The 72089-nt window shown below is 41.7% G+C and overlaps 3 protein-coding genes across 3 annotated transcripts; 2 read left to right on the plus strand and 1 right to left on the minus strand.

Moving 5' to 3' along the window:
- Positions 1-2092: 2092 nt before the first annotated feature.
- Positions 2093-38497, minus strand: LOC309406744 (WASH complex subunit 2-like). The gene is made up of 30 exons (XM_082002060.1): positions 38234-38497; positions 37572-37736; positions 35898-35966; positions 35052-35225; positions 34300-34393; positions 33841-33899; positions 32962-33009; positions 31560-31664; positions 30932-31019; positions 29537-29605; positions 29048-29160; positions 26803-26875; positions 25946-26002; positions 23747-23908; positions 23053-23186; positions 21491-21583; positions 20874-20978; positions 19409-19525; positions 17855-18018; positions 17318-17426; positions 16222-16407; positions 15019-15198; positions 12524-12652; positions 12230-12325; positions 11074-11193; positions 9376-9438; positions 8497-8709; positions 5566-6177; positions 4786-4960; positions 2093-2266 (listed from the first exon to the last, which is right to left on the minus strand). The coding sequence occupies exons 1-30, from the start codon at positions 38360-38362 to the stop codon at positions 2130-2132; spliced, it is 4038 nt and encodes a 1345-aa protein (XP_081858186.1). The 5' UTR covers positions 38363-38497; the 3' UTR covers positions 2093-2129.
- A 13128-nt stretch (positions 38498-51625) lies between these two features.
- LOC309406887 (beta-microseminoprotein) lies at positions 51626-53304 on the plus strand (the record flags this gene model as incomplete). Its single annotated transcript, XM_082002240.1, has 3 exons — positions 51626-51749; positions 52293-52395; positions 53175-53304. The coding sequence occupies 3 exons, from the start codon at positions 51626-51628 to the stop codon at positions 53302-53304; spliced, it is 357 nt and encodes a 118-aa protein (XP_081858366.1).
- A 7628-nt stretch (positions 53305-60932) lies between these two features.
- LOC309406687 (beta-microseminoprotein-like) lies at positions 60933-66474 on the plus strand (the record flags this gene model as incomplete). Its single annotated transcript, XM_082001966.1, has 4 exons — positions 60933-61016; positions 64220-64370; positions 65594-65696; positions 66345-66474. The coding sequence occupies 4 exons, from the start codon at positions 60933-60935 to the stop codon at positions 66472-66474; spliced, it is 468 nt and encodes a 155-aa protein (XP_081858092.1).
- Positions 66475-72089: the final 5615 nt, after the last annotated feature.

The following is a 72089-nucleotide window of genomic DNA, read 5'->3' on the forward strand; positions in this document are numbered from 1 at the left end:
TAATGCAAGACCTACATATCCTGCCTCTAGCTATTAGGAGTCAGGCCCAGTTAAAACACTCGGAACAAATACTGTGGTTTTTCACATGCATGTAGCAGGAATGGGAGCCCTCTGACAAAAAGCACTGAGCAAGACCTGGGTGCTGTAACGCTGAGTCTCCAGTCCTACCCTTCCCAGGAAATGCAGCCATGGTTTATCAAATTTGTGAAGAGACACACACCAAGCCAAAACCAAAAGCCACCACTCAGACCAAACCCTTCCAAAAGTGAAGCACCTAGACCAGGATTTGCAGTCCGTGAAAGGGAGTTAACTGAGGACCACAGATTTTAATAGGGGGAAGAGACTCACCCTGTGCCAGTGGTTGGCTTGTGAACAGCGCCTTTTGCAATGCTAGTAGAAGTTATTAATGTGAAGGGCCAAGAAGAAAGGAGGATGCAGAAAACAGAACAATTCACTATCTTCTTTTCTCCCCAGTATGTCTTTGAAGCCCTTCTAAACACAGAAGAAAGGAGTAAAGCAGCAGTCCAAATCACGTAGGAGCCATATGCAGCAGATGCAATGCCTATAAATAAAGTGCAAGTGCTCTCACTGTAGACACCTATTTGCAAATAGCTCCCACATTCTTTTCCAAGCTGCTATTCCCAACTTACCCCCCACTTAATATGAATCGGTGTCAGGTCCACCTGTGGCACAAATCAATCCATGATGTTTCTCCTTTATCCCTTCCAACATTTCCTTCTGCTTTATCCTCATTAGTGCTAGATGCTCTGGCTGTAGTATTTACTGTGCCTTATAAAGTAAATCCAACTTGAGAAACAAGAGACTGAAGCAGATGTCTCAGAACAAGGGCTTCAATGAAAGCTGGCATTGCTCTCAAAGTAGTCCTCTGAGCACACATTTTAAATTCACAGAGACCAGAACAGGCTTAAGAGTTGTAGTAGTACATCACTATTATAAAAACAGCACATGTAGTTTTAAGGTCAGAATTGCAGGCAGTCACAGGTAAAATGAGAGAAACATTTGATTCTTTTGCATTTATGCATTTGGTCTGCTTGTATGCATGCAGGAGAGCAAGTGCCTACCATTGGGCATCAAGATGGTTAATGGCATCGGTTCCAGAAGGGGTAATCTAGAAAATACAGGAAGCAAGAAGGTTAAGCCAAATGCATCAGACAGTTAAAGGGATTCCACAAAATAGAGGCCTCCTGTAAACAGCCTACAATGTGTTACAAATAAGAAAGGAAACCAGACAGTAAGCATTTGGGCACAAGCAATTCTCTGCACTAAGGTATGCATATAGGCTTGTTAACCTGAAGTGACCAAGCATGCTCAGTACAGACAGACTTCTTGGAAAGTGTTACTTACAAAACTTCGGTGAATCCAGGCAGGTGGAAAAAAAAAAATCTCATTTAGTGGCTTACAACTTGAACAGAAGACACTGACAGGTTTCTGTTGTTTTCATGAAGCACTAAGTGCTCATCTGTAACACACTCTTTCTGGTGGAGAAGTTTTAACCATTATTATTTTTACAGACCACATTAGCTGCCAATATGAAACACCTTATTCCTATCTGGTGTCCTGCAGTAAGATTTGTCAACTGCTTCATTACATAAGAGGAGAAGCTGTACCTGATAACAGAACCCAGCCTAACCCTAACATTAGCTCAGTAGATTGGCAGCTGACCCAGACAACAAGGCATGGCAGTGGTTTTGGTTGTTTTCAAGTCATGTTGCAGACATCCTTAGCAAGCAGTAAAGAGGAATGTAAGACAGACAGACAGACCTGGTTTAACAGACTCCATTTACTATTTATCAATTACGTTCTCTATAGATCTGTTCAATAAAACAAACTATACTTTGTATAATAGATTACTTCATTGCAGATATTGCACAGGCTATATTCAGATGGGCACCATGGAAACAAGATAGCAGGAAGTTACTGTCTTTTTTAAAAATATATAATTCAGCACAATTAGACCAGCACAAGAGAATACTAACCATTTGAAATGGGTAATCTCATTTAAATATCCACAGCCATTTCATTTCAGCCCTACTAGATTAGAGAATCCAGAGTATTCGTACTGGACAAAGCATAAGGAAGGCCTCCTCTCTGCAACACACTCCCCTTGGCTACTGGCTTCCAAAGGCATTCAGTGGGTCATCAAATGTGCTCAGTATCTTGCTTTCAGATTTTGCTTCTGAGGCTGCTTGGGAAGATCTGCTTTTGGGAGTGGGTATCTTGACTTGGCTGCTAGAGAAGATATCATCTAAAGGGGGGAAAAAAAGAAAATAAATTTTAATGTGAAGTAACTGCCAAACAGAAGTAACGTTGTACATTACAGTCTGCAGCATACAGCAGTGACTGCCAAGGACATTCTGTGATAAACAAATGCTTTCCTGCTGCTTGCGATTCTAGATGCATTTGTAAGGACATACGTGGGAGCTGTTAGCTGCAAGTCACATTAGGAATATTTTTTCTTAGTTGAGCAGAATAATACTCATATTTTTATAATACCTTCAAGCTCTCATAAGCATTTGAGCTTAATAAATTAAACCTCCACAATGAATTCCATTGTTCAGGTGTCAGATAACATCCTTTTTATCTAGGCCATTAATAGCTGAGGAACCCTAGAGATCCAAGAACTGTGAGATTGTTGCCAAAGAAAATCAGAAGAGGAAAAGATGGTACGTGCTAGTGACTACTGTTGTGACACCCACTAATCATACGAGTCTTTAATCTACAGCACAATAAGAACACAGCATAAATCACTTGAGAACAGAGCACAGCTAAGATGCAAGGAGGCAGACAGCTACAACCACCATCCTGCTGAATATTCAAAAAGTGTGTCTACAGTCCTGAACCAAGATCTTGCACCACCTTCCTCAATACAAGCATTTCTGTTATTAATAACTAGGACCAAAGTGGAAAAATATCATGTTGCTATTAAGACAGAGTTCTCTCCTGAAGGATAACAATAGACAGAAATTAAACTCTCCAACCCGGATACCCTATGCCAGCAGCAGAGCTCACAGACCTGCAGTTCGTGCTGTGGCTAGCGCTGCTCACGTTTAGGACTGTGCTCATGGAAAGAGATGGAGCTGCTACCACGCACATGCTGAAGTATTGCCCTGAGGTTTCCTGGGTACTCACAACAGTGGATCTCTTCCTATACACTAGGTTTTAAATTTAGAATACTCAGATTATGCAGTTAGACTATGAGGGGATAAAAAAAAAAGTTACAAGACTGAGATATGCGGATCACTAGTGATATCATGTAAGTAGCACATAAATGGTCTTGAATCCCTATTAAGAAAATACAGGTCTTATACAGAAGCGAATAGACATTTACTGGTCCAGAGTATACAAAACTAGTATTTTAGCCTTCATCATGTATCCTGACTTTACGCAGAGGCCAAGCACAGAGTGGCCTATCACAATGTGCTTGCCTTTCTCTTCTCGCTACTTCTTCCACTCCAGCACGTGTCTGCTGTTGTGCTGATCATAGGGATTACACTGGAATAATCCAGGACCGCATTTCAGCACAAGAGCAGTTTAGAAAGGCAGCAAAAGAGTAATCCCCTACTGGCATCACTCCAAAGCAAGCAGCTATCACATGGATTAGCTTCACAACAGAGGGGAAATACAGTGAGTACCATCAGCAGTAGAAGTATCACTCCCATTTTATGACAAGGCTTAAGGAATAGGAAAGTTTTGTCCATGGAAAACAGTATTTGTCAATGCACAAAAAAGCTCAGTCACCATTTTGCTGACTCTCCCAAACATGCAGAGAGGTGACATCAAGTTGTGTGTGTCATCAGCCATAAGGTCACTGAGGAGGCTAGGAGGATAAAGACCTGACAAAGAGTTTTCTAATACTGCCACCACAAACCTAACACAAATGTAGTAAATAGTGACTAGGATCTTGTGGTAGGACAAAGAAGGAAAGCAGCTTGCAGCTTCCACCCCCTCTAAACTGCACCCACTTACTGTTTTATTTGCAACAGAAAGGATCTCCTAAGGCAACAATATACAGCCCTGAAAGTGCTGCCATGATCGCTTAAGCCAACCCTTAACCTGAAGCACAGGCAAGTGCAGTTCCACCACTCTACTGCCAGCAGGGCATTCTCACCTTCTGACATCTTCCCTACACTCCTGTTGGTGTTCTGGAGCTCCATGGCTTTGGGCACAAAGTAGCTGCATACCTACGGCTGCACCACAAAAGAGTCAATACTCCAAAGGAAGATGAAGTCTGTCAGATACAGGGTGCTGTATATGCTATAGGTATCAAGATCAGATGCTACATCAGACAATAAGCTCTAGCACCAGAGTAGATGTCAAAAGTGGAAGTGCAAACGACAGGTCCTGTTGTGGCTAATTCTCCAAGATACTTTCAAGTGGTACTCTACAACTATCGTAACAGTGATTCATGTGAAAAGTATAATACAAGAAGCTGTGCAAATTGTAACAGGGAATGTATTTCTTGGAGCCATGAGATTAGTCTTGTACTCCACACAAGAAATTTTCTGATTCCCACAGGTAAGAAAATCCCTACAGGAATTAAACTATTCCTTTTCTCAGAAAAATTTTATACACACTCCTAAACTATTTAAATGCCATGCTAGTTCTAACACTCAAGGAAGTTCTCATCCAACATCAGGATCCAAAATGACCAGAGATTTCAGAGAAGTTGAAAAATTAAAAGAAAGCAAAGGGTTTTAAAACATCTCCAGTGAATGCAGCTCAGGACAATATTACGAGATTAGCAGCAAGGCATTAGACACTTACCCATATCATCATCAAATATGGATTTTTGTTCCACCTTTTTCTTGGTCTTCTTTTCTTTTGGTTTTACAGTGAGATCCGCAAAAATATCAATGTTATCATCAAACAGATTAGTCTCTGGCATTTTCTCTTTTGCTTTGTTCATTGGCTTAATTGCCTCAGTAGCAAATATATCATCCTTGGAGCAAAGCATAGAGAGATCATCAATACCAAGACACTTCAAGAGAATAGTCAAATTACCTGTACACAGCAGCTGAGATGTTTAGATGGCTGACAGCCTTGGGCTTCTCAAACCCAAGAAGTTTTGAGTCCCTTCTTCCCATGTAGGACTCAGCATAAGTGCCTTAGTGTGGGATTGTGCACAGGTCAACTACAGCACGCAGAAGCTTGTATCAGCTGCCCAGCCTGCCAACTTTATTCCCTTTTTAAAGAGTTATTTGAGCTGTCTGTGTGTTGAACAGATGGCTAACAGATAAGAACCACTTTATTACTCTGAAAAAGGTCATCATCATAGGTATGTTGTCACAGCACATTCAGTGACATGCCTGCCCTGTGTTAAGACTCCACTGTATAATCCAAATCCACTCTTGCTAATAAGGGGGTGAACATCCAAAGAAAGGGTTTCTATTGCCCAGTAGCAGAGCATGATTGACAGTTTACTTCACCACCTGTCCTGCACACACCATCCTACTCAGCAGCCTCCATTAAGCCCGTGTCTAATTAGAGGGGTCTGCATAAGGCCCTGGGGATCAAAAAGGCCAAGGTAGCAGGCTCAACCATTACCTCAAAGATATCTTGGGTAGTAGGGTCAACAGCTTGCTGGACAGCAGACTTCAACTCCTTTTTTCCAGTTTTCTGACAGGTGAAGAGAGAGTCTTCCTCTTCCTCCAAAAAAGGTATAGGGCTGCTTTTTGTTGAAGATTTTTGCTGTACAGGCTGGAAGAGATCATTGCTGTCCTGATCACCCAGAACAGACAGGTCAGGCTTTTTCTCCCTGCCCTTGATGGGTTTGTTAGCCACACTATCTGGCATTCCCTCCTTTAACTTTGATTGTGCAACTGGTCTGGATGTTGAGTGGCTTGCAAAAAGGTCTTCTGATTCAAACAGATCATCCCCTTGATCTGTGGATTTTGGAGGAAGGAGTTTGTTTGTACCAGCAGACAAAACACCGCCATGAGCTGGTAGTGACAAGCCAGAGAGAAAGCCGTTTTCCTTACACTCTGTTTCAGTAGCAAGAGGCTCCTTTATGTTCAATATTGCTGACGTCTGTTTTGGTAGAAAAAATTGTGATTCTTTAGCGCTGTCCACCTCCTCACTCTCTTCAGACTCTTGGGCAGCAAGGCGGCGGGCCATTCTGCTAGGAGGTCTTCGTTTTCCTGTAACCTTGATTCTGGTCTGCAAGAAAGGAGTAAAAGCAGAGCAGGGTTATATAGAAGGAAAAAAATCCCACACTTCATAACAGGAATCCTAACCTGTCTTCTGTGTTTTCTTGTAGCACTTAGGCTTCACAACATTGCAATTAACATACATTACCCATTTCATACTATCACACTGAAATGGAATTAACTACAAGTTCTGCTCACAGCTCTGATTTAAGTAACTTAAACAGCTACATGTACATTTAAACAAATGCTCCCTTGGGAATCTTGAGCAAAGAAAGCTGAGCAGACACTGATTTAGGGAGAAGCAGCAGGAACCATTCATCATCACCTCAGCATCATCCATTCTCCCCATTTTTTAGAAAGGGGAAAGATGAACAAGTGGGACATTCAGGCTTGGAGTAGTTTGCAGGAAGGTTTAGAAAAATAACCCAGAACTTTTTATTTGCTGCCCTCTGGTCATGCCACAGCAGGTGGAACTGGGGTACAAAAGCAACAGCACTCCCAAGTAGAGAGTCACAACACAGGTCAGCAAGCCACTCTGACCCCTCAGCTTTAGGTAATACCTCAGTCAGTCTGATACTTGCTAATCCAGGGGCTTCTGCGGTGCAGTTAATCTGTCCAAGTCATGACTAATTATTTTTTCCATTTAATTTTATTTTATGCATAGCCTGCTGCAGTTCATTCCTCTGCTGCTTTTGAAGAAGCCCCCCTGCAAGTTTCTATTCTAGCCTCTACCATATCCCACATGGACAGGAGTATTCACACATGTAGGAAACAGATCAGTACAACCTCTTCTTCCCTTTTTTTAATTGCTGTGTTGGTGTAGAAGGACAATCTGGATGGATAAGCTGTAACACAGTTTAAAGGAGCCATGTGCTTTCGTCAGAATCATTGTAGAAGCACAACTACCTTCAGAGTGTGGGGCTGTATTGATCAAAGCATAGCTGAAAAAAACATAAAAATTATGGTGGAAGGGAGAACCACTTGAAAAAAAACAACCTAATCCCTGCTCCATGCGTTGTTCTTTGAAAGGACAATCAGAATGCTGGCTAGGTTGCTTTGTTCCAGCTTTTGGAAAAAAGTGCATTTGGCTGCATGTATCTACAGCTTAAACTCAAACTTGAAAGGTTCAAGAAGCAATAAAAGGCCAAAATTAAAACACTTAACCTGAGCCACAAAAAACATTCACTGTATAGTTACCGAGATGCTGCTTCTTAGATTACTTCTGTAAACAAATGTGCGTCATCACTGTGCTAAAATGAACGTTCAAGGTTGACCATAGGCTTGCAAAAGAATAGAGCTCCTGTAGCTGCATATCTATTTAAAAGCATCATGACAGAGGGTTTTGTCTGTTGTGCAGGACATTCTGCTTTTGGAAACAACTACTGCCTACATGCTAATGCATTAGTCTGACATACAAGCTTCAAATCCATTTGACACTAAGGGGTCATATCAGCCATTGTGGTGACAGCTGCTGCATCCTCCCAAGTCATCTCTGCTGCTCATCTAGTAATGAACAGCCTGAGCAGCATTAAGGAGAGAAAGAATCAAAGTTAAGATCCTAAGTTATCTTATTCAAATTGCTGCTCTCAGAAAACCCAAGAGATTTATAAAATCATAAACACCCAGACCAAATCTTAATTACAATGGTTCAAGCTTTTTCTTTTAAAGAACAATTAAATCTTTAATTATAATATGCCTTTCACAGTCCATAAAGCAAAAGGCATGAATAAAAAAACCCAAGTGAGTCAAGAGGCAGAGATCTGCCATGTCAAAAGCTATAATATTTTTTGGTTTTGGTTTTGTGTGGGTTTTTTCTTTAAAAACAAAATTTTTGTTTGAAAAAGAATTGGGAGTGACAGTTCAGGACATCATGACATTTTTATCCACAGAGATAAAGGTCAATCTACAGCAGTTATGTGTTCTTGATAATCTTGCCACAGCAGCTGTCCATAACATATTTTATAGTTAGCCTAGAGATGCCTTTTTTATGGTTTTCAGGTTGGCGTCTCCTGGGACAGAACAAGATGTTATGCTAAAATACATCTAACCTATAGGGAAAGCCATCGTATTTGGGGAACGTACACATGTACCTTAAAAAGGCACAGAATTAGGCATATGCATAAGCCCCTTACAGAGCTAAGGCGGCAGCAGGTTTGACTTTCTCTTCAGTGGTCCACAGATGTGAGAGGGGGATTAGATTTCCACACCTCCATTTAGATTCAGATAGACCACACTGTTAGCAGAACTTGCATACCAAAACACAAATGCCTGCACAAGGACAGACTGCGGTTTTAATCCCGCTTTCTAGCCTCCTAAATACCAAGGTTACCTTATTAGCACTGTGCAAAGTATCCGCTTGCATAGGCTGATCAAAGCTTACACCTAGTTCTTCATTGTTTCCTGCAGCAGGGAAGGCTTCGCTGTGCTGTACATCCTTGGGCTCATGCAATGGAGTGTCCAGAACTGGTAAGGGTGACTTTACATTGGAGACCTTAGGCATTGCACCAGGTAGTAAGGCTGCAGGGTTAATAGCTAAGTTAGCCTACAAAAGAGAAAACAAACACATACACACAAAAAGAGATCACATTAATACTGCTCAAGAGCAAGCATGGGACCAGAGAAGCAGCAAGAACTAGCGTATGTAGGCATTTAAGTTCTACTTCTACAAATGCCTGGCCTTTCTCACACCTATGCACTTCTGTGTCTCCCATGTCCTCTGTCTAAGTATGCGGAGTGCTCAAAACTATTATTCTGTATAAGAGCTCCAGGAACAGCATGGCCACATTATGTCAGACCAAACATCTATGTAGCTCATTATCCTGAGGACAACAATGGTTCTGACAATGAGTGATACTGTGATACAGACAGTTAAGTAATTTCTTGTCAGAAGAAGGACATGATCTAAACCCCAAACTCTTAAGAGAGTCTCTGAACGTACTTAACATAGTGCTGAGAAGAATAGCAGGTCAAAGAGGAGCCCACCCTCTGCCCCACAAATCAAGTAAACAGTGCTGCTCAGAGTCAGGTCTCAAACGGGAGGGGGAAAATAATGCACTACAGAAAAAGTAATAGAAAATACACCATCTGAAAAAAAAAAAATGCAAGAGTAAGGGAAGGAAGTAAAAAGATTTTGTTTTAGGGAGAGCCATCAGTGAGGCAAGGAAGATTATTTTTTTTTGAAAGTCAAAATGCCAGTAAAGTTAATTACTTGTAGCTTTCCAATCCGAGATGAAGGCTCTTTGGTTTTAATGGGAACAGGACCTGTAGATTTCTGCACAAAATTACACTGGATTAAACAAGTGGACAAGTTGTTATCAATCAGACCATAGTTTGCATTTTAATACATCTGTAGAAAGCACCTTGCTGCTTACCAATTTCTTCTGAAGATACCTTGTTATCATCACATTCTACCACCAGAGCTAGTCACTCCATTTTCATCTTCAGTTTCCCACATGCCATAGCCCCATCTTCACTATTACATTTCATTCCACCCTTCTTCTACTGACTATTACACTTTGCCATAGTACATAGTACCCAACAACTTCCATCTTCTCCAGGTCACACACAACACCAGTCAAATCAAACTGTGACAGCTACTCTCCCTCCTTGCTCATTCCCTCCCCTAAGACCCTCTCTGAAGCCATATTGCCAGATCATGATATAACTAACTTTTCTCTTTGTGACTGGCTATAATAGCACCACAGACTTCAATGAAACCTACATGGAAGCCAAGAGGGCTACAAAATCGTACCTCTCAGCCTACAAGGAAAACAGCTTCAGAGAAGTGAGTGCTCCTCTATAGAAAGCAGGCCACCAGTGCCAGAAATAACTAGACTAAAAGAGCAAGAGCAGCTGTTTGGTCTGAAGATTTGTGTCAGTTTTAGGACTCAGGGATGAACCAAATCAGCTGAAGAGCTCTTCACAGGGCTTGCTCTTCACGAGTTTGTAGTCTACCATGGTTCTGGGAGCTAGGCTGTGTTGCTGTTGGTATGACTACGCAGTCAGAGCTCCTCCAGCCAGGCTGAAGTAACTGAGGGTTTGCAAGAGTTAGGACACTGATTTGGGGGTCTTGACAGCATGAGAGAGGAATCCCAGTGTCTGAGGAGATTGTTCTTCACTTAAATGTGTGTGGTGTTCAGCTGAACCTCAGACAGGCTGAGATCATTCCTATACCAGGCTGACAGTAACTACAAAAAAAGGGAAGATGAGCATGGTTCTACACTTGTTAGGAATACTTCACCATAATGGAAGACAGGCTAATTACTAGCCCTACGGACTTGCTCTGTGTTCCTCAGCCCAGGGGAGAAAAAAAAACACCACCGACCCCCCCACAATGAAAAGCTGATCTCCTACAGATGGAAATCCAACAAGCAGCTCTGGTGAAGCACAAGCCAGAATTCAATCCAGGCTGCCTCTCCCAGAGACCCTTGCTTCTGCAAGATTAAGGACAGGAGTAGGAGTCTTGTTTGCTCATTGTGCACTGTCCAAGATTAAGATTCTCCACAGCCACAGATTTGTACTCCATGCCCTAACCTCCCTTCTGAGAAAGCCCACCTATACTTTAAAGACCAGATTCACTCCAACAGACACTGGCACTTCAGACAATAATGAACAACCACCCATTTTCAGTCTAACTGGACCTGAGGTGCAGTTCTTCACTGCCTTGTACTTTGCCCTTATAAGTGTGTGGGCAATAAATAAAACACTGTATCAATAGCATTTAAACTTTTTGCTAATAACACTGCACCTGCTGATAAGCAGAGACAAGTTTGGTCATGCATTGCCATTTTGCAGCCAGTGAATCCAGGCATTAGTTTTGATGTTTTCAGAGAGACTTATTTAAAACAAAATGATACCTCTGCTTTTAATTTGCATGCTATTCAACAAAAAAGATTTAGGTACTTGCCTCTGTAGTTACTGCCTTCAGAGCTTCATCTTGCTTGGTACTTAAAGCATTTTCTAGAAGGTTACTGCTCTCCAAGGGAGGGCCAGTACTGGCCTTAAGTGTTGTTTTCTCGACTATTTTCTGAAAGCATTAAGAGCGCAAGTCAACATGAATCGGGTAAAAAGCATGGTCTGCAGATCAGAAAAACAAGCAAAGCTTTTTAAAAATCTTGCTTCTTTCTGAAAAGAAAGCTAGCCATGTCTTTGACTGTGCAATGCATAGTAGGCATTGCCTTTTGGCTCTGCAGTGACAAGGGCCTTCTACTCCTCTATTCCTTTAGCCTATCTCAGCCTCTGCTGTCTCTACTAACAATAAATAATGAGAGTTTCAATAAACTTCGAAATGCATTCATATTTCCTCATGCACAGGACAGCAGGGAAAATAAAAGCACAAAGCTAGCTCAGGAACACTGCTATTTTTATACAGCTGCCAGGCACTAATTACTTAAGACCACGCCTTCCAGAGTCCTCTGAGAAACTGTTTCCAGGAACTATTGCCAGTTTTCTAGCCTAACTTCCAGCTATAGACGTGAAAATAAAGTAAAAGTTGGCTTCAATTTAATTAAGCTAAATACATTTAGAGTAGCAGTTTAGAATGCATGTTAGGACTTTGACCTCAGACCACCTGTAATGCAGTCTAGTTCATTACTGCAGCTGCTTACCCTCTCAAAACAATCCAGTGATCACAAGGATTTTAATACCACATTCATTACCTTAAATCAAACCAAGCTGCAGAGATTTTAAATACACAAGTCATATAGCAAGGCTTGTCAGTCATGCATGAACTACAGGGAACTAATATTAGCAAGTTAAACAATAAAACAATTTAACAATACAAACTCTTCTACTCCGATTTCTGCTCAGGTGTGTTCTCTTACCTAAGCCAGTCCCAGTGGTACATAAAAAAAAAAAGAGAATCCAATCCTCTCATCCTAGCTTTAGGACACCTAATGCATCTGTTTGTTCCCTGTGTCTTCAGGGTCACAATGCCCATTTCTGTTCTCTCAAAAAGATTTGAGAAGTCACTTAATTTCTTGTGAGAATACATATAAAAAAAGTCCCTTCCATACGCTTCCAACATCTTTTATATAAGCCATTTACAGTAGAGGAACAGATACCGGAAGGTTTGTTTTGGCAGCACTGAAGAGATCATCCTCATCGTCATCCCCAAAAAGCCCTCCTCCAGACGATGGCTTCAGGATGCGGTTTGCAGACTAAAGGGACAAGGGATAAAGAAAGGATGTGTCACACATCAAAAGCACATCTCCTTTGGCCCATGATGCCTGAACTATTATCAGCATTTGGCCCTCCCTGGAAATCAGTGACTTCTAAGCTGTGTTTAAACAAGGAACCAGGTAGGCTGCACACTTCACAGACTGTTTTTAAATAGATTCAGAGGACTTTGAACTCACCATCGACTTCTTGGGGCTGGCAAAGAGGTCAACATCTGGATCATTGTCCTTCTGAAGTTTGTGACTGAAGAGGAGCTCTTCATCTTGAAAGACTCCAGTACTTTTGGGCCGGATACTTTTCTCAGAAGCCTGGAAGGAGAGGAGAAAGGTCCACACAGTGAGAAACTCCCTCCTTAAGGACATTATTTGCCTAGTAATAATGCAGGTTACAATTCACCTGAGGCTACACTATGACCCTGGTAACAAAAATAAAACTTTGGCTGCCAGTTATATACTTTACTTTGACCAAATTTCCAAAACATACAACGTAAATATTTGTATTCACAGTTCAATTTGATTAGAAGACATTAACCAAAATATATCTACGATCCAGCCATGATGATTTACCTGTAAATCTTCCTTAGAGGGAAGGAAAAAAAAAAAAACCAGTTTTCAGTATGTTATCATGAGTGTACAGTAAGGTTTACACTTTTGTAAGACCTTTATGCCTTGAATTTTTCAGCTGAGGGTGCAGGACGGAGAAGTGAGAGGAAGGTAATCTCGTTAATTATCTTCCTAAACTACCTTTTTAAAGAAAATAAAATAAAAAAGTTGAAAGCCTGTAAAGCTATTATCGTTTCTGTATTCCCTGTTCTCCTCCCATCTAAAGCAAACACACCCCCGCCATGAACAGCTCACTTGCCTTTGGCAAGAACTTGTACTTTCAAATTTGCTGGTGGGGGGAAATGTTGACAGTCAAATGTATCACCTTAACAGCCCTCCACTATCTGGCAAATCAACCAACACCAGCTGCTTAGACACCAAAACCAATGCCTTTCTATTATCATCGTCACTGTATGTACCCAGGCCTGCCTTTCAAAAGGCAAAGGCCCCACTGAATGTCTAGGTAAAAGCCAGTATCTATGTTTCACCACCCAGCTGTCTCTTGAGGACCTACACAAATGACAGCATGCCTCTTCAGAACATGACTGAATGTCTTATAGCATAATATCAGACTCAAAATCCAGGCAGCAGAAGCAGTAGTCACAATTCTAAAGCCCCATTCTCCCCTTCCCAGTTCAAGTCTCCAGGAGCCCCAAGGGGCTGCCTACCAAAGTTAGTTTCCAGTACACCATTTTTGTCCGTACACCCTGTCCTATGATTTTTATTACTGCTCCATTCTCAGCCTCTCTGTGCACCAGCTTTAATTTTATATCAAAAGCCAAGTCATATTTTTAGAGCACTAAACAGAACTACCATTTATGCCCAGATACATGAAAACCTAATACACCTCTAGTAGTACCCACACATGAAACGCATATTAAGCTAAGCAAGCAAAATAGTAGCACCTTTATTAAAGTTCCTAAATCACCTATTCTGATTTTGGCATGAATATGCATTTCAGCACCTTAATCACTTTGTGACTGTTACATGCTGACAGCTGAATGCTTTGAAGGAAAGATTTGAAAGAATTTGTATCTTCCCAAATTCGTAAGACAGACGTGGCTTCTTGTAACCATCTCACAACGTGCCCCCTCAAAAAAGCCAAACACAGGATACATTCACAACAGGTAAATAAGCGCTCAAGCTAACAATCCATTTTAACTCAGAAGGAGGAAAAAACCCTTGTTTGTAGCTGCAAGAGCCATCTATTTCATTCAGCTCCAGGGACTTCTAAATAAAGTGTGTATAGCCTTTAGGGTTGACAACTTTACACGGTCACACCAAGATGACAAAACCTTGTGGTATACTGTAGTGTACAGTATGTACTTTTTGACAGACAAAGTTTACTGAAAAAAATTGGGTACTTCTCCATCAAGTAGAAACAAGAATATTGCCATGGATTCAAGGATATTGCTGCTGAAGATTCAAAGTCTACCTCTTGATGGTATATGCTATGTCAGGAAAGCCAGAGAGCAAGACTATGGCAACTGGAGGCTTTTTTAAAAAAGTGAACACACAATACTTGAAAACCAGAAGCAAACATAGAATTAAGATGAATCTTGCTGAAGCTAAGTCTGCAGGCATATATCCACCAAGCAAACTGCAACAAGATCAAGAAAATAAAGGGATAAACCACAAGGCTTTGAATTCCACATCCTTCTACTTCCTAATACCTCTGACCTTGAGGGGTAAAACTAGGGAATCAGTTCTGTACAGCAGCCATCAAGTAGCTGCACCAAAACATCTGTACATAATTTCTTTTCATACTTGCATGCAGCAAAATGCTTTCGAGGTAGTGAGATAGAAAAATTTACAAAAGGATTCAGAGGAAGAGCAGGAATTATTTCTCACCCAAGAATCTGGAAGTCTAGAAATAGAGAAAGATTAGCCTCTGTGAAATATGTTTATTAAATTGTAAATTTGAATTGGAATCCTGTTTGGGACTAAATCACTTATAACAGCCTCCATGACATGAAGAGAGGGAAGGGTAAAAACAAAACCTTGCCTAGAATAGTAGAGGTAGAAAGGTAGAAATACTATTTCCTAGTATTCAAGAACTTCCCTAGACTCACCACACCAATTTCTTTCTGTGCATTTTTAGTGCCATCATCTTCCAGTCTCTCCTCTTCCTCCTCCTCAAACAAGCTTAAAACTTTCTTAGGTTGGGTCTTGACATCTTTCTCCAGAGCTGGTGGTGATGTTGCAAACAGATCTGAACTGCTGACTGGCTCTGAGGATGTTGCTGCAAAAGGCTCCACCAAAAAAAGAAAAATGAAAAAATTGAACGCATCGGCTTGTTATTTAGTTCAGGTTTACAAAAAAAAAGAAAAAAAAAATCACTAAGTTTTCTTGGTTAAATGCCAGCAGTGGTCAGAGTTCTGCAATCTATTACCAAGCAACTATATTCAACTAATTTTTTCTCATTTGCGGATTAGCAAGAGACAGTAGATAAAAAAAGGGAATACACTTTATGGCTCTGAAGGGAACACGAGTTTCCTCCTGTACTCTGCACTGTAGCGCTGTTGATAAGCGGCTTCCTGCATAAGGTTTACCTTCTCATCTGCGTGTCAGGCTGCATGTGCACCACAAGGCTGCATTAAGCAGCTTTGCCATTCTCTCTCAGATACCTAGTTCATGCAACTTGGGATTCTTTGGAGTGGGCAGCACTACCTGAACCTTGAACGCGCTCAGTCAAGTGCAAAGCATGATAACTACTCTGGAAATTCATCAGCTGGTAATTCCCCAACAATCACTCAATAAGACCATGCCCAAGAGTAAATTCTGCTGAAGATTCTTCAATAATGCACATCAATACTGTTCTGTAACAAGTGCTGCCCAGAAGAAATTCACAATCCTGAAAGCCCCAGCTACCAACACCATTTGTAACTCAGACTATTTTGAAACAAAGTTACTGAGCTTGAAGCAAAGCTTACATATTAGTATAGGCTATCTTTTAAAGGAAAGCTCTGTTTATGTGAATAAAGATTACCCAACCCACCTTGGGAGGAAAAATGAAAGAGATTCCTCCTCCCACCTCCCAAAAAAACCCCAAACAATTTTCTCATGTATGTCAGTTGGGAAACAACTTTTAAATGCCATTTAATCAATTTGCTGTTTGACTGACAAGTGATTTTGCTAAACAGAGACAGAGTTATTCTCTCCTTTGCAATAGAAGAGGCAATCCAGAAAAAATTCTGTCCCAGAGCAGCGCTGTTATTTATTTATTTAAACTGAACCTTTACCAAACTTCAGATTAATGTAAGAAAATCCCTCACTTTTTCCTTTGCTTGCTGCCCCTCAACATCTGTTCCTCTAGGCACAGGAACTGCTCCAGGCTCTTCTAAACACCACAATGTATCTTCTACTTGGTTGGACTTCACTGTTGTATCTGGCAGATCTTCCTTTTCCTCCTTTTCTTCTTCATTAAAGAAAGGTGGTGCTTGTGCTGGTTTTACGTTCTCCTGCAAAATTAAGAGAATGTTGTTGACAGAAAATTGGTGGGTATATAAGAAGTGTACGCTGCTGTGGGGTAGCAGCCTCTGTTTGCCTTCTACAGGGATCTAGGACACTGGCAACATGCTTAACTTCTACTTTCCTGCCATGGGACATTCTGGCTTGTGACTGTTGACTTCTAGTATTATAGGCTCTTGAGACTGGTTGAAGAGTGCCAGGAAGCAGTTGCAACCTTAGAGTGGATGCCCTAGGAATCTTGGCTGGTTGGTGCACTGTTTCCTGTGAATGCCAGCAGCAAGACTGTGGCTTGCCTGTTTCTTCTGTTCCCAAGCCTATTACCTTTATGGACCATGACCACTGTTTTCCTGGTAAGCAGAAAGGCAAGAGGGGAAGAGGACGGTAGCACACATGCAGGAATTCCCACTACAGATACAGCTGTGTTGAGCTTTTGCAACTCCTACTCTTAATTCCAAAGCACAGCCAGATAGGCAGTACACTGTGGGGTAAGCTCCTAAGACAGAGGATAGCACAAGCACCCTCCACAGAGGGCCAGTAAGAAGTCTGTAGACACATCTGAATCAGGTTGGGCTGAGGTGACACAAAGGGTGAAGCCCTAGTCTGGTCCCTTTAATGGTATTTTATGGTTAAAACCTCTCAAAACATCCTCAGGAAGGGCTTTTAGCATAAACCAAACAAATTCAGGATTAGTGGTCAAGAAAATTTTGAAATCTCCATTAGGCTGATGGTGGTAAGAAGTTTTACATATAAGAGTTCAGTATGCCCTGTTCCCATTCCCAATTTGCTAGAACTACCATTGTCTAAAACAAGTTAGCCTTATATTCATTACCTAACAAGGAAGACAGACTATAAAAAGACTAAGTGTTCCACGTTAGTTTTAAAAGAAAGCAGAAGTACCACTGCAGCCTTAGCAGCTGAAGGAAGTAGCGTTGACTGGGAGCTGAAGAGCGATTCTCCATTAATAGCATCATCTTCAAACAACAATGATACCTTCTGTGGCTTTCTTTGGCTGCAACAGAAGAGAGGAGAAAGTGGAAGATGCACTGCATCTGTTTAACAGTATAACCTGGGACCATTGTTTGCAGAAAGTGGTCCCAGATACAGGATTCAGCTTCCTCACTGTCTCAAGAATTCTACCACCCTCCCTTCTTGTCTGCACGGCTTTCTGCAGAAGTGAAGATAAAAAGAGGTCAAGAGGATTTTATCTTGCAGGCAGGGGAATGGAGCCCAGTTCAGTGGTGGCAAGGACAATGATCCACCACAGATACAAAAGAGGTAAGAAGAGCCCTTCCCTGCCCATTCCCACTCACACACCTCTACTTCCTCCTCAGCAGCAGTAGCAAGGGACAAGACCTGCAATATGCCTGGGTCCGTCCAGTTTTGAGGTTACTGCTGGGCTGTTCTGAAAAAATGCCCCTCCCCTCCCAGGACTGTCACCTCTCTTTAGTGATTGCAAATAAATCCTCCTCATCCTCTTCCTCAAAGAGGCTCGTCTTCTTCACAGCTTTAGCCTGACTGACAGTGCTAGCTGGTTTTGCAGGGTCCTCTTTTCGGTCATCTTCAGAAGGAAGTTTAGCTGGTTTGGAGACATTCCAGTGTTCCTTAAAAATAAGGAACCCTTAATTTTTCTTTTGTCTTGGTTAAAGCCAATTTCCCACCTTCTCTATAAGCAGAAACGCTTCAGCATCTGGGCAGCCCTTGCATCTCTCTGCTAGTTTACATTCCTGCCTTTGTGTTAGCCACTGTAATCTGACATTGCTCAGGCTTTGCAGAGGGCCTGGCCACCTTTTGGCATACGGTATTTTCCCAGCAAAACAGGGTACACACACTTTACTATTATAGTTGCTCTTGACAACTGAGGTCAGTGTCAACTGCAGTCACAGGAGTAAGATCACCCAGTAGAACCTGATTTGAGCCACTTAAATAATTAGCAAGTTTGATGTATGGGGGGAAAAAACCAAACAAATCAAAAAAACCCCAAAACACCCACACCCAAGACCACTCATTACTAGAGTGCGTGATGCTGCATTTCTTATTTCCTCAAGTTTCAATCACAATACTTCCCCACCTGGAGCTAGCATTTAGTGAAGTCTACCCACTAACAAGTCAAAAACCTGCTTTAGAAGGAAACATTTGTGGATTGCTGGCGTTGGGAGAGTTTTATGGCTTGTGTGTTTCCTTATTCTCAAGATTTCAGGTGGTTTGCTCCACTCCCCACCTCTATTTCTCCCCTTTCTGAAAGGAACTACAAGCTCGTTGAAGTATGGATTTGGTTTATTCTACATTAAAATAAAATGCATCTAAAGATATTGCTACTATCCGCTAAACAACCAATTACAGGACAGGTAATAAAAATCAAGTCTACACAAATTTTGGGAGGTGGGAGGAAAAGTCTGGATCCTATTCATGTAAGTTAATTCAGATACTTTCCAGACAGGTTTTTAATTTACTTAGTGTCTCTGGCTTTCATTTAAGATGCAGGACAACACATAATCCATCCCTGGAAGAGGGCTGCTCTCTGGGAAGCCTCGTCATTTACATTTAATTTTTCCCATTCCTAGATTAAAAAGAAAACAACAAACAAACAAAACACCACCACACACAAAAAACCCACCCCAAAAACCCAAAACTCACCACAGACCTATTTAGAACTGCTAAACTTGCCTTACAGAAATACAGTAAGAACAAACCTATTTTTCCCTTTTTGTATTTTTAAGTCAGATTTGTTGGCAGCAGCCTACAACAATATCTTTCTATAAGTTACACTGAAAACACCAATTTTCTCTTCCACATGATTCTATTACCTAGATCCTGAGATAACTTGAGCCAAGAATCAGACAGCTTCCTCAGCTGCAAACAAGTCACAGGATTGGGGTAGGCATGGCATGTAGACACAGCAGAGTTTGACTGTAGTTCCCATCTCTACAGTTTTATGCTTTACCCTGCATAAAGCCCAGTAACACCTTTCAGCCAAATACTACTTGTCAGTACCTCCTCATCACTGCTGAACAATAAGTTGGAGGCTTTCTTGAGTGGCTCTGACTCTTTTGCTTTCTCTTCTGGGGGTTTTTCCTGTTGCTTCTTGGCAGGTAGCACACCAAAGAGATCCTTAAAATAAAACAATTAAAAAAAAATCAAAAGCCAAAGCCACAATGAAAAGCTCACTGAGAAGTCATCAGCATGCAATACACTTGCCACCCACTTCTCAGATGAGTAGGGTAAAGAAATGGTGTTTTGTGAACCCTTTTTGAAGACAATTTCAAGTGCGATACAGTAATCTGGTACAGGAATTCTATGCTCACAGCATTTGACAGATCAGAAACTTGTAAGCCCACAGCCTGGTTTTGGCCCACAGATTTTACACCATAAGGCTTGAGCAGCAGCCAAAAAAACCACGACACAGCAATTCTGTTGCACAGCAGCTAATAAAATGGGTCACTGTTTCTTCATCTACATAACAAAATAGAGAATGAATCCTGTTCTGAGAGAACAGGCAATAAGCAAGCTGAACCACTCCCACTGGGCAAGAACCAAGACTTTTCACCTGAAGACACCCATGCAGATTATTATATAGGAATCAGAATGTGTTGACTTCACCACCTAACACTTATTTATGCTTTTCTCCACCCAATTTGAACTTCAGTTACATAACACAACTTTCATGACAGATATGAGACCTTATCACATTACAAAATGTTTTACTATCCTGACAGTAGCTTCTCTGAACAGATTCTATTCAGAAAGGTGAGCTGGCCCTCTCTTGGACCGGAAACCTTTATCTTGAGTTTGCAGAAGTCTCCGATCTTACAGGTCTGAGCAGGCCTCCTATTTGCCTCAGGTTAAGACTATGGGGTAAGCTAACTCACCATGAAGACTGCAGGCCCAGAGTTGAAATCTCTCTGGAGAGTGTGTGGGAGAAGAGGGTAAAAAAAAGATAAGAATAGCACACACTAATTCAAATTTGTTGTTTCTTGCACAAACTGTGCTCTGATCGCTGTTTCTACACTAGCAGCCACAATTCTTACACACTGAAAAATGAGAAAAAAGGAATTCACCAGCCATGACGAGGGAAGCAAGAAATCATCCATGTGGGTAGGTACCACAGGCCAGGATAAAACAGCTTCTTGAAGCTCCTATCAGTTCTATTGCTCAGTGTTCTCTAGTCCTATCAGAGGGATAACGCCCTTCATGTTTAGGTCTAGAGATGATATGCACTGACTGCAAAATATTGAAAAGACACCAAGAACCCACAAGAGTCCCTGCTACCATACTGTTCTCTAACGCTGTCCACATGCTCAGAACCACTACAACAATGCAACATCAATTTAGTGCTCTAATTTAGTGCTCCATTTACAAGCTTAGTGTTGTAAACTTTTGAGTATTTCCTGCTGCATTTGCAACAGGCTGTGCAGGAGGGTTTCCATACACACAGGCAATATCAGGAAGTGGCACTTACCTCTTCATCATCATCAAACAAGGAAAGCGGAGCTTTTGTCATGGACTTGCTGGTGGGGAGAGATGTAGCTTTAGACTTCACAGTTTTACTTGATGAAAACAAGTCCTGTGCAAAACAAAGAAATGTCACCTTGCAAAGCAATGCTATACATTTAAGAACTCCAAATGGGACATTCATGTTTTTCCTTTTAAAAAAATGTGTTAGCGTGCTTGTGAAGTAAGGAAAGGTTGTCTTACTCAGATGTACCAACTACCTGCAGTTCCACAGGGATTACCCTCAGCTCTGCAGATTGCTACCTGGAAGCCAAGGACACAAGATTAAACATATGCAGTCTTTTGTGATTCTTGCTCTTGATTTGCTGATCTTCCCCTCTTCCGGCTTTCAGTTTATGCCGCTGTGTACCACATGAGTTTAACTCTCTAAAGATAGGGAAAAAGTTCCCACAGATTTCACTCTTGGAGCAAGAAGGAACTTTCAGGATGGCTGGGAGTAGATGCATGGATGTCAGAGTTCCAAATCCTACAGATAAATAAGGAGTCCCCTGATACAAGTGGACTGAAGTCAGAGTGACTCAGAACCCAAGCATTTCTGTATGGATTTATTAAAGAGATACTCACTTCAGAATCCTCCTCATCAGAGAAAAGGCCTTTCTGTTTTCTTGGAGGCATTTCAGGTAAAGGTTTGAAGTCCTCACCTGAAGATGGTTGACTCTTTAGGACAAATAAAGACACTGCATTATGCCCTTACTGATTCCAAGTGGGTGCTACACATCACATGACCCTTTCTAAGGGGCATGCTGCTAGCAGCATCCCAGCAGCTGAAGGGACAGAACACAAGCTTGTCACCCATGGGCTGAAGTCCTGAACTCACGTGCTGAATGAGTTCTTCACATTCAGCCAGAGCTATGCACAAGTGACTGCAGGTCTCACCATAGGCGCCCCTCCCACCACCATCCTTCTCAGCAGAAAAATGTATGCAACATTATGCAACATATGCCAGGCCCCCTCATGAGTTACATAGAAATGTTTCTTTTCACAAGCTGTGAATAATAAATATGTGAAATAAAGGAAGAGGACAGTTTGGGCCAGTCATCATTTCCTGCATTAGCACAGCACAGCCCCAGCCTGCCACCAGCTATCTTGCCATTAAACTCAGAATGATTCCAGGCCCAAGCACTACTGCCAGTAAGCCTGGAGTATAAAGCAACCCTCACTTCCTGACAGAGCAAGAGTGGTGCTGCTGAATCAGTTCTCACTCTCTCCTCCAGGAAAACCAAGTCCTATGAGATCAGAGCAATGGCTTTAAATGACCTCCCACCACCACTCCTGCCCCATTGACCATGGATACTCTCGCACTGCACCAGAAATAGAAGCTGGCATTGGCCCTTGTGCTCAGGTGCTTCTCATAAGGCAATATGGAGAAAGTCCTGCAGCAATTTGCGTTAGACATCCCCAGCACTGTACGCTTCTCAGTCCAGAAGGGAAAAAGAGTCACCGTAGCTCATTATGTTCAAATACTCCTTGGACAGCAAATGAGAGTAAAATGAATACATACAATCTCTGCCACAGAAACAAAGAACTACTTCCCTCAAGATACTGCTCTGAAAAAATGAAAGTGGAGTAGGCATTAGGAGGCTCTCCACAGGACAGCATTTAGAGCTTTCTACGACTTAAGAGTTTTCAGCTGAAAAACAGCTTTTTAAACACTCAGAAGTACTGTATATGCTTAGGTAGAACTGTGATGTCCACCTTCCTCTCCCACAATATACACAAGCAATGGGTTACCAGTTAAGTTGCTATCTGCTGATGGCAGATAATAGTTGGTATAAATGCAAACAGTCTGCATCACAGAACTGTGACACCAGAGTTTCTTAAGTCAGGCTGGTTTCACTTCAGCCATAAACTTCATAAACATTTTTTATTATCAGAGGCTTCTCATTTTGCTCTCATTTCAATCCTGCCTTAATAAGATTCTTCCAATTACTGCCCACACAAAAAAAACACTCAAGTAAAGCCAAAGTTTGAGACGCAAAAGGCATTTAAAGATTCCTGAAGCACTTGGGTGATGTAAGATCCTAAGAACCTAGTTCTGTTTCACAAATATGGCACTTCCACACTGTTGTACACAGAAAGACTATTTCAGCTGCCATAGTAACTTTTTTCTGTTTATATGCCATTACCTTTTTTTCCATGACTGTCTCCCTACAGCTTTCCGTTTCTTTAGTTGTGTGAGAAACCACAGTAGGAATGGCAGGTTTTTCCTTGAATAAGTCACCTTCTTCATCATCATCAAATAGGTCAGCTGTGGACTTGCCTGCATTAAGAAACAAAACAAACAGGGAATGAAAAGAACAGAACAGCCATTACTGAACAAGAGAAGATACCAGAGTCTCAAAAGTCACCATGCTCCCTTTTTAAAGATGACCAACATCAAGAGCCTTTAAAAGAAAAAGCCAGGCAAGCTCTCAAAGCAAAATACCACTTACCTGACAGCAGTGGTAACAAAGAGTGCAGTCAACAAGCATTGGGGTAGAGTCAGTTGGCACCTCTAAAGGCCTAGAACCTGCCAATGGGGAGTGTTGGGCACAGGGACTCAAGGCTGTGCGAATAAAGTCTGTACCATTTCCATTTAAGTCTAGATACTGCCCTAGCAACAGAAGGAGCACCCTAAGAGAGGAAAGTCAGTGGAGAGCATGTACAAATAAACCAGTCCCACACCACTCTGAGGAAAAGAAATGCCAATAACAACAACAACAACAAAAACCCCAAACCCAAAAAAACACAAGCAGAAGTAGCAGTGACACAGGTTTGAATTCTGCAACTCATTGGTTCCTATCAGTTTCAGTTTTGATTACTGCACAAGTATAGAGGTACCTGAATCTGGAGTCTTTTTAGTTGCTCCCACAAAGAAATCATCATCGTCATCATCAAACAGAACAACTTTCCCAGGCTGTTTAGGAGTTTTCTCTGTGCCCTGTGCTGCAGGTTTCATGTCTTTTTCCACAATTACAGTGGAACTAAACACATCACTTCCTCCTGCAGGTCAGATGGGGCAGGGGGGACAGACACAACAACAGAAAACAAAACACAGAGATCATTGCCAGCATTACTGAAAAGCTGAACTTGTGCCACAGTAAGTGGAGCCAGGCAGTTTCCATCACAGCAACTTTAATGCACTCCTGCATCAATGCCGCAACAAAAGCATTAGCTAGAAACTTCCTGATAAAGCCAAGTCACAGATAGATAGCCCCTCACTCTCACTGCAATCACTTCTTCCTCAGACCTGCTCATCTCCCCTAATGCCAGCAGCCAGGTTCCATGTTGAGGCTAGAAGACCCAGCAGTCACACACTGTCATCCCTATAGACTTCTCGAACCAGAATCCTACTTTAATAACTAGTAAGCCACATCACTGTGGACAAATAAGAGTGGTAAGGTGCTTGAGGAGAGGGGAGGACAGGTGACTGCACTTGTCATGCAGGACCACTAGTAGTACTGCAGTATGAGGCCGAGTTTGGTGGCAAGATTCCTGCATACTTCAGGTATGGCAGTGATCAACTAGAGTAAGCTGGTAACAACTGTTTCTTCTACATCCAATGTGGAAATGTCCTACTTCAGCGATACATGCATGTCAATAGCTTGTCTGCAAACGTTTTTAGCATTTTTGGTAAAAATTGGCAGCCTGGTTCCAAGTCTGTCATTTTGCTCCTTATACATAGATGCTTGGAAATGGTGAGGGGTACTAAAAAAAAGAGGCTTTAATTGAAAGGTTGGCAGAAAGTAGAACAACTGCTATTTGGTTAAAAGTCAGCAGGCTGCATGAATTTTGACTAGCACAGCAGCAGTTTATTATAAAATAATGTATCACACAATTAGAATTGCCACAGAATTGACGGGAATAGAGCCACAAAGTTCAGTTAATTATTAAACATTCTTAAGTTCCTAAACAAAATGTTCACTGTGAACATGTTCATCAAGTGATTTTGAATAGCAAAGGAGCCTCAATCTTGTTTTTTCTCTGGTGACTTTAGCCTGAGACTTTAGTTACTGAGAGGGAGCAACTGAAGACTTTGAATAAATGATACATATAACTTAATTCCTCATGAGCTAGAACAGGATGGGAAGCTGTTAGAATGATGGGAAATACACTGCTTATGCAACAGTACCTCCAAGAAAGACCAAAGGATAAAGAAAACCTCAATCTGCTGTTTTAAACTTTGCTACCAAATCTTATAATTATGTAGAATGACAGTTGCTGATGTATATCTTTCATCCTGGAGTAAAAAGCCTGTATTTGTATATGTCCTACTCTAAAAATCATGCTGACTGAGGGCTCCGTTAACTGAAGCCATAGTCTTAAAATAGATCTTTATTAAGAAAGGGCAAAACTTAAAATTAAGGTAACTCAGTCAGGTGAGGACCCTGCACAGAGACAGAAATCAAAGTCAGTTGATTCAAACAGACTGGTGACATGTTTCTTTCCATTGTTCAGCTTGAAATCTGATATGGAAGAGGGATCTTAGTACAGTTTTGGTTTTTTTAGCTCCGAGTTACAGATCTGGTCCTTCCCCATGTGTGTAGATCCTCCTAATCAAAACTGGAGAAACAAGATTGGTCTTATTTACCTGTGCCACAAAAATATAGGAACTTGATGTTTAAACTGTTCTTCTGCTAACCTAAAGGAATATGATCAAATCTGAAAGATCAAAATGCATTTCCTTCTCAGAGTACAGAGGGAAGGTGTGACTGCATTCACCACAGACTTAAAGTGTATTATATCAATTAAAGTAACACACATCCTGAAAGGTGCATAGCACAACACTGGAAGCTCACAGCTGCCAATATCTGCCATCAATATCTACCTTCAGAGCTCCTACAAAATCTTGGTTATCCATAAAGCATGCTGCAGTTTAGGCTTAGCATGGTAGAAGCACCTGTATTTGTCATTAAGCACATGATCAAGCAATGCAGTGCTGCTGTATTTGGGTAGTTTTCTTCTTTAAAACCTCTCCAGCAGGTTTTAAGGAAAAGTGCGTTTTGTGCATGAAGCAGTTTGCTATTGAACGAATCATACCTGGGAACAGAGATACTGCACCTGCAGGAACTTTCTTTAAGGACTTTGTAGAGGATGCTGAAATCATAGGAAGTACAATACAAATGGATGCACTTGTTTTATGTTGTCCAAGCCTTCAGAACTCTACCATAGAACTAGGTACCCGAGAAGTCTTCTGAGCTCTATTTCCCACCCCCCCAACAGCTCAGAACTCTTTAGACATTCTCCTTGAACTTCTGGGTTTTTTTCAGATAAGAACAGTCTAGCTATTTTTGCTCCATTAAAACCCCACAAAACAGCTCTACTAAACTGAAGCTTATAAACATGACATACATTTACACATAGCATGATTTACAAGAGTTCACATTCACACACTCAAAACCATTTCAATACAACACACCCAAACCAAAATGGCTTAATCTCGTAACCCATATCTGAAAACTCAAATACAATACTTCAGTAAAATCTGCTGCAGTACAGAACATGTGCTCAGACCTTAAGAGTCTAGATATGCAGCTAATGGGAAACTCAGATGTGCATTAATCTGCAAGAAGAAATCCTTACTCAACTCAAACTCACAACTGGATCCTGCAAAGAACTCTTCAGCAGCAGGAACCCAGTGCATGCAGAGAGCTATGCCAATATAGTAAGGACATGCCTTCAGCTCCAGGAGAGTAGGTGTGTGTAAGAGATCATAGTGAACAAACACATTTAAAATTCAAGGAAAACACAGCTGTTCTCTATTAAGACTGGGGAGAAGATACTTGTCAACAGTTGCTACTTTCAGACTTTCTAGTTTGGAAACAAAACAGTCTAGCCACTAGCAGTGACAAATCACAGCATAGACAGAATTACAGGAGGTAACAATTGGTTCTTACCTTCACTTATTGGGACTCGCTCCTCTCTCTCTTTTGATTCTTCTCCTTTTGGTGCTTCAGCAAAAAGATCACTCTGATTGTAAATGAAAATGCAAAGGGAGGGAAACAGTGAATTTGTTTTTTGTAGCAAAAAAGCTGTCAATTTTCCCCATGTAGAATATAAATTTCTAAGCCAACATAGAGAAGGTAACCACTGCTCCCTTCTCAAAAAGTTGTCTGCACATATAAACTGAAACCTAGGTACTCAAGCGCTACCTTGAGTGCATACATTCAGAATAGTAGCTTTATGTCTTCTTAAATTTAATTTACACTGATTATCAGTCTGTTTACTGGAGAGAAGGAATGATATTTTATCTGCACATCTTCAAGGGCTTACACTAATTAATCTACAGCTGCTTAGGTCCTGATTACATCCTTCTAAGCTTTCTTACTGAAATTTATACAGTAAGGCTTGAAGGAAGAATTCGGCCCAGGACAAGCATAAAAATCCTCCTGAACTTCACATGGTCAAGATGAATGATTTATACTGTTGCTAAGGAGACTCTAGGACACCAGTATGGTGCAGAGGTACACATTATAGTGCAGAAGCATTGTGGAACACTCCCACAAAAGTCTTTGTGTCCAGGTTGCATTTGCCCTGTGCCGGTCTTCCCCAAGAATGACAGCCTAGATTTCCAGGAAGCTTCCAGATATTTTAAGTACTGACCACTTAATTTCTTGAAAGCCTCCCTCTTACAAGAAGTTGAGTATTAGAAGTTGCCTCCCTGGAGGCTCAGAATGGTCTTTGTATAAAGCTTTGTGGAAGGAAGGCAGCAATACTTAGGATATTTGCCAGTTACTGTTTGCCTGTTGACCTACTGTGGCTGTCTTCTGGTACAGTAAGGCATCCTCCATGGCACAAGGTAAGTGAAGGTAAGTTACCCTTCCTAGATGATTAACTTTCAGGTAACAGCAGACCAAGAACAAGAGTATGCAGCCAGTCCAATCACAGACAAATCTGCTTGGCTGTCTTGCATCTACAGGATGAGAATAGCCTTAGCAATAAGTAACCAAGAGGCTCTAATGATAGCTTCATCTGAATTTGCAATGACACAAAGCTGGCTTGCACTATTGTTTTTTTTTTTAATTTATTTTTTTTAAAGCTGTTGGGTACTACTTAAAAAGAAAGCATATTATTTTTTCAAGAAAGGCTGCATGTGCGTGGAAAGCACTGCATAGAACTATCCCCTTCCCTTCACACAATGCCCCTCTCTGGTGTTTGTTGGCTATATTCTTGTTTGCTGGCTATATTCTAGCAAATTGGCACAGTAAGCTTGAGGTCAGCTGTACATGAGGTCTCCTTCCAAATTTCAGTCTAATAGCCTCCTCAGCTCCAAGGAACATCAGACTTTCCTAGTTGCAACAAGGAACACAACATCCAGCAAAGGCAACATTTTGGCTACTATTCTGGACCATGCTTGACTGTTACCTGTATCAGCTGCATAATAAAATCAGAGGCAATCATTTGTTTTACACAGCTGCACTCTCAGATTCTTAAATCTGTATCCCCGACATTGGGTTTCTTCCCCCCTTCACATGCACAAACGATGCTAAAATAAGGTCAGAAATGCACTTTGTGGCATTCCTTCATCAAGTCAGCTATATATACATAGCACAAGAGTAAGTTAAAGGTGAACTTTTCTTGCCAGTGCAGGTAACCTAGTAATTGTACAATAGCTAAATGAAAGAACATAACATAATTGCAATAGGGAACTTCTAACAGCACAGAGAAGCCCAACGGCATCATTGCCCGAATATTGTTTGTGAAAGATGATGTGGAAAATTATACCTGTTCTCTTTCCTCTCAAACTTCTCCCACACCCAGGGAGAAGGACAGAATGACAAAACTCAGTATTCTGACAGGCATTTTAATAGAAATCTTCTGTTTTAAAATAAACCAAATGCCATACTGTTTGTTTATCTCCACAGGTAGTGACGTTGGTGCCGAGTAAGGTCTGCTGGAATTAGCACCTAAGGTAACGATAGGACCACATTTGCATCTCTAGCAGCACTACTGCAGAAGAGGCTTTGTGCCAAGGGGAACATAACTACTAGAAAGCTACACTGTTCCACTATGCTTGAATGTTACCAAGCAACAAAATGCTGTTTCCCCTCCCTGCCCTCCATAGGCAAGAATTTGTCAGGACCTTTTGTTTTTAAAAGGAGAACACACACACTCCATTTCTATCCTCTCCAGCATTCTCACCTCTTCATCATCAAAGAGGCCTGTTCCACCACTGAAGAGACCACCTCTAGAACCGAATGGTGTGAAGTCTTCATCAGTCAACTTAGGAGGCTTGAAGATGTCGTCATCTTCATCTAGAAAGCACAAGAGCCAAGAGCTGTGGCGCAACTGACCAAGTTTCAGGAAAGGGAATTAAAGAGACGACCAAAATTAAAACTGGTTTGATTCCATCCCGTCTCTCTCATAAACATGACACATATAGAGAAGCTGCTGTAGTCAGACTGGGTTGTATATGGTTGCTCCACAAGACCACATTTAAGGAGAAACTCTCACTAGGCCTGTTTCTAGCCTTGTGTTACATGCACATCACAACCTAGTTTTGTGTACACACTAACCTTGAAGGATGCTCACTGATATTCCACCCAGTTTCTAGAGTAGAGGCCACAGTTTCTTAAGTGGCATCTTATATTCCAGCCCACAATTCAAAAACAAGAAAGGAGGAAATCCTACCATCTGATGGAACTCTCAATTCATTCTTCTCTTTCAGGGTTTTCCTTGTTTTGGTCTCTGATGACAGGGCTTTAAGAAGAAATTTTCAAAACAAATAAAATAGTCCATCTTTACTTGTAGCCTATGATCAATCCATGGTAAAGAGAACCTAAAACAAATAATCTAACCAAGCTGACATACAATTTCATATGAATCAGTCCACTGAAGTTATTCTATGAAGCACAGGTTCTAAAACTGGCACTTAATAGCATCATTTTGTCACACTGTGGGTTCAACAGTTGCCCACACACAAACTAGTGTCACTTGAGATGCCAGAGAGCAACACAGTATTCCAGATGATGCAGGTCCCACACAGAATGTGCAGAACCTTGGCGCATCTCAAATGGCTGCAGACATATTATACTTGATTCAGTTACGTAAGGCAAAGCCAGAGTTTTATTCCCTCTGACCTTACCATCTCAAGGTTATTTCAATGAACAGAAGATTTCCCTGTAACTGAATAAGGTAAGCTAGGTTTTATACTCTGATATCCACAGACCTAGCTTGATTGTCTCAACAACACAAGAACACGCACTGTTTTTGTCTGTTCATGCTCTCAGAATTACAGGTCAAAAGCAGGCTCATAAGCACTTGTCACCTCAATTTCAGTCAACTATTTTCAACTGCTGCTTTGCTTAAGTATAACTAATTGAGAAAAGTCTCTCCCTTTGAAAGCGATGCAAAAGTAAATGCAGTATTTAGTCTAAAATATCACTGAAAACAGTAACTACAAGAGTAAGTTAAAGGTGAACTTTTCTTGCCAGTGCAGGTAACCTAGTAATTGTACGATAGCTAAATGAAAGAACATAACATAATTGCAATAGGGAACTTCCAACAGCACAGAGAAAAGTTCCTCAAAATGCAGCCTATTTAAGCCACAAAAAGGAGAAAACAAACAACCTACACCCCATGAAAACATAAAACTACTGCTTGAAGGGTTTTCTGCTGTAGAGCTCACAGAAAGACTACAGTGATCAGTGGCTTCCACATACTTACCTGAAATAGGGGGAAGAACATGTGGTCAAACATGCAGTTTTATAAGCAGAGGGAGAATCATATTGGAGAGAAAACCTTTCTAATAATGTGCGTGACTGGGGAGTGACCTGTCTCACCTGAAAGCAATGTGTTTTCCTCCATAACACTCAATAGATTCCAATTCATTCCTATAAATTATGGCCAAAACATTTCTCAGAATGCAAAATAGTGTCTTTAGTTCCACTCTCTGGGCTTTCACCTAAGACATATTCAAATAACAGATCTGTGAAACTTCTGTTACACAGAATCTCCTGCCCAACTCTCTCATGAGTCCTGCACTATCTCACACAAGCACTTACCAAATCTAAAGAGTTAACTTACACGAACACTCTTCATCCTGTTTCACTGGTACTTCTCCTTTGATTCGGGCTGCCAGCTCGTCTGCAAATGATGTTGGCCTCTTCCTTCTCTGAAGATTAGGAACAAATAACAGCTTATTCTTCATATACAATCCAGTTACTGACTTGATGCAATTGCAATTATAAATACTGTATTCTATAGCCTCACTTGTATAATGTCCTGTCTAGACTTTTATCGAAGCCCTCAGAAGAGGCAATGCAGCTTTCTATTAAGAAAGCAATTAAGAAATTATGTGTGCATCAAGAGAAAAAAAAGCACCCTTTCTAGTCCCTTATGATCACATAGTTTTTAATGTCACCCTGTTTTGGGAGCTGGACAAGCAAGAAGCATTTACCACACACAAATTCAACAAGTAATTTCTTAATGACCTTCACACACAGTTTTGATGCCAGCTTAGGGTGCAGGAGTCCCCTAGTTTAAATGGGTAAAGCCTGAAGAACCATGCTGAAAGACCATTCAGGATTTTTACAAATGCTCTCTATGGGATTCCATCCCAGGTAACTGAGATCTACCATTACAATCTCTGTAAGGACAGATTTTTCATGAGGGAAGTAAAATCTCTCTCTCCAGGGAAGCAACAATTACTTACAGGCCTTGAGTTTTCATCTAAGTCTCCATCCTCGTCTTCCTCTTTTTCAGAGTCAAAGAGATCACAGCCATCATAATCATCTTCATCACTCATCTGTGCTGTCCTCTAAAAAACAGATATACCCTCTTGTGTTCTCCTGAAGCTGGCATACAAAACAAGCACAAACCTACATCTACTTAGGTAAAATATTCAAAGCAAACACTGAAAGGAAGGAAACATTCAGCCAGTTTGGGAGGTAAGGAAGGAGTGCCTCTATCTCCAAGCAAGTTGATGCATTCTCTAGTACACCCCTGTGCTGTGTCACTGAACATTTCTGGAGCAGAGACACATCCGAGGACACTAAGGCTCTCCTCACAATGAGAGTACCGCTACTATACACAAGCCTGAACTGCTTTGGCTGTGCTGCTTCCGTTAGCTCAGAAACTACTCTCCACTAAAGACCTAGTATTTATCCTTAACTCAGGAACATTGTGATCAGCTAGTAAAAAATTATACCATCTTGAGCTATTCCTAAGGTGGATAGCAGAATTACAGACAATACATGCTCACATTTTGGCTCAGTCATGTCAGTAAGAAAAAGAGAATGAGAAAGATAAATTGTGAGCTGGCACAGACAAAGACCCAGAAGTGAACTAAACCATGAACAACCCAAAGATACTTGCTCATCTTAAAATACATCAGGCATACAAAGTTACCCTATGAAGGTAAATGCAGTTTAATGTAACATCTGAGTACTTTTGTAACACCGTTTTATGAATACATAGATTTAAAAAACATTGCTTTTGAAACATTCTTCTTTTGGCACTAAATCATTTCAGATTGAGGATCCCAAGCATAAACGTCTTTCGCACTGGCACATCTAAACATGGGTAAGATTCCTTCTCCTACTACCATCTACTACCAATAACTAAAGTCAGACTTGAATTTTTCAGTCTAAACATTTCTTCTCGCTTTTCATTCGTTATCCAAGTTATTTAATACTGTTCATATCTTTGATTTCATGTCATACTCAATCTGCACTGTTCCTTACATACTGCATAGAAAGTTTAGAATTTTAATTATAGACCAAATAATCCTACAGGAACCTTATTTTCCTGGGCTAGGTTCTTTGAACTCTCATGACTCCAGAGTTATTCCCGAGGAAAACACATCAGACAATGCCTTCCCACATATGCTTTGCATCTAATGATGGCTTGTAAGCATGTCTAAGCCCAACCCAGATTCAATTTCACACCACAGTGCCATCTGTCCAGGACAACCTTCCCGTACAAAGTTATACAAATCAGGCTTAACCAAAGTTTTTAATAGTTAATCGTCTAGAGCTCTTATCTCCTCTTTCTTGCATCCTCACTGTGTCACAAGTGGGAAGTCTTTCAGGTTGCACCAGGGTGTATAACCGTACCGTCTTTTGGTCATCTTCACTAGGGTTTCCAAATTCATCATCTGATTCCTGGAACACAAGAGATCCAAAGACAAATATCACACATTATTTTTGTCCAGTGGTCAAGAGCGGGCTCAGAAGCTCTGGACTTGCTTACATTCGGATATTCAACTCTCCTCACTGTGACCTGACCAAGGAATTGTTTCCCCACTGTTGGCCATCTTCATGAACAGAGCTCTCTAGTAAGTTATTAATTTATCAAAGACAGCAAGGTCCATCTGACAGTGTGTTTGACTAACTCAAAAAGGATTTAACTTTAATTGAGCAAAGATACCAAAAGCAAACTCCTCAGGAAAAAGTAAGTTTTTTTCCTGTGCTTCCATAGCACAGTTACAAAGCAGAGATATTCTAGCCAAGGCGGGCAAAACATATCAGAAATCGATAGTCCAATGCAGCAGATATATCAGGTAAAGCCTGGAGATGCATTACAGACACCTACTTAACCTTTAAACTAGCTCCTGTTAGTCTCCATCCCTTTCTTTGTAACTGTAATTTACAACAGGTTTGTTCTCCACAGATGCAATTCTTAGTAAGCATCTCATTTGCTTCACAAAGTGAAATTAGATTGGAATAAAATACTTCAGTTTGAAGTATTCTACTATAGTAGCAGTTAGAGCCAATACCACTTTATTGCTCCCCCGAAAAGCTGCAGAGGAAATTGCTGCATAAGAATAATAATGAAAAGCACATTTACCACAATGGACATAGGGAACATACATTGGGCAATATTATCTTGAGACCCACCCCATGTAAAATCAAGGTAGCTAGTGGCCTCACACACAACCAAGGACTCATGAATGCTTGTGCAAAGTAGCTGGTATTCTGTCACTTATCACCTACCTCTTCATCCTTCTCTTCACTGTCAATTACACTTCCACGATCGCTATCTACTGATCCTTCTATTTTAAATGAAAACAGAAAAGTTAAGATCAGACATGACATCTGTAAACAGAGCAATGTGGTCACCAGACATATCAACAGCAACTTTAAAGGCTTTGTGAAGAAAACCAAAAATCAGGTGGAAAAAGAGAGTGGTTTGGAAGAGCTTTGAAGGTTGCTGAAATTTTAGCACTTTGTTTTTCTAATACACACAGTACAAATTACTGAGGTTACTGCTTTGCACACTAGAAAAATGGTTGTTACAGCATGATGCACATTTTCTTTCCCAGCTAATTACAGTGTGCGTCTAAACATGCAAGAACACTACACAGTATAACCCAAGCTGTGAGTTAAAACAGACCAAAATCTCAGATTAGGTCTGTCACCTGCATAGGAATAAAAGGTCACGCCAGCACATACCCTCACTAGAGAGGTCTCCAAGGCCAACATCATCTTGTTCCATAAACTGCTGAGAGCCAATCAAGTAAGGTAAAGGCCGGTCAATATAGAGATCCTGGAAAGAGACATCATCAAGCCTTTCTGACATCTAGGAACAGCTTTACATTGCTGATAAAGACAGAAGTCTTACACTCTTTGTTTTAACTCAAGGAAGATACAAGCTTGTTTCAAGAGAGTCCCACCAGACACATGCTTCAAGTCAGCATGCAACTGGGTCGACCAGCTGAGGTTTAGTCCCCTTTAACATTGCCAAAGAAGGGGGCTACTTCTATTTGTGTGGTCCCAATTCATTTTCTAGGTGTCATCTAACAGAAGAACATACTTGCAAAGACTTGTAGGCATCAGCCTTATCCCAAATCCTGCACCTAGGGTTCTTAATTACAGGGAGAGTAAAAACCACCTATGTATATATGGTTTGTACCTAAAGAGCATGAAATTTAAAGGTCCGGCTCCACCCAGAATTGACGTTTCTCTTTCCAAGTTCACTGCCATTAAATTAACTCCCTTCAGGGTGTCATACCTTAATGCTAACCCAACTACAAGACAAGCAGGCTACACAAAAAATAGCTCAGCAAGGAGCACTTCTTCAGATTGAGTCCTCAAATCCTCTTTTTATGTAACAAATATCAATTTTCTACCAATGCAGTGATACTGCTGACAGAAGCAAAGAACAAGTCCAAAGCCAAACACAAACCCATGCCCCCAGCATGTACCTTTGGCTCAAGTATCAGTTCCATCCTTCCGTTACTTTCTTCCTCTTCTGAGTCAGAGTTGCCTGCTTTGATGTCCAGCTGTTCAAATGCACTGTCCAGAACTTGCAACCCATAATTCACCGCTTCTTGGATTTTGGGGATCAGATCAGCTTCCTTCTGTTCCCGTGTCTTTTCCTTTAGTAACAGGAACAACACGTTCTCATTGCATTCTACTCAAGGCTCAACCTCACCACAACATGTGTGCAAAATTTTAACTTACAATTAGTACAATGAAAGCTTTTTCACTATATGTAAGACAAAGACCTTCAGAATCCTTTTTTGCTTGACTTAATTCATCTTTATCACTCCTAGAAACAGAGATGTTCTAAACATCCACACTAGGATGGTACTATCTTATTTGTTCTCCAGGCTCATCAAGGGAACATTTATGGTGTAATACACCTACACTGCAAGATATATAAGAAGCTGAGTTTTTATCCCTGGGAATTGCAGTCAGATTCTGCTTCCCCAATTCGCTACCTCTGAATCCAGTAAGACAGCCCAAGGCCTCAGTTCTCTTGCTGAAAAAACATGCATAGCCATTTGAAAATTGACACATAAGTCCTGTCTACTGGACACAGTGCTGAGCTTGGGGAGGCCCTAACAGATTAACATACACTGTAGTAGCCTCCAATATTAGTCAACTTTATGTTTGACTGACATATGCTATCCAACAGTGAGACTTCAAGGACAAAGGAAACAGTTTGGTTTGTAAGCTGTAATGTCCACAAAGTAAGTTTGAAAATGAGAAGGTAGACAACAGCTGCAAGGATACTGCCAGCACTCAAGGCAGCTTAAGTTAACTACCTGCTCTGTTTTACAGTCTCCAACGTCAGCTTTGGGAATAGGCTCTTCCACTTCTTCATCATATACTCTCTAAAAAGTCAAGCAAAATTAATTCAAGTAAGCACAACATACTGCTGCAGGGGCTAAACCATGGGCACCAGCAACAAAATAAAATACACTGTTAATGTGTAATTAATTATATACTGATTTATTACACACCTAAAAAAAGACGACATGAATGATGCCAAGCATCTTTATAAACTCCTTCATGCATTGAAGTCATCATCCTGAAATTACCATCAGCCTCTCAACACAACTGAGGTAATTCAAGACTGCAAATGTCACTGCAGTAGTAGAAGACAAGTTGACCATTTAACCCCATTCACAGATTGACCCGAATATGTTAAAAAAAGCACTGTTTTAACCCCCCTAACAAAGCTATTCTAGAAACTTTTGAAGTCAAACCTAAGTTGCCTTATGGGCTGTCTATTTTCCTTTTATTTTCTGTCACTTAGTAGCTTTTCTTTAATGTTTACCCTTCTCCTGTACTTACAAAGAAGGTTCACATCTTCCCTCAGCCTTTAGTTTGGTCCGGTGATCCCTTCCATCCAGCCCTTTCAGCACCCTTTTGTAGTATCAGGTACAAGGAGACACAGGGGAATAAAAACTCGCCCTTGAACCTGCAAACCTACATCTATATTTCTCAAACACAGGTGCAGTTATCCCCTAGGAAGGGACAGATTCTCACATTAAACTGTGAGCTAGAAATGAGGACCTATTTCTGTGCACTTAAATTTGGGAACAGCTTCAAGAACCCAAGACTTAAGACATTTGGTACAAACTGTTCTTAGCAGAATCATTATGTGAACAGCAAAGGTAGGCCAGAAGAGACATTACAGCTCTAAAAAAAAAAAAAAAAAACAAAAAAAACCCCCCACCACAGAAATCCAGATTTTCATCATCTTGTCCTCTGCCAGCATCTTTCCAATAATAGCATCATGGCTTCAGATGAGACACAAGTGGCCTGAGAACAACGCTGATCAAAACAAAATACCCAATAAAACCCACAGTGCTAAAAAACCCTCCACAAATCTGAAAAACTACTAAAGTTCTACAACTTAGTTATACACATGCTCCTAGTGATACAATGTTGTAACAGGCTTTCCAGTCTAGTTTTTACCTTTCTAAAAGACCAATATTCATAAAGTGGGAACATTAACCAACAAATATGCTCACCATGACCAAACGTAACAGACAACTCCCTGCAGTCCAGCACCTTTAATACCAACTGCTTTTACTGTAAAATACCACCACTGGGCAAAATTACAGTATCGTATAGCATTCCTCATATTTAGACAGCCAAGTGCTACATTCATGCCACCTGTAAAGATATACCAAGATATCCTGGAGATCCCAACTCATTCATAGTCCTAAAAACAAAATTCTGATCTCCATGTCACATATAAACAAGGAAGGAAGGTACCTCAGAAGAGGCAAAAGGGAATCTGCCAATATTGGATCGTGCATCACTCACGAAGGAATTAGGTCACCCTTTTAGAGAAAGCGATTAAAAGCCACTTCATCTCTAAATTAAGATCAGACTTGCCAAAAAGTCAAATCACCTCTCCACCTTACAGTAAGGGACAGCACCAGCATCTGAAGTACAAGCTTGATGGCGTACAAGATCATACTCACGTTCTCTATGAACTGCGTATTGGACAACATAAGGAAGTCATTGAAGACATTGTGAAGGCGACAGTCTGTGGCTTTTGTTTCACTAATCAATCCATCCACTTGCTTTTTGATTTCATGAGTCCTGGAAATGGTTTGCTGTGAAAATTCTTGTAGAAAATGCAGAAGCTGTTTACAACAGAGGGAAGCAGAAGTCAGCATCCAACTCTTTTTTTCTTTTGGCACTGTTTATGACACAGGCAGAGTCGACCATACACTTCGACTGAGCACATAAATATATAAAAAAAATAAAATAAATAAAGCAATAAACACAGTTCAGACTAAAGCACCCCCATGTACACGCAGGACCAAGTCTCATCCTACCTTGTTTCCACTTCATTCTGCACTCCCTTTCGGGCCCGGACCGGATTGCTAAAGCAAGGGGCGAGCCTGCCGACCGCCGGGCCCTGACCGGGACTGCCCGCCCCGCGTTCCGCCCGGAGGGCTGCTACCACAGCGCCCTTCCCGAGGCAGGCAGGCCGGCCCTCGGCCGCTGCTCGGGCCAGCGGGCGGCAGTCCCGCCCCGCACACGGCCCCGGCCCACACGCCCCAAGCCCCCGGGGAGGCCGCGGCCCGCGCATCCCTCCGGTCCCAGGCTCAGGCCCGGTCCCGTCCGCACCGCTCACCCCGGCGTCTGAAGCCAAGGACCAGCTCTGGCTGCCCTTACGGATCTCCTCCAGCGACCAGGGCCGCTCCCACAGCGGCGCCGGCTCCGCCGCGTCCCGCGGGGCCCCGTTCATCTGCGCGGGAAACATAGTGAGCCCAGAAGTCGGTGACCGTACCCGGCCCGGGACCACCCGGCCCGACACTCACCGTAGGCATAGGCCGCGCTGCCGCGCCCGCCGGAGCCATCCGCCGCCCGCAGTCAGCTGAGCGCCGCCACGTGACCCGCCGCCCGGCCCCGCCCCGCCCCGCGCGGCGTGCGTACGGGCAGGGCGGCAGGGGGCGCGGCAGCGCCGTGCGCGGAGGCCGGGTAAGGCGCGGGGCGCCGTCTCGTCTGTACGGGGCTGCGGCAGCCAGCGGCCATGCCCTGCCGGGAGTAGCTCAGCCCGGCGGACCGGGAGGAGCAGGGGACTCACCTGGGCAGCCACCGCCGCGCACAGCCCCGGGAGGGTGGCTGAGCTGAGCCGAGCCGGCTGAGCTTGCTCCAGCGGGGTGAGGGGTGCTCACGCTGCCCTTTCCGCGGGTTGTGAGGACCGTACCTCCCAGGCGAGGGGAACGAAGAACCAGATAGGAGAAGGCTTCGCCCACTGCAGCTGCTTCAAGGGCCTGGCACCCTTGACTGAGAGACCGTTCGTGACTTGTAACGGACATGTGGGCGGAGGGGCTCTGCTCCGTTCCTCAGGGCGAGCGGAGCCGAGGCTGGCACCGCGCCTGCGGCACAGCAGCCCTCCCCGCGGGAGCCACGACGGGGTACGCCGCTGCCCAGAGCTACAAGCAGAGAGGGACCCCTTCCTCCTATTTTTCTTACAAAAGTAAGTGCCAGGCTTACCTCACAAGTCAGGTAAAATCTCCGTCCGTTTAAGTGGGATTAGTCTTAATAAACCCACACCGGAATGCCGGGATTTGCTAGAAGAAAACACCGTATACATGTAAATCAATATATGGTGCGAACCGCCGAACTGGAATTCACAGCCAATTGTCCCTGGGCCTTTACAGGTCTAACACCCACTCTAACTTCAGACTTGGTCACTAAGTCATTTTTTTTCCAATGGATTAAAAAACCCTTGTCATATGACTGTATTGCATATGTTCTTTATTACAAGTGAATTAACCAGGAAGGAAATGACAATAAAATCATCTATTCTTCCAGCTGGTAACTAAATAATTCATTGGAAACGGTCAATTTAGATCAGCCCTTGATATTAGCACATGGAGTTTCTATATTTATTTATTGCACTTGACTACAGCGATACCACAGAAGACCTCATGGGGAACCAGGGCACAGGGTCATTTACTTCTTACTTGGGTTCTCAATTTAAATAAGAAAAAACACCCAAGATCTCCAAGTTCTTATATATTGATTTTAATGGCTACATCCACATACTTGAAGGATATTGCTAGATTAGGGACATAGGAACTTCTAAAAGCAAAGTATTATCATATTCCTTTTGATTCTGTTTTTCTGTGATTCTATAACAAGAACCCATTACTGAACTGGCTCAGACCTTTGACCCTGGTAGAATTTAAAGAATTTTAATATACTGATAATAAAGCAGAAACTAACAAAGTACAAGTAGGAAAATGTTAACCTAGGCTAGTTTCACAACAATGTCTTGAGCAAGATTGTTAAAAAACACACAGATGGGATTAATCTAAAATCATTCTCCAAGGCTTTTAGTGTTTTGCCATAGCTCCTTCCTCTGCAACATTCCAAAAACCAGAAAAAATTGCCTTTAGCTATTTTCCATACTCACTGAAATGTGGAATAAAATCCAACAAGTCCTCTGTTGATAATGCAAAGTTCTACTGGCACAGAACTTTGTGCTTTACCAAACGTGAGGTCTATATGCTCTGTGTGCTGATGCTGAAAAATGTAGGGTCTTACCACAAGGCATCTTCAGGTCTGCGGGTTTTGCAGATTAGTTTCCATTAAAAAAAAAAGAAAAGGACAGCTACATGGAACCTGAATACTCCCTTAGGGGAAATTGTTTATTTGTTATACATACACCAGTCTGCGAGCAGAGAGGGCTACAAATGGCACGATAAAAATCTGCTTTCTAAAAGTCCCAACCTAAACATTACAGTTCCAGTCCCAAAAAACATTTCAGTCCTAAAATTTCTTTCAGAAAGGAATTTAGACAGGTTCCTTTTGAAGGTTAGAGAGAAGATGGCAACAAGAAAAATCACTTTCTGTTCCCCTCAGAACTTTCCAACTGAATATGTGATGTAAATGTACCAAAAATCAATTATGTCAACAGGAACTAATTTGCATATTAAGAAACAGGACATGGAAGACTGCACAGAGCTGAGCGCTCTGATATCCGTGCTTACAGGCATGCCTTAGCTCTGTGGCATCGCTTGCTACTTGTATGTGGCCGTGAGATCTGTGTGCAGCTCAGGTTCCCTAGGAGTTCCCAGAGCAGGGCAGGGTGCTTCTGGAGTCACTCTGGGGGACAAGTTCCTTGCTGCATGGCCACAAGGACAGAAGTTACGCAGACTGGTGTTTCTTGTAATTCTGCCAGTCCCATGCAACTGCTCACCCTTGTGTGTTTGCAGCAGCGTGAAATGAGGCAGAGGTATTTTGGTGGGACTCTGAAAGGCTGCAGGGAAAGTGTTTAAGGTGGGGTCAGGCAGTGAGGTTACTGGAAGGCCCCTGGGGGTTGCAGAGGTGGGCCAGAGTACAGGACACAAAGGGTTTGAAGAAAATATACACAAGACAGATGAGAAACATGGCACATACTGCTCCTCTCTTCTGCCCTCCAGTTCCTGGAGAAGAACTAGCACAGCATAATGGGATGCTATATTTATGCAGACAGAGTGCAAGAGAAAGCAAACTTTTATGGATCTCTTCCTGGTCCTACTTCAGTCTATTTTCTGCAGTGTTGCTCCATGGTGGAAATAACTGGAGACAATAGTGATGAAAGTTTGTTGCTCTAGTGAGAAAGCTTGCTTACATATAGACTTGGCATCGGGTATATGGCTGAAAGTACAGCTGGCTGTGGGATTTCCCAACTGAATTGGGGATACAGACGTAAATATGTGTCTGTAGTTTGCCTCCTGAATGTAGTAATGAAATAAGCAGAGTTTGGATTGAGCGGTGGGGGCTGATCCTGGCACACTTAGGTATCCTGTGCTATAGCAATCTGGATGGCTTTCTCCTGGCTTAAGTCCCTAAGCTTCCTTCCTGTGAAACCAAGGCATGGAATGGGGACAAAAAGTGGTGGGAGGGGTACTACAAACAGCTGGGAGTTATCCAGACCAAAGAGCACACTGGATCTCCTTAATCCACCACTTTAAGCATAGGTTGTGTTAGCCTGAAAGCTTGTTCTGTATGTCCACAAGGAAACATCTGTGAACATCAGCACAAGAACCAATTGCAAAGCAAAGGAGGAAAGCCAGTGTTTACACTCTTGCACAAGCTGACACCTATTCCTTCCTATGGACCTGGTCCCCAGTGGGTACCGACAATCATTTCCACAGGCCCATAGGACTGCACAGAACTTTTAGCAGCTGCAGAATGGCTCTAGAAGGCTAAAGGCAAGATGATGCAACCTTGAAAATAATTTGGAGGCCAGTATTGCGTGCTTGTTATGTATGATCACAGCTTACTGTCACTTCACAACTTCTGCAGAGCTGAAAGCAAACATTTTCAGTTGGAGTGGATCCTGACTACTTTCAAACCAAGTAGTAGATTGTTTTGTCCAGAAAATATCCCTATAAACAACATGGCCAGCTTTAAGGGGAGTTATCGTGTATGCTCTACTCATTCATTTCTAGGCCATTTGCAACTCTATTAAAGACAGAATGAACTCTAATACACATACACAGATTATGAAATAACAAGAAATATTCTTTATTCATACAGGATTAGTAGGGGGATCTGATTTTTCTCTTTCACTTATTTTTTTTAATCTCTTTGTGTGAAGTGGCTACTAAATTCCCCTTAGCATTTGCCCATGAAGAAAGTACAGCTTACAGTGGGCAAAGACTTAGAGTCTTGACATGACATTCAATATATATTTAAATACAATTCTCTCTTCTTGATAATCATCTGGGTAATGATATGCCATATGTCTAGCCTGGGTAATTTTTTTTTTCCCTGTGTGTAAAAACTTTGGCAGAAGTACTGCTTTCTGTTGCCTTATACTGGAAGTGCTAACAAAAGCTTAAACACACACAGAACTTTATTAAAGTCACAAATATTTACAAGGTAAAAAATGAAAGAGAATACCATAGCAAGCTTTCCCAATAGCTAACAGAAAGTAAATACGTTTTGTAACTTTAGAACAGGATGCAAACAAAAGAAAAAGTCAAGTTACAATTAAAAGTTAAGCTTCTATATCACACAAGAAAGAACCTCAGCACAGTTTGTACATTGTTCTTCATGTTCGCTGCCACTCCTTGTTCTCACACACCAGTTGTGTTGTATGGCTTGGTACAGATATGGAGAGATGTGGTTGTCCAAGCCCTGCAATTACCAGAACTCCCCAGCCCCCAAGAGACAGTCCCAGCACTTTTGCTCTCTGCAGGCTGCAAAAGGACTTGGGGGTGATGAGTGAAGTCAAGGCTTGAAGATGCCTCAGTCTCTGGTGCACAGTGTAGAAAGGAGTGTCTATGGCTAGAAATAAGTACACATGTGCTGACACTAGACCAGCACAGGAGCCTGAAGCCCCCAGAGGTACTTCCCCTCCTGCTTAGGATCCATTGATGGTTAATGCAATGACAGAACACACCACTTGTCTCTCAGTATATTGATCAGTTTCAGGGAATTCAAAATCAGCTTTCCTTTAAAATAATTAATTATAACCTCTGTGTCAGAAATAAGCAGATTATGATTACCCATGTTGCCTAAAAGACCTTACTGCCACGTACTGAGTCAAATGACTTACTGCAATAATTTCTTGTGCAAGCAGGAAAAAAGTAACCAGGCTGATAAACTCAGTTCAGGTAACTGGAAATCCTAAAGAAGGAAAAGAAATCCAGAGGAGAATTGCTAATTCTCTAAAGGAACCTGGGCTTGGACACACATGACTTCACTGGCTCATGGTTTCACCCATGTGGTTTTGATCCTTCTTTGATCCCAAAAGTTCATGCCCCATGGTAAAATCATGATCTTGGAGGATGACTGTTACCCTGGAGTTCCCTTGGTGTGGGGTAGGAATGCCTAGTGTGTGAGGAATGGGGGAAGGTGACTTTTGGGTTCTATCTCTGGGTTCTGCAGTCCTCTATAGTCAGGTAATAAGCTCTGAAACTTGACATCTCTGACACACTTAAGGGAGCCACCTGAAGTCATGCATCAAGTCAGTATTGGAATGAAAAAATAAAAAAGCTCCTGAATCACAGTTCCATGAATTTCTACTTCAGTCTTTACCAAAACTTTGAAACATGAAACTCACAGGACTAGAGAATAGTGCTACACTCCCACTTCTGTAAACAGATCAAGAAATTAAACTTCTTGTATAAATTGATATATCATAGTTAATAAAGCAACACAGAGCCAGGATGACTGTGAACTTATGTTCTGGGTTAGATCCAGCAAAGCCTTTCACTAAGCGTGTGCTTGAGAACAAGGAGTGTCTCCACTGGAGACAATGGAACTACCCACATGGCAAAAGCTAAGGATCTACTTAAGTGCTTTGCTTGATCCAAGCCCTAAGATCTAATCTGAAGGCTGCAGAAGTTAATGGCAATTTTCCAGCTTTCCTCGGTAGGCTTTGAACCTATTTAAGCTAAAAATTATAAAAATTTTATTTCCAATGTATATGAACTTTAATTATCTGTGTGACTTCTGTGCAAATATTTATCTGCATGATATGTGTATGTTCTATGGAATCAAAAGTGAACTTTGCAAAATACTTGTTTTCCTATCGAGTATTAACCTACCACGAGGACCCACCCTCTGGCTGTGCAGGATCTGAAAGGGAAAACTTTTTTGATGGAAAGTAAGAATATAGAATCATAGAATGGTTTGTGTTGGAAAGGACCTTAAAGATCATCTAGTTCCAAACCCACTGCCATGGGCGGGGACACCTTCCACTAGACCAGGCTGCTCAAAGCCCCATCCAGCCTGGCATTGAACACTTCCAGGGATGGGGCATCCACAACTTCTCAGGGCAACTTGTTCCAGTGTCTCACCACCCTCACTGTAAAGAATTTCTTCCTCATATCTAATCTAAACTTAATCTCTTTCAGTTTAGAATCATTACCCCTCAACCTATCACTACACTCTCTGATAAAGTCCTCCCCATCTTTCCTGTAGGCCCCCTTTAAGTACTGGCAGGCTGCAATAAGATCTCCCCAGAGCTTTCTCTTCCCCAGGCTGGACAACCCCAACTCTCGCAGCCTGTCCTCACAGGAGAGGTGCCCCAGCCCCCGATCATCTTCGTGGCCCTCTATGTTGGGAGCCCCAGAGCTGAACACAGGACTCCAGGTGGGATCTCACGAGAGTGGAGTAGAGGAGGAGAATCACCTCCCTCAACCTGCTGGCCACACTTCTTTTGATGCAGCCCAGGATGCAATTGGCTTTCTGGGCTGCTAGTGCATATTGCAAGCTCATATTCAGTTTTTCATCCACAAATACCCCCAAGTCCTTCTTTGCAGGGCTGCTCTCAATACACTCATTGCCCAGCCTGTATCCATGTTTGGGATTGCTCCAACCCAGGTGCAGGACCTTACACTTGGCCTTGTTGAACTTCATGAGGTTTGCATGCGCCCACCTCTCTAGCCTGTGGAGGTCCCTCTGGATGGCATGCCTTCCGTCTAGAGTATCTGGTGTGGTTGAACCTTGGTGTGGTTAAACACGAACCTTACATTTAAAAAGGAAGGAAAAGCATACTCCTTTTTATGTGGAACTGGATACATCAAAATTGTACATACTTAGATGAATAGCTGAAGGCAGCTACAAAGGGAGTAAAGCTGCAGGGCAGTTCTAGAGGCATACCAAAGAATTCTTGCTAGGTCCTGTGTATACTTATTCATGCTTGGAGAATTTATTCTCATAAGAGCAACATTGCCTCTAAAACTATTAAAGGATTATGACTCTGCTGCTGCAGAGTCTACATCAAACCTGATACTCAGAAGTGGCCTCTCCTGAGCACAACAGTGGCAAATCTAGTCTAGCAGGTTATAATGTGGTGAGTTTCTCCAAGAACATTATTCTAAACTCTTTATTATACTTTGGAGTTCCTTAACAGTAATGCATTTAAATTAGTTTATTTAAGCCAGTGCAAAAAATATTTATTTGCACTTAAAATGAATCTCTCTAGTGGCTTATCTTTAGCTGAGAGGAAATTTACTTAAACTACTATTACCAAACTACTATTTAAACCTATGGCTAGGTTTAAATCAACATAAAGTTTACTAAGCTTAAAATAAAAGAAAAACATCTGCTAGGTTTTACATCAATTTAACTAGAAGATTTTTAAATAACCTGGAAGTGAAATGAGAGGAATGAGACCTTTCTCTCTCCAGCTCTAAAAACACACTCAACAAATGGCCTGGTGATAATAACCTTCAGCTGCAAATTGCCAGTGGGTCATGAAGCAGGGCTGTGGGGACAGGACAATGGTGAATGGCATCACCTTTCTTTCCATCGCCCAAAATCAACCTGCCTTTTAGAAGGTCCTAGAAAAGTACTTCTAACCACTACAAAAATAATACCATAATAGCTGGACAGGATAACTTTTTCAGAGATTTCTCCAGGTGTCAACACCTCAGAGAAAACTCTGAGAAGCTGAAAGGGACCTGACATGTTTAGCAGCATTCATTTGGTAAACTAGGAAAGGTCTAAGCATGAAATCCTTAGCAGCTGTCCTACCAACAAAGCCTTAAAAATCTTTCCTGCTTTTTGGTAGTCTTGCATTCAGAAAAGGCAGGTCTGCAACACTGTGTGTTTTCATAACCCAGTTACCAACTTCATAGGAATATTGAAAATGATCAGAAATGACTGAGCTGATAACAAGGATGATACGCTTTGCACAGGAGAGCTTGTCAGGCAGCTTTGTCTCTCCTCATGCTACATGACAACTGGTGAAAAGCAAATTGGTGCAGTACTATGGAAGAAATCATTCTTGAAAAAAGTGTATTAAAAAAGCAACTCACTGGAGATGCAGCCAGATCAAAGACTTTAGGAAGGGACCAAATTCTGTTAAAGCAAGATTTGCATGTCCTGAGGCAGGAGGTTCAAAGGCACTCAGAGGAGCATCAGCCCACCAGCAGACACCCAGCAGCGCAGCTGGCAAGGCTCCAGCATCTTTATCAAGAACTCATTGACAGAAGAAAAAGGTGTTCTGCCTAACAAGTGCTTTGAAAGCAAAACCAGTCTTGCTTTGAGCTCTCTATCAAAAACCACAAAAGGACTGGCATAAAATTTCCTGTCAAGCCCAGGGTGACCTGGGGATAGCAAAGCCTGGACATGGTAGGTGAAGGGAACGCTGTAAACCTGGTGCAAGCCACAGGTTGGTGCACGTTGTCTATATTTTTTCTGCACTTGTATGAAACCCTTATATCAAGCGATCTGGGAGAAAATATAAAATCATTGCGGATAGAGTTTGCAAACAATGCTTAATGTGACAAATAATGACTAAGTCTGGTTGTCTTGACAGTGAAATAAACTGTGCTTACTTAATCCATGCTTTAGAGATATTTTTTTAATTTTGTAGGAACAGGAACTTTTTAAAACTTTGTAAAACATAAAATCTTTATTAACAACAGTGCCCCTGAGAAGAATCTAGGGGTAGAAAGCAAATATTTTGTATCTAGAACAACACGGTGTTTAAGACAGCAGATGTGATCCCTAAATGTATATACAGGAAAGGCATTATGTCCTTCATAGTATCTGGGATCATTTCCACAACACTTATAAGCTTTCATACCTTGTTCAATACTCAGATTTGAAATGAGATGCTGTCAGATTGGAGACTGTTCAGAAATGGGTTACAAGAATGAAAGGAAATCTGTGCTACACAACTGAAGAGCAAAAACACTGTATTCACCTGAGAGAAGTTAGTTATCAACTGACGTGACACTCTGTAAGCACAGACAAGAGGAAGATTTTGATGATAAACTACGATTATCTAGTATGTCGGAAGGAAAGGATGAGAAAGGAACTTTATTGGATTTTCTTAATGATGTAAACATGGTTTTCATGAATTGAAAGTTTTAAAACATGTAGTTATTAGATCAGAACAAAAAAAAAAGTCAGGTGTATAGTCTGTAAAACTGAATGCTTAGTAACTTTTCATGAATTATGTATTTCTTAATAAAGGATTATCAAACTTGCACACTCTTCCACTTCATCATTTCCTCCAAGAATGTCATGGAATTGTGTCATATGATTTTGCTCCTGCTGAGTTCTTTGAATTGAATACATCCAAACCCCAAATTAATTATTATTAGTACTCAGAAATACATAGTGCATAGGAGGAAATGAATGACAACTTTTCTCGCCATCGTTCCACCATTCCAAAGTATTTACAACTCTGTTTTTAATTTACTCTAAAAAAATGAGCCCAAAATTCTTTAGCTTGTAGTACAGCCAAATTTTGTTGGATTTATTTGTCCAAAGTTTATAAATTTAATCTTACAATCATATGTCAAATTTCCTGTAGCTGGTGGTAAATCTCCCACAGGACCAAGTTTCAAATTGCTTGCCAGCATCTGTAACAAAGAATTTCTCTTTGAAACATAAGCAGGGCCACAGCCTGTTGTTGTATTCTAAAAAGAGGTTGCAGGAGCAAACATTAAACATGAGTGTGCAAAGATCTGGCAAAAGCTCCCTAAGCTGTTAATACCTAGTTCCCTACTCTAAGCATATTCCAGCCCACTGACAGCAGAAATGGTCAGCGTGCATTCCTGCCACAGCTAACAATCATCTAACCGTACAATACTGCCTACAGCTTAGCTGTCAGTACCTCTATTTCATCAGAAAGGCATTTCTTCTAATCATAATGCTTCCAAGGAATACAAAGTTCCAGGTTCAACTTTTTGCCCGGGTCAGTGCTCTACAGAATCAAACATTTTCTCACTGCCAGCTGGCGAAATTTCAGTGATTTCTTCAGAAATTTCAACATAACTGCATTTGAGTTGAGAAAGCTTTTTTTTACTACACTTGAATTGCTCAACATAAATGCACCATAAAATATTTGCTCTCAGATTCCACATAAAGCACTTGCAGAGTTCTTCTGGAGACTTGGAGCTCTTTGGAAGCCAAGTATTCCACAATGGTAAGTCAAAGGTTTAAATTCTTTTTTAAAGGAGGATACAGAAAGCTATTTGCTTTAAAACTGCAAAAGAAGGACATCTAAGAAAATCATCTAGTTACACAATTTTAAATGTGGATATAGTCTATTAAAAACTGCAAGATGCAAAGAAAGTAAGACACCTTTATGAAGATTACTGTGAATTTTGTCCTTTGTTTTGTAATTCTTTGCATGAAACTGTACACATATGTATCCTGGTCTTGCACTTGCTGTTATTCTTTTCTCAGAATTGTTTGTGAAAATAGTCAGAATTTCATAAACATTTAGGATCGTGCTTTCAAAACCTATAGCTGTGAAATACAGTTTAAAATATAGTCCCTTTACAATTGAAAGTGTAATACACAGTTTATTCTGTTGGCAATTCTCTTTTGATCTATCAAGTTGTGTCCTGTTTCAGCTCTTCAGGCCTCCAAATGAGTTTGCAGAATTTGAATCAACAGTTGGGTAATGCTAAACAGATAGACAAAGCCCTATAGCCCAGTTTTCTTCGATTTTATGCTCACGTAAACCCCAAAGCTAGAGACATCAATTACTAGCTTTAATGGAAGTAATGATGTAAGTTTTACAGAAGAGGCCATAGTTACTGTAATATATGTAGATTCATAAATAAAGGAAGTTATTACCATCTACTTATTTCTCTGACAAAACTTTCCTGAGGGCCTCAGACAAGACTTAGTTGAACAAAATGATCTGGCATCTCATTCCACATTAATTCACCCGCTTTCAAAGGCCATTAAATCCAGTTTGGAAGATTCTGTTCAGTAAGATGTCTGGTGGCATCACCTTTTGTAAGAGAGAAAACAAGAAGGAAAAAAAAAAAGATTATTTGAAGTGCCTTGCTCACAGACAGCCCAGAACAACACAACCCTGATGTTTGACTAAGAGCCCTTGGCATCAGCATAACAGAAATACTCTCCGCCTTTTCTAACAAAGGATGCTGTTTCTGCCAATGCTTTCTCACCTGTTTGGTATGCTCTGTGCTCACCCTACTTAACGTGGGCTGTTTACTGCTAAATATCTGTTGCTTAGCTGACTTATCCTTTGGTTGTTACAGCATAAGGCCAATTCAGACAGCGATGAGACACTACAGACTTCCCCTTCTGCTTCTGTTAGGTTCAGTGCAAGGTCCAGAACTTTGATCTTTAGAGAGAGGAACATGCCCAAGTTCATCTGACTGGCATTTCTAGGAATAGCAAGATAAGGACAAATGATGGAGCAAACAAAGGATAAAACATTCACAGAGACAGCTCAGCACAGCGAAAGAAAGATTTTAGTCTTTTCTATAAAGACATGAGTAAGACCTCTGGTAGAACTGGCCTGCGCTGTTGCAAACACCTGAACCAGTCTGGAGGAAAGCCACCACCAAACTCAAGATGGATGACTAATATACAGCAAGCAGTGTCCCAAGCATGTTGAGATCCTCTGTGGAAAGCCATGATTCCCTGAGCTCACAAAGGCCCAGACAGCTGCACAGCGTGGATAGCCTCACAGCTCCATGCAAAATGCATGTGGAGCCTTAGCAAAGACCAGCCGCAATGTTTCATCCTATGGCTTCATGAAACAGGAGTTACTTAGACAATTTTCCTTTGGCCAGTGTCCTGGTTTCAGCTGGGGTAGAGTTAATTTTTTTCCTGATAGTCGTAGCGCTGTGTTTTGAATTTGGGATGAAAATAATGTTGATAGCGCTACACCAGCTATCAGGAAAAAAATTAACTCTACCCCAGCTGAAACCAGGACAGCCAGGCACCACAGAATAGCACAGTTTAAGAGTTTCAGTCTTTCTTCTTAACTTCTCTCATTCTGCCTATGGTCCTCAGCATGGTAACTGGCTCTACTCTACCCCAAAGCCTCAGGACCTCCAAACCACAGAACCATCATGGAAACTAAGCATTACAGCCTTCCCAGAGCACTCCATAGACCCCCCCTCCTTTCACTACACTATAAATGTCCCTCAGCCCTGTAAGAAAGCAGCACATCAAGGATTAAAATACAAATGTTTTCCACAGCAGACAGGAGGTTCCCTTTGGCCCACCATCTGCCCAAGGTTCAGGACCTTTCGCTGTCTTTTGACATTCATGATTCAAGTAACCCAAGGTAGACAGCAGAGCTGCGTAAAAACAAAGCCTCTCACTGCTATTTTAAATGCCGTGTTCAATTAGCAACAGCCTCTGGAGTTCAGAACACTAACTTGGAAAGATCTACTCCTTTTACAAACCTTTCATGTTAATCTCCAAGTGCTATCAACAAAACTTAAATAAATTCCTCCACTGCTTCTCAGTCTCTGGCCATTCCTAAAGTTTTGCTTTAAGTTATCCAGCTCAAGCAACCCGTCAAAATTACCCTGTGCTCTCTCATGTTTCTCCAGTCCCTCCACCCCAGTATAACCGCCCTTACAAAGTTATGCAGACTTTCCCAAAAAAGTCCTGGTTGTTCAGCAGGTCCCAGCGACATCTCTGAAGGCTCCTACAGACGTGTGTGCATGGTTTGACAAGATGGCTCACGCGCTGCAGTGTAGAATATACAACAGAATATACAGCGCTAGCATTTTGCCCTAAGACACTAATTTGTGTGTCTCTCCTCTACCCAGCCACCTATTTCCAAAAACTTACTGGAATAGAATTAGGTTTGAGATCTCCACTCTACCACCAAATTTAGAGAAATTGCTGTAACCAAATGTGAAGCAATAGGATACCGTACAGACAGTGGTTTGCTGGAGGAATAGCTAAATATGACTCAAAGGAAATAAATAAAGCAGTAATAAGAGTCTGACAGGGCTTTCAAGTGTATAATACTATTGAAGATTTTTGTGATTTCTAGAGATTGGACTTTGGCAGGGAGTGATGCTGCTGACACATTTACGTCATATCATTTTGTCTCTTGCCACCTAAAGTAAAAGGTCATCAATGCAGTGAAATATCTGGAGTACCTTTTTTCAACATTTTCATGTACACATAAGGTTATTTTTGATTTTCGCTTCAGGTTCAGTGACTCAGCTTTTGAAAGCAAAGGTAATGGGCTAGATGACCTTAAAAGGTCCCTTCCAATCCAAGTTATTCTATGATCCTATGATAATCAAAGTCGAGTTAAATTCATGCCATGGGCTCTGTGTCTCTTTTACAGAAGAGCTTTCTGGCTTTCCTTGTTGCAGTGGGCATCATAGTGACGCTGGCGGATGCATATTGTTTTTCTAAAATTAACAAGCCAGGGGAGTCTGACAAAGGTAAGAACGGGGAAGGTCCTCTCACTTGATAGTTCTGTGGCAACTCAGCTCTATGTGGAGCTGCCAGGAAGGGCTCAAAATACAAGGGAGGGAGGGAGGTGTCAGAAAGACATGAATAAGAGGTTCCAGAACCAAGTTTCTAAAAGTAGGGAAAACCAAAGTCTTCCTCGGGACTGGGTATGGTCGCAGCAATACTGTTGCTGTTGGTGGTGGGCTGCTGTTGCTATTCCAGCACATGGAGCTGATGCTGGAGTTGAGGGTAGTTCTGAATAAAGTGTGATGCCAGCTGGCAGACCTGGCTGTTTGGTTGCTCACTGTCACCCCAGATCTGTCACACTGAAACTGTCTCTAGCAGGTGAGGAAGAAACAAGTTCAGGCTCTCAAAATAGCCCAGGTAATAACCCAGAGAACAAAATGACTTCTACTTTACTAAAAAAAAAAAAAAAAAACAAAACCCCAGAAAATTTGCAGTAATTTTTAAACTTTACAGCCTTTATGTGGAGGCTTAAAGAACATGGTTTTTTTTGCTGCTGTCTTACGCAGGCTGTATCCTGGATGGAAAACTATACCCCTTTGGAGAGATCGCAAGGACAGAAAATTGCTTCAGATGCAGCTGCAGCCAAGATGCAATGCGCTGCTGCTCCCTGTAAGTTTGAACTTCTTGTTAACATCATTGCCCACAGGAAGACCACAGCTTTCTATCTTCTGGGAATAAATGAGTTTCTAAGGGCACAAGAGAGCCTTTCCTCACCCACGTCACAGTGCTAGGGCAAGCCAAGATCAAGTTCTTGATCATTGGGATCCTTGACTGTGTTTACCTTAGCTCACTTTCTGCTGACGGGGAATGGACACAGACCCTTCCATACACATCCAGTTGGGGCTTGCCTTTAATTTTGAGCAACCTGTGAACCCCTCTGACACTGCAGTTAAGTCTTTCCTTAGCAGGGAAAGTGGGGGTAGGAAGGAATTAATTCCATAAAGGACTTAACTGAAACTCCTCTGAAGGGCTTTATGATGATCTGAATCCCTTTCTGGAGATGCTTTTCTCCAGTGAACATGCTGACCCTAGAGTAGAAAGGCTCTGCTCTGAAGTATCTATCGCCAACATCCTCCTTTCCTCTTATCCTACCTTCTCGAAGGGCCAAAAGGGGTTGATTTTGATCATCACCTTTGCTCAGGTGACAATCTGTCAGGAAACAGCTATTAAATTCTAAGCAAACTGGCAATGATGAAAAACTAACGGAAAAGAAGTAAAACATGCTGAGACCATGCTTATGTCACACTGTAGATTGCTAGCTAGGCTGCTTTTAGCTGTAATTTCAGAGGTATCTCAGCACTAGTTCAAGCTATAATCACCGAACCACTGAAATATTGGACCTTTTATTGTTCTCAATCTTACATTTGCTTTCTTTTTGCCAATGACAGCTTTCATACCCCCATTGGTTATGACAAAGAGAACTGTAAAGTTGTTTTCAACAAGCAAAGCTGCAACTATGACGTGGTGCAGAAAAGTGACCCCTCAAAGGAGTGCGTTGTCTATTCTCGCGTGGGCTAACAACCCACCTGCTCCAAACCTCTCTGCAGTGTGGAATTTCTTCCCTTCCTACAGATGCTTTGCCATCACAGAGAAGCTTGAAGACATGGGAGGTGTTTTAAGAGAGTACTTCAGCAGCTCACTTTCAATCTCCTAATTGTCCTAATTCAGTCTACAAGATGCATAATCAGATACAATGTCTCATTTCTGTCATTACTTGCATTGGTATCACTGAGCTTTTCCGAATACAATAAATCCAGATGAAACATCCAGAAATGCTTCATAATGATGGTCCTTTTTATGTAATAACACCAGGCAATGTCACCTTCTTTGAGAAAGGAATGCATTCACCTCACTGCTCCAACATGCCGTGCACCCGTGCCCTGTCACAAGCTGTTCCCACGCTTTGCATGTTCTGTTCCAGCCAAGGACCAGAGCAGGTATTTTCACTCACCAGGTGTCAAAATCTGTTATCATTTGGAAGAGATGCACTGTTTGGGACATGCAGTACAATGGCTCCTACTCTGGGCACATAGGGCACACCTGAACTGCTGCAGGAGCTTTGTCAAGACCTGTGCTGCTAATGCCTGCGACCTATGGAAAAACAGTAAGGATGGAAGATCATTATCCTTTTTTGCCTTTTTTTTTTCCCCTTCTTTTCAGCAATGACATCAGCCAATAGCAGCGACTGTTTCTCTCCATTGCCCACTCTGACCTGTTGCCAGGTGTCCTCTTCCGAGCCCCGCTTTTGGAAGTCTGCACACACAACGCTGCATTAGTGGTTCTTGCCCACACTAAAAAAAAAAAAAAAAAAAAAAAAAGAGATCTAGATCAGCCCCTGGAGACCTGCTTCCTCATTGCAGCAGAGCTTGAGGTACTAATAAAAGACAGATGCCTTCTGGCTCTCCAGTATGCAAATTCCTCACATTCCCTGGGGAGAGAATTCCAGCCAGTGATGGGCTTCAAAACTGAACCACGCAATTGGTAATATCATAAATCTGCCCACATATAGGAGACCAGGCAGCAATACCTGTAAAGGTATTTAAGCTTCTACATGGCCTCTTTGCTCCAGAATTGAGTATCGAAAAGACACAGCAGTCTGCAGTTAACTGTTGTATGGTTTGAAAAGAAACACACCTTCCAGGACAAGTGGGTCGTTTAATGATGCTCCATAATCATGACAAGTCTGTTGTCTTGTAAAAGTACAAGGTTGCACACAGCTGAGCATTCTTAGGGCAGGGATCCACACTTGACCTGAAAATCAATTGTCAGCCTATATTTATTCAGCAGGGGCACTGACTTCTCAAGACAACCCATCTCAAGCTCTGCAAGCCATCAGTAAAATCAGAAGAATTTAAGGTGGTATGTTTTCCCTGGCTTTATTTCTGGTAATTTGCCTGTGAACATTGTTTTAAATTTTCTTATGGCTTAAGAGACCTCTTCCCTTAAGAGACCTCCTTTTGGGAAAAAAATCCAAACATTTTGCAAGTGCTAGTATTACATACTTTGCCTTTTAAAGTTCTCTACTTTATCTTGATATCACTTGATATCAGTCAATAACTCCGTGTTTCTGTACAATTGCCTCTTGCAAGGCTGAAAAAATGTGAGGGCCAGAATTAGAGTCAGTTCAGCTTTTTCCAGTATAAACACTTGCATATGCCTTTTAAAAATCTGACTCCCATTCACTGATTTAATCATGTCATTCCTCTAAAGAGCAGCATGCGGAAATGAACATTCTCATGTTGGTTAAGGTCCTAAGGTAAGTTTTCTCCAATGAGTTTTCATATCTTGCAGGAGAGGAAGAGTTTTGAAACTTGTCCTCAATGACTTTTCCCCTTTTCTTCCATCTCATGTCAAAATCACCCAGAACACAGCCTCAGCTGGTACCTGAAGGAATGTTCTCACTTACTTACAGAACAAACATCTGCAGCTTCTTAGGGGAAGTAATATTTTGAGCATAGAGATCCAAAGGCTTCCTACCTAAATAGCTTACAGAACAGTTTCTTGATAAAAATCAGTTTTCACTTTTTTTTTTTAAAATAAACATTTTCATGGCTAACAACAGTGACTTGGAGGTTCCTCATGGATTATTTTTTAAATTTGAACCAATGAGAAGTGCACACATCAAGATTAACATCCAGTTTGTTGTAGTCTGTAACTATGCCATGTGATACTGGAATTATTTCAGTATTCCAAGTTTTTCCCTACCAGAGTCTTACAAATTAAGGCTACACTTTTCTTCTGAAATTTAGGAAAATTAGTTTATTATTTGATAAAGTCACATTCATGTTCTTATTATTAGTGGTTCCTCAGTAAGACTTCATATTTTAAGTAATTTACAGATACTTAGCTGACTTTTAAATTAAATAGAATTTCATTCTACTTATTACATTATTTGGACATTTATAGTTCAGAGCCTTATTACCTCCTAGAGTCCCAAGAGTTTCTGTAGAATCTAGGCGCGAGTTTTCTTACAGATGAAGACGACTTTCTCAGTGCAAGATTTCTGATTTGCTGACAGCACCAGCAGAAGCATGAGTGACTGATACAAGAAACCTAGCACAGGCTTTGGCTCTCATGCTTAATGTATTCATTGAGGTTATGGGACAGGGAAGAACCAGCACATTTGACCAATGTGATTGGCACATCCTGCCAAAAGTTATCCATGGGTGGGGAAGCTACCTTCCACAGCAAGGGCACCTCCTCCACCACAGATACTTAAAGCAGAATCTGAACAGCCCAACACAAGCAAAAGCTGCCACTGGAGAAGCAAGAAAATGAGTTCTGGTGAGTTTACCAGGCCAAGGAAATGTGGAGAGAACTGACCTAGAGGCTCCAGAGAATAGTCTGGCTTCATTGAGACACAGAAATTCCCTCCAGATGTTTTTAAAAATGAGATCTTTTAGTTCAATTTGCAATCATATTGGGTTTTCTATTGCCAGAGTAGCTGGCACTACTATTTTTTTCCCCCCCTTAATAAAACAATTTTAGCAATGAAGCTCAGGAATCTTGAATTTCTCTTGCTATAAACTGGAAAGCCTGTCTACTGAGAGGCAAAATGCTTAACAGCATTGCCACAGGTAATTTTTAGCATTATTTTTTCATCGTGGAATGATCCAGCTGCAGGAAAGCAGGATGATGTCTCACTCACACCCTGTTTTGGATCCTTTTCATTATTTTCATACCACCAAAGATGAAGGAAACGTGTAGGGCAGAAATATAGAGATACACCAGTTCAGTTTTCCATCCTTCACAGCAATAAAACCACTTGCTGATTACTAGTAAAATTTTGGTAACTTCCTCAGAAATCTCAACAGAACCTCTCCAAACCCAAAATATCTTTGCATTTGATTTGCTTGGTAAGACACTGAAGAGTAAGTTTTTGCCATTTTTATATTCACCTCTGCAGAAAACACCAGGCAGACCGTACAAGAGCTCCTTAGAAACATCCCATTATTATCATGATAAGTCCAAATTTCAGATTCTTAAGATTTCATAGCACTTGGAGTCAATCTGTTGACATGTATGTGATCAGAGAGCCATGGCAATACCATACTTGCATTTGAGCTGCAACCTATTTCATATTTGAAGGAATAACAAAAATAAAATCCCAGCTGTAATTTTGTGAAAAAAATTACATGAAGTCTGTTAAGTGTTGCCTTTCAGGTGCTGTGATTCCTGTTTGCTTTCTCAAAGAGGGGGAAAGGAATTCTTCTAGCACAAGTATGCTCTCAGTAACTGTTAAAATACTTTCAAGAAGTCACAGACACAGACAGTGTTGCAGACATTGTGCGGTTTTTACAGCAGTGTTTCCTGGGCTTCCTTCATGACACCACTATGCAATGCATACTGTTATTATGAACTAAACAGCCCAGGCACAATTCTGGTGAAACCTGCCAGAGATAAGAGTCACAAAAGCCCATCAGGACAACTCGGTGTTGTTCTGTTCTAGTTGCTGCCCATCAGGAGCAGACAGGAAGGGTGTAGAACAAGAAATAGGAGGAAGCAGGATTTTATACACGACAGTGGAAAACAACAGCAGGGAAGAAAAGAGATCCCAACACCAAGATATGCCATGGGTTTTGCTGAAGCGTTCTGCGGCTGCTCTCCTCACCCCAGTCCGTAGTGAGTCCATGCACCAATAATATCCAACCACTGCACTTTATCTTCATGGAATTAGTGGCTAGCAAGTTTAGAAAATGGAAACAAGCTCATGCTCTCTAAATAGAGCTGAAATACAGTGTAGATGAGGTATACACAGAATTAACTGAGCTTTCCCCCGAAAAAGAGGTCACTGAACTAAGTAACTAACAGCATAAAACTGAAGTTAAGCCTTTCATTTTGTGCATGCGTGTGCAGGGTGTGTTAAAGATGGAAGACTGCACAAATTTGGTACCACCTGGAGGACCAAAGGCGTGCTTCCAATGCCAGCGCAGCCGGAGCAGGGTCCACTGTTGCACCATGTAAGTTCCACAAAGCCAGAGGCACCGATGGCGAGAACTACAGCAATGCTCCCACCCACCCCCCTTCCCATAGCTAACTCCTGAAGTCATGCCTCCATCAAAAAGTCTTTACTATTTCACAGACTTACAATCTTAATTTGCTTAATCAGCTGCAGGGTCGGGATAACAGTGTTTGGAATCACTGTGTTTTTTCATTTCTGGAATAAACTTTTCTGTCATTTTCTGGTTCACTGAAGAAGATTTCCAAGATCTATTTCGTTGCCATATGGCTTAAGTTGAAAGTTAGAAGTGTAGGAAATATTGCATTTCCCATACATAGGAGACGTCATTTTTGCTAGGTCTGTCTCTCCTATCCATTCTGTTTTACTGCCTCTGGACTTTTGTCCTTGCTGCTGTAGTGTCTGTGTCTATCTTCCTCAGTGTTACCCACACTGCAGAGAGGGAGATCTCCTGCTTGCAAACACAGCCTGGCATTTGCAGTTGGTTCTTTAGATCTTCTTATCTGTCTCTATGTCCCTTGCTTCACATTGATCCTTCACCTGGGGATCATGACCTGACAGGATTTTCCAGACTAGCTGAGGAATTACCATGTTTTTTTTTTTTAAAAATGCATTTATGCCTTTGCAGGAGGGATCTTTGCTTACGCACAGAGCTAAACAAGGGGAAAAAAAAAAAAAGTTTTTCTTATCCCACTGAAATGTCTTTAAATTTGGCCCAGGGGTGGGAATTCTGCTACATATGGAAGGAGACAGGGGTGTTCAGATCAGGGGAGAAATGACATTGTTTTCTCTAGCTTGGGCCTCCCAGCTTGCACTGAGACATGGATTCAAATTTCTCCTATGCCACATGTTACCTGGGACAAGTTGCTCACATCATCTGTCCCTTGCCTGTATGATTAGTACAATTCTTTGCTAATCCCTATACCAGGAGAGATCTGAGGGCATAGGCTTTGGCGTTTGTGGGTGTATGAGCCTCAGAGTTAACAAAAGCGTTCCCACCAAGATAAAACTTCCTTCCACCACATTTACAATACATTTCTGTGTCAACAGTGCACCATATATCTTAGTGCTGTTTGCTTGTGCTTTTCCTTAAAACAGCTGTCTTTTCTCACATGCAAATGTGACAGACTTTGTTTAACAATTGTAAAACCAATGCACATTATACATAGCATTGTCAGTTTAAGGTCAAGACAAATCTATTTGTAAAATTGTGTTTACTTACGATTTGAGAGCTGATATGCCTCAAGCTTCCTCTTGCTTTCCCCCTCTCAATGGCAGTACCAGTCAACCTACTGGTTTTAATGACTAGATACGTGAACTAATCTTCCATAAGGAGTCCTGCACTTACTCTCTCCTGCAGAAAGTGGATCCCTCTCAATGTGAGTAGTACTGAAATGGTGGGTTAAGAAACAAGGTTCCTGGACTGCTTTCATTCTAGTGCATCTCTTCTAGCTTTATTTATAGAGTAAAAGTTATTTATAGAGTAATGCTTTTCATAGGTATTAGCTAATTTGTTGTTTTTAAGAACATTACTGCTCCAAAGTCATGCTGTATTTCTCTGTTGATTGCCTAGCAGAGAAAGATACAGAAAAAACAAGGCAAACAATCTTGCATTACTCTCATTGTCTCCATGGTCATCAGTGAGATGTAATCAGAAATCCCAACTGAAGAATGACTAAGTAAAATAGGTAAATCTTCAAGAAAGACCCCAAGACTTTTCCCCGCTTTAGGAAGAAACTCTGTTCATTAGCATTAAGTGGAAAGAGGGCACAGAACTGAGCAGAGCACTGATATTCTTAGAATGTTTTTAGTAAGAAATAAAGCAGTTGGGAAGACAACACAAGATTTCAACAGAGCAATGTCTGTTGGAGATACCTGTTTCCCACACAAGCAAGGCACCTATCATTCTGTACGCAAACAACATGAAGAAATGCAGCATAACATGGGCCACAAATAACCTCAGTAATCAATATATGAATGGACTATCTACATAGAGTTTGCTGATCTGAGTGGTTTCAGCACCACAGCATGTTTTTAGGGTCCCCTGAGTTCACAGATCATGCAAAGTGCTTCTTCACTGTCCCTAGACACTGCCCAGGCTTAGATGGGTTGCTCCTTGTTGCATTCCAAAGAAAGCTGCTTGCAAGATCTTCTCTCCATACCGGTCATAGCTTGCACGAGGAAAACAGGGAATGTCCTGCAATGGGAACAGCTGGGTGGTCACTGCTTGCCTGAAAAGTTGAGAGAAAACACACATGCATGTTGGTTGGACTTTTGTTTTTTGGACTTGAACAACAAATGCATTTTCTGTCACTCAGCACAAAACCATCAAGTTGACTGGGTTTTGGCTGTAACAAATTCCACAAGTTTCACTCCAGTGTACCAGCATCGCAAACTGCTATGTGTCTGGTGACTTTTGTTCACATACAAGAACTGCTGCAGAGTGCCTGTCAAGCAAAATATTACATGCAAACTCCACAACATGCAAGAAGAAAAAATTAAATAGCTCGGTAATACTAACAGAGTTAAGGCAATGCAATTTGACAGTCCTTTTCTTCCAAACTATCATGGAATACTTGCTCCAGATTACCTTTGAGGACATGGAGGAGCCAATATCTTGAATAGGATTCTATGGTACTTCCCACAGGATTGTCAGCCAATGTGAAATAGTTGCTTCTCAGCACATAAAGGTTACAAAAAGCAGGCATACAAAGCTAGGGCCCATCCTCAGCCATCCCACAGATGTAAACTAGTTAGATCAGGCAGCATAGGAACAGAACATCAGAAGGGAAAGCGTGAACTGTCCCCATCTTCACTGCAATCAACACAAAAGGCAGCTTTGGCCTAGGATCAACGTGTATTACTTTGTTATCCTACTGAGCCTTTTTTCCCCTCTAAAAGAAAATGCACATACTCTGAAATACCTCCTCTGAAACACTGACAGTATCCCAAACCACGATGACACTTAAATTGGCTTCATACATATTTGTGAGAGATCCAAAGGGGACATTTGGACTCTGTTGATGTCAGTAAAGAAATTCCCAGGGCCTGTGCTTATGGGCTGACATGTTCTGTTGGTTTACCAGTGATTAGGAGCCAAGGGCATGAGCTGTGGGGCTGTGATGTATGCACTGCCCTGAAACAGGAGGTGACTAACATCAGCATTGCCCAATCTGACTTACTAATGATGGCTGATTGTGGGCAGCTTTATCAAACCTATGAATACCAGCAAGCACTTCAGCTCATATCTGCCATCCTAAAGAAAGATCTGGTAGCTGAAGAAAAAACAATTTACCCAACCTACCAAGTTGAAAGCCAGCTAAGGCTGTCCCTGTAAGTGGTGGTCTCACTGTGACCTGCATTGCAATAATGCTGGCGTTCTTATGTAGACATCCTGAGATGTTCTCAACTCTCGAGTTTGGGTAGAAGATGGGGCGTAGCCACCTCAGCTTAGAGTTCAACCTCAACTCTCAAACCCACAGTCAGGCAATGCAATTAGGCAGCCACAGTAGTTAGTTCAAGTATTGCAAACTGTGTAGCCCTGGTAATACGGGGAAGACTTCTTCCCCTACCAGGGCTACAGAGTTTGCAATATTTGAACCAGCTAGATCAAAGATAAGCAAAAGTAGGCTGTACTTGAGTCCTTTGCTATCAAATTACTGTTCTAAGCATTTGGAAAGCATATCTGTCCCTGACATGTACAGCCTCTGCAAAGAAGAGACCATCCCAAGCTACGAGGACAAAGGAAGAAAATATACCATACCTATTTTTTCCTCACTCACAGAGAACCTGAGTATATGGGTCTTCTACATGATGAAAAACTGAACAAGGAAGAAAACGGTTATCTAGGACCCTTTTCTCAGGGTCTACAGATGCCAGCCTCTCTCCACAGAAACCCTGCTTTACATGTAACCCTTCCAACCACCACTCCATTTCCACAAGAGCCTTCTTTCATCTTCAGCTGATGAACAAGAAAGCTGAATAATTGTTCAAAGTTAACCTCTTATAAAACCTAGATGGTTCAAACTAAGCATGCAAATTTTGCTGTGAGTGACAACCACAACCACACAGTCTCTAATGGGTTTCTGAGGGCGAGTGCTAAGTATTCCTTCCAGGCTTGAAATTCCTTTTGAAGTACCTCCCATAGCTGCCTTGCCAATCTGGTCTCGCACTGTTGTGGTTTAGCCCCAGCCAGCAGCTAAGCACCACACAGCTGCTCGCTCACTCCCCCACGGCAGGACGGGGAGAGAATCAGAAGAGTAAAAGTGAGAAAACTTGTGGGTTGAGATAAAAACTGTTTATTAAGTAAAACTAAAGGTGCATAAGCAAAGCAAAATAACGATTTCACTCACCACTTCCCATGGGCAGGCAGGTGTTCAGCCATCTCCAGGGAAGCAGGGCTCCATCATGTGCAACAGTTACTTGGGAAAACAAACATCATAATTCTGAAGGTTCCCCTCCCTCCTTCCCTCAGCTTTATGTGCCAAGCACAACATCCTATGGTATGGATTATCCCTTCAGTCAGTCAGTTGTCCCAGCTGTGTCCCCTCCCAACTTCTTGTGCACCCTCAGCCTACTCGCTGGTGGGGTGGTGAGAAAAGCAGAAAAGGCCTTCATTCTGTGTAAGCACTGCTCAGCAATAACAAAAACATTCCTGTATTATCAACCTTGCTTTCAGCACAAATCCAAAACAGCCCCATACTAGCTACTATGAAGAAAGTTAACTCTATCCAAGCCAAAACCAGCACAGGCACAAAAGCCACACCTATTTCTCCAGTGCCTTTCAGAAACAAACCATCCTGTTGTAATCAGCTTGTTTTAATAATGTCCACCCAATGAGGTCATTTTGCAGAAGCCTTATTGGAGTTATTAATGCCTATTCAGTTTGCTCAAGGATTGCTACCATATATTTCCTCTCTATATAAGTTCTCTGAGAAGAGCTTCCTACAGGCTTACTCCTTGCTGGAACACTCATAATTCTGCAGGAATGGTGAGTCCATTACATATTATACTGTAAAAGACCATGGTATTTTGCTATAGATTTTAAAGGAGGTTCTGCAGGATTTATCTCAGTGTTCAGAGATCTAAGCAACTTGAAGAAAGTAGAAATTCTGTGTTTTGAGAGCTAAAGTCAGACAGATAGGCACAGGCATCTAAGAACCATGGGTAACAGATATCAGCATATATATGGCAGGAGATGTCTACTAGAACTCCAGCTAAAGGTTTTCACTTACATGTAATATTTGGAGGTAATCTCTTTTCTGGCAGAAAGCAGCTCTGTTATGTCGCAACCTAGAACTGGCCTTCATTTTTGTGAAAAGTCTGGATAACTTCTGAACATTGGTCAAGCATTGGAACAGTCTGTCCAGGGAGGTGGTGGAGTCACCATCACTGCAAGTGTTCAAAAAAGTGTAGATGTGGCACTGCAGGATATGGTTTAGTGGGCATAGTGGTGTTGAGTTGATGGTTGGACTTGATGATCTTAAAGGTCTTTTCCAACCTTAATGATTCTGTCAACATTTAGTTAAACTCAAAAACATTAGCTTGATTTTTACTCCTTTACAGCTCTATTGCAGTTCTGTGGGTTTTAACCTCTCCTCTGCAAAATTAAATGCTCATTTTTCCTCCCCCCACCTCTCAGTTATGACTTCTTTTTATAAGTCATCAGTTCTACTCTGTCCAAAAAACCCACATATAAATACAACATATGCGTGTGCATATGTCACTGTTTATTCCTAGTCTACATTCCCTCTCTTACCAAGATTTTAAATTCATCACAGCTAATTCCACCCTAGAGTTCTTGCACTTATTTCCTTCATATCCCCAAGGAAAGCCCTTCAAACATTTCAAACTAATATTGAAGGATAAGGGACTCGCTGAGGAATTTAAGCTGAACTTTCAGAAAAAGCTGCTGACAAAGGTCATAAAATACAGATTAATGTAGGTCAGAAGGGACACCTGCAGGTCATTTGGTTCAACCTCCTGCTCAAAGCAGGGCCAGATCTTGATGGTTCAACTTCAGCTAGAGATCTTCAACTTGTTCCTAATCCTTCAATATTAGGGTGAAAAATCCAGTGGATTCTTCAGACTCCAGTGCATAAGTTTTCACAACTATGAGTGAGGTTAGTGGCAGATACAGTCAGTGACCAGTCCTGTGGAGAAAATGTCTAGAAAAATGAATGAGGAAGGAATAGAACACACTCCTTTTACAAATAGTATCTGATTCTATGATCAGTCCTGTATTAGGCTTGTTTTTAACAGCTTAGAAAGACAGATTCCCCCCCCAAATGATGCTCTTCCTCTGCTTCTTCTAAATGGCTCAGTATTCCTGACTGTGTGTTCAAGTATCTAAACTGCAAAAGGCAATTGGATTTTTATTTGAAACCAATGTATCTTCCTATTTCTAATGGTAGTATTTATTATCAAGACATCTTAATAATTAAGTATTCATATTAATTCTGCTTTCTTGTTCAGAAAACCACCTTGGCCTGCCTTCTTGTTTTTGCCATCAACGTGACGCTGTCCAATGCCGTTTGCTTCTTTCAGCCGTTGAAGCCAGGGATGTCTAATGGTGAGATCGTAGTTAAGAAGCCAACTGTCCTCAACTTGACAGACATCACCACAAGCACTACTTGATTTGATTTGTCCATTCAGTGCAATTTATCACAGTTTAGAAATAAGTGGAAACTGTGGTGAGAAACCACTAAGAAATGGCAGGGGGAAATGGGGTATAGAGAGCAGGGAATTTATGATATGTTATAAAAAAGAGAAGAGTTTCATTGAGGAGCATCACACAGGCCAAATTACAAATTAATTTTGTCCAGGGAAGTAGCACAGGCTTAGTTTATCCATCTGCATGAAGTAACAATTAATATTTTCACTACTTCAGCATATTCAGTAATACTCATATATACTATATATACACTAATACTAAATAAACTCCTGCCCCAGAGAAGGGAGGAGAAGGGCATTTCTCTATGTGTGTGTGGTCAGTATAAAGCAGGAAGCAGATTGGCAAGTGTTCAGCACACTGAACAATTTATTCATTAATTGTTTCACTATCCCAAGGAAAGGTCTTAAGAACAGAATGGCTGCTCCCCTTGAGTCTTGGACGCTCTTCCTGAACACAGCTAGTCTGTCAGTCTGTGGATGAGTGGAGCTGAAGGAAAACAAGTCCTCAAAAGAAACATGCAATTATTTGGACACAAGAAGAGCTGATGTGTGCCAGTATGCAAAATAAAATGAGTGCCCCAAAATAGAGCTTTTTCTGGGAGAGTTAGTGCTACTACTAGAAAAATGAGTTAGCATTGCCAAATAAAGAGAACATATTTATAGGCAAAAACACAACCTAGAACCCCCAAATCCTCCACTCTGTTTTGTCCTGTCCTTATAAAAACCTGCTTTCCAGATCACTCATTTAGGCAGTCTGTTCCATGGCTATTGGACGGGAACTTTTTATCCAGTATGTGCTTTCTTCCTGCAGCTGAGGATCAGAAAGAGTTTTCTGGGCAGGTTCAGTCTTGCTCCAAATGAGTCAACAATTGTTGGTGTTAATGAGGGTGGAAGTCAAAGCTGTTTCTTAATTCTGACCAGATCTGTGCCTAGTGGTCTTTCTGCTTGGTGCTCCAACTCCTGTACTTAAAGATCAGCTACTCCAGGAAACCTGATGCTGCTGAGAACCACAGGAAAGAGAGGGACCCAGGAGACCCTTCTCCATGCATCAGAACAGTAGCAGTCCTGCTCTTTTGGGGACCCTTCGTGTTTGCCAGACAGAACCCATTTTGTACAAGCAATAGTGTTAGTGCAATAGATCTGACACTGAAGGCTGCTTGCACACAACATTTTCAGGCTGCCATGACTCGAATGGAGAGCTGCATGAATTTGATTCCCGCTGGAGGACCGACTGCTATGATTGCTCCTGTTCCAGGGATGGAATTGGTTGCTGCTCCAGGTGAGTGCAAAGCAGCAGCGAGGGTTTTCCTCCGCTGCCATGATACAGGCACAAACCACTTCCCTTCACACAGGGGTCCCCGAGGAACAACCATGACCCTTCTCTCACTCACTTCATATCAAAGTTATGCATTAACGCAATGCCATCATCACTGAGCATGCAAGAAGTTCCTCTGACAAATATAGCTCATGTTTAACAAATGATTCTTGATTTTGAAAAAAAGAGGACTTAAATCTTCTTGGGGCTAAATCTTCCCAAAGCCACACATTGCCCCTCTTTTCTCTGAGAAGCAGCTCAAGATACAGTGGCCTGCCTATAATTTTTCCTATAGAGGCACCCAACCACTCATACAATTCTTGTTCCGTACTTTGGATGAAGAGAAAAAGCAATGATATTGAAGTAGCAAATAAAGGCAACAAACATCCCTTGGGTGTAAATCATATCAGTACACTACAACTCTCCTCTCATCCTGCTTAAGAAGCAGGCTGAGTAACATTTGAGCTGGGAACTTTGTGCAAGGTCCCTTTTCTGCTCCTGAACACCTCCTCAGTATAGACTCGTCATATTAAAAGTGTAGATACCATCTGAAATGGAAGCTGTTTACTTCCTGGTCTCATCACCTCTTTGTCTTTCTTTTCTCAATGACAGCTTTGCAACACCATCTGGCTACGATGAAGAGAAGTGTGTAAGCATCTTCAGCAAGGACACCTGCACTTATAAAGTAGTGGAAAAAGATGATCACTCAAAAGAATGCCCTGTCCATGAGTGGGTGGGCTAACAGAGAAAGATTGTGGATTTGGGGGATATTTCCTTTTTTGTTTTAAGGGGTCTCTCTCTCACAAATTCAAAAACACTGAAAAATGCAGCTGTTGAGGGAAATATACAGATAAAACCTAACACATAATAAAACTATTCACAAAAGACTCCCTTGGTTTCTCTCCCATCTGCTTCCCCATGAAGAAAGAACTGACTTGTTCCTTCTTTGAGATCAGAAATTAAAGCTGACATTTTTAAGCACCCTCAGTAGCTTCTAATTTTAATTCTTCCCTAGACACACTTCAGTGCCATGGAGTATTTTCTATCATCTGTGCACTGCTCTATCTTAAAGCTAAAATAAAATCAGATGAAGCATCAGAAATTCATGTGACTTATTTTCTTCTTTGAGGATGGAAACCTAAAGAATTAACATTAAAAAAAAAGATATGGGAAAGAAATGAAAAACAACTTAAAAATCTTTCTGAACGCTCTTTTCTAGGACAATGTCTTATATGATGATCTTTTATCCTATATGGCTCTCTGGAGCCTGCCCAACTTATGGACTGCAAGAGCCACCTAACCCAGCACTATACTTCCATTCCACCCACAGCACAGCAGACCCAGTACTCAACCTGAGGTTTGGGTAAAAGAAAAGATCTCTTACTCAGATTAACCCTTAAGAAATTCAAGTTATTAAATTGGCTGATGGGTAGGATTCTGGCTGGATGGAGAGACTGACCTGGACTGAGCTCAAACAGGGAAGCAGCTCAGCAAATCCACAAACAATAACTGAGAGGGATACGCTTGCCAGTATAAGCTCTCCCTCAGGGCACTGCTTCATAATCTTTATGAGCACATTTGTGCAGCTGCCTCTTTCCACAAGTGACTATGAGCATCCTATGTCTCCATCCTCTATATCCCTGTAATAAAAAGAGTGTGTCAGAGCTTACATAGTTGTTTCAGATTATGGAATGAGCACATACTTTGATAGCAGAGCCCAGTCCCGCTATCTGCAGGGGCAAGGCAAGCCTCAGCTTGTGTCAGCCTTGACCACACGTGCTCCAGCGAGCCACACAGGATCCTAGGAATTATACCCCAGTGTTTTATTTCACCTCTGCTTCCCTTTCTCCTTCCCCAGAAAGGCAATCCTGTTCATTACACCTTTTTTTTTTAATTGTCTGCCACATGCCCTTTTGGAATAGGACCCGCAGTAATTTACTTCATACAAGTTTACAAGCCAAAGCTGCTAATGTCTCTCTGCAAATAGACTAAAGGTGTCACCAAGCCCATACAGCGCTTACATCAGTAGCGGTAACAATTACTTCTACTGGGAAAAAGGTAAGAGGATTTTGCACAATTTGAGCTGCATCTGTCCCACTTTCTCCTTTCCTGACTACCAAAAACGATGCAACACTGGTTGAGGTCTTGTGCTCCACATTGGATAAGACACAGGTGTCAACAGGCTGCCCAGGATCACATGCAAGATTGGGTTGTAACTGAACCGATGTTCTTGTGAAGCCCAGGAAGATGCTGTACATAGAATTCAGAGCTTAACGCCCAAAAAACTAGTTTGCGAACAAGGGATACCTTTTCCTTCATTATCTTTAGACAGTGGGATTTTGATCAAGTACTTACCAGAGCTAGCTTGACAATGTCTGTTACAACACCTGTTTATTTTGTAGTTTACCTCCAAACTCACCTGAAACTGACTGCTCAATTATTTTTTTTTTCTAACATCTACACATATCTGGAAGCTACTGGGACCTGCTTATGGCGTATTTATGCAGGCAGTCAATTATAATGCAATGTGGAAGAAGCTTGGTAACCAAATATTTAGGCACACGATTAATTTCTGTCTTGATCAGATGTCCTTTAGTGATAAGGAATTATTTTGTAGAACCAGTCAAAAATAAGATCTAGACTTCATAATACTATTCAGGAAGACTACAAGCTAAAGAATACAAAGACTTAGAATATAACAGTAACCAAAAAGCAAGGTGCTCTGATGACATTTCTGAAGGCCGTGGTGTAAATTTTCTCAGTATTTGCAGGGACATTCTGGGTTCAGTATGGAGATACCTGCTTCTGAACTCCTGAATTATTAATTTTCTGCAATACCATATCCTAAACTGAAAATGCTGATGAGTCTGGAACTGTGACCTGCATTTGGCTGAAGTTGAGCTTTGTGTTTATGGTCTCTGTATACAAGAGATCAAGTTCTGTACAGTCTTCCAAAAGAGGAGGCAATTTTCCTCCTTTCTGCCATCTTCCTCCCCTCCTCAGCTAAGTCTTTTTCTGCATCACTGAAGTCTGCTAATTTCTCTTTCTCCAGTTTTTCCGAGCGCACCATTCGTTTCTATTCCGTTGCAGATCATGATCTCTGAAACAGAACAAAATCCACTGAAATCCATTTACCCCTGAGCTTCTTGCTGCTTGCTTAAGTTTGCTAGTTTGAGTACTCTCAGACAGAGTAGTTGCGGATGAGGCATCCCATTATGTACTCTCTGAAAATTTTCCGAAGGCTGGCAGCATTACAACTCCTGAGTTATTTCAGATGGACTCTACCCAAGTATCAAGGCCATGAGAGTTTAAAAAGTGTAAAAAACAGGCCATTATTCTATCTCATATCTTACAGGTGCCATCCATGTACAGACAGGATTTATGCTCCGAGACATGAATCTTGCTGTTTACAGCAAGGTGAACAGAGTCACAGCCTGTCTCGATATTCAATAAAGAAGAACAAAAAAGTTTGCCTGCCAAGAGGAGATTGCATTTGAAGGCCATGCTGATTTGTTACAGCAGAAATAGAGTGTGGATAGATCATTTTGGAGCTTGTGTAATAGTCTTCAGCCTTTTTTATACAGCATAAAGGAGAGGTTTTTCTCTGTGTTATTGCCATCTCGGCAGCAGATGCAATTTAAACCCCACCCACAAAGAGGAGCCTGTCTTCTTACTAGGTTTGTCCTTGCAGTAATAAGCTGCCTTTACCTTGGACTCCAGCTCCCTAATGGGTGTAATCCAGTGCATGTGCAAGCTGTTCCTTTCTGACTTGCCCTCTACCTATCACATTCCTTACTCTAGCACTAGAATTTTTTTTTTCCCAATATTCTGGTCTAACTCATAGTTCTGGATGACCAGCCCCAGCCCCTTCAGCACCTGCCAAGGATGCTGAAGTTGGGTTAGAACCATTTTGGAACTGCACCCACGTACTTGCATATACAATCACAATTCACGTACCACAAAGCACACATGTTTCTTGGGAAAACTGGCTGATGGCGTGACTGCAAGCAGAAATACTGCTTGTCTCTTCTGTTTCTGCTTCCCTTCTCACCTGCTTGGAAAGCTCAAGACTTGCCATTCACAAAACGATCTATCTAAAGTGCCATTGCTTGGGAGCCATTGTCCCCATTAACAGCTGGGCCATGAGCCTATTTGCTTCTCTTTGCAAGCCTATGCTAAGAGAAAGCATATTTGAAGGCATCTTCTAACGACACCATGCCTAGCACAGACCCCAACACTTCAGGGTAGAGGCTAGAGGACTTGGAAATACTTTCTGACAAACTATTGCACCATGGGAATTGTAGGACTGTTATTTCTAGTTTCTACCAAAGGAGATGACACAGGAAGGGTAGCAGCATGGATGGAGAGAGACTTTTTACCAGGGTCTGTAATGATAGGACGAGGGGTAAAGGTTGTAAATTTAAAGAGGATACATTCAGATTAGATACAAGGAAGGAATTCTTTACAATGAGGGTGGTGAGACACTTGAAAGGGTTGCCCAAGAGAAGCTGTGGGTGCCCCATTCCTGGAAGTGTTCAAAGTTAGGGTGGGCAGGGCTTTGAGCAACCTGATCTAGTGGAAGTTGTACCTGACCCTGGTGGGGGCAGGGGGTGGGGGGCGGCAGAACTAGATGATCTTTAAAGGTCCTTTCCAACCAAAACTGTTCTATGGATGTCATTCTGCCTGCAAGAGACTTCCAGGTTCCGTTGTAAGGCATGTCAACAGAGAACACCAAGTCTTAGGTAAGCTGTGACCAAAGATTTACTTCCCTTTTTAAGGTTGAGTAGACATACGCATCCAAATTCCAGAAAAGCCAGCCTGAACCGGCACTCCTACATGATGCAGACCTACTTAAGCATGCTTTAAATCCACCCAAGCACCTTTCTCCACCATCTGCCAAGTCTTGTTACGATACGTGGTTCTACCCTGTCTGCTATGCAAATGCAGGAAAGATTCATTTCATGCCTAATCCTAAAAGCCTCCAGGGAGCAGTCTGCTTTCCTCTTGTCTGCTCCAAGTTTCAGCATGGAAACAGATGATGTTACCTATCATATCTAGTTTTGGAACACCAGAAGCACAGCAGGACTTGGCTCCCTTCTGTAGCAAGGAGTCTAGCTGTGAGAGGATGACAAAACGCTCAAAACTGAGAAAGCAGAGACAGAGCATACAAAGCTCTGCTTTGTTCTTCCTTCTCTTCATGTGGTAGCACACAGCTCTCCTGCTAGCCCTGCTAAAGAGGGGCACTTTTGGATAGCTAGCCCTCTACTCCCAGTAATTCTTTTCAAGGCAAGTCTTTTGAGTCCTGGAAAGGTGTTCCTGCCCTAAAAATGAAATCTAGTGCTTAGCCCACCAGCTACCAAGTCTTTTAAACCAAAACCAGAACGCACATAAAAATCTGATAAAACTTAATGGTTTTGTACCCATTCAGGTTTTGTTTCCATTAAGATTTTTGCCTCAATCTTAAAAATAAAACACAACTTCAACAATCATAAAAAAGGAAAGTGCATACCTCATTCACATTATGCATGCCAAAGAAGCTAGAGATTTGCAGTTCACAATCTGCATTGTGCCAATTTAAAAAACTTAGATAAATTCAATTCATGACAATTTTGCTTGTTTGCTTTGCTCTTAGATAACTCTTCTTTTGGTATGCAGGACAGTTTGCATTGGCACCTTTTGAAAGCCAGAACGTTTCTGTTCAAATCCATTGTTGCGTGCATGTTTCCCTGGGCCAAGCTGTGATTTATTTTAGGGCAAACTGATTTGCTCTGTAACAGGTATTTACATGAAACTCCAGAACGGGCAAATCATACGCCAAATCTAAAACACTCAACAAGACGGGGTTACTTTAACACTCCTCCCCACCCCCCGAAATTCTGTTTTCACACTTCATTTCTTTCAGTGTGCAAGTCTCAACCACTGACCCATGCTTTTTATGCTTCTCCAGGGCTTCAGTGCTTTTGCATAATCAATACTTCAAGTAGATCTCCATTATGGAGCACTGATAAACTGCATTTTTTTGCCACCACAAGATGACAACCTCCTTTAGAATACCCCAGTATTTTCTCCACTGTAATTCCAGAGGTTTCTCCCATTGCTGTCCTGGCCTGCCAAAGATGGGCTCATCTACAGAGACAGAAACAAGCAGTTTTGTTTAACAGCTAACTATAATGGCTCAGAGATTGTGAAAGTATTAATTCCTTAAGCTGTGTAACACAGAATTCACTCCAGTCTGCTGCATGAAGGTCGGGGTAGCTGAACTGGGCTGAAATACCAGCTTGGGACCATGTAGCTTCCCTAACATGCTATGCTGAGCCAAATTGCAGTCTCAGAGTACAACAGCTCACTGAGACTCTT

This window comes from Phaethon aethereus (assembly GCF_964289735.1).
Source record: "Phaethon aethereus genome assembly, chromosome: 7".
NCBI lineage: Eukaryota > Metazoa > Chordata > Aves > Phaethontiformes > Phaethontidae > Phaethon > Phaethon aethereus.

Coding starts and splice junctions, on each gene's coding strand:
- LOC309406744 (XM_082002060.1), bottom strand. CDS start 38,362: ATGTTTCCCGCGCAGATGAACGGGGCCCCGCGGGACGCGGCGGAGCCG. Junction 29,161..29,536: donor ATTGAGAGTTCCATCAGATG/GTAGGATTTCCT, acceptor TGTGCTTTCTAG/ATGAAGATGACGACATCTTC. Junction 19,526..20,873: donor TGTTTGATGATGATGAAGAG/GTAAGTGCCACT, acceptor TTTTATTTTAAG/GATCTCTTTGGTGTGCTACC.